Here is a 72089-nt window from a genome sequence, read left to right as displayed (position 1 = left end):
AAACTATTTTCACCTTTCAAGGAATATATGCCATTACACTTTGACTGATACAACTGACTCTTCTTTTTTTGACATTTGTTTCTGTTTATAGTTCCTGTGTTTAGTTTCCTTAGTCACCGATTTGTTACCATAGTTACTGATTATGTTGAGCACATGTTTCTTGTTATGTGCCTTGTTATCATTTATATATGGGTCAATGACGTGACAGGTCATTTTTCTGTCCAAAGGCCTTAATAATAATAAAAAACAAAGATATGACATCGAAAGTATGTAAGATAGTACAACTAGATCTCTTTTATTGAATACAAAAATTTGTAATTATATTTTGCTACGTATAAAGGTATTTTAAAGATTTATTTTTAAAGTGTCAAAAGGTCATTCAGTTTAATGCCCCGGGTATACTTTACTTTCCGCGCCCGGACGCGTCTCACACACGGTCGCGTCCGTGCATCTTTCAAAGTATACTAACTAAACCACGGATGCGCGCGGATGACCGAGTTCGACACATGCGCAGTACAGTTTTTTCTATACTCTTACCAGATATCATGTCATCAGCGGGACATTTGCTGGGCAGGATCGGAGAAGAAAAAATAGTGCATCCACCATTGCAACATAGTTCAGAAGATAAACCAAGAGAACAGGAATCAAAAACGATGGAGAAGGCATACTTCTGAGTTTGCTCGTCTTGTTTTTGAATTGCTCTTTATGCATTCTTCTTCGACGACTGCACATTGTGCTCAGTACTGTGCATATTGCCACCTAGTGGACTCTTCTGTCATGCTTGCACATGCGCTGTTGCATGTGCACTGTCCACGCTGTCTCGAAATTTGGAGAAGGATCTGGCTGCAGACCATGGGCGAGTGGAACTCTACTCTCAAACAGGAAATACGTCACCTTCACTTGTGTTTTACTAAGGTCTACACCTACCCCAACCCTAAACCACCCCTTACAATAATGCAAATACAGTAATTAAATGACGCATTATTGATGTGCGCATGCCCAGCGGCCATATCGCTAGCTCCACTTGTGGAGGTGATGTATTTCCGCCCTCGAGTGGAGCTCCGCTCGCCCTCTTAGGCTGCAACCAGCCCCTATTGGAAATTATATATATATATATATATATATATATATATATATATATATATATATATATATATATATTATTCTGGCATGATTTTATAACATCATATATCAACATAGTGTAAAATGGTATTACAATTATGTGTAGAAGTCATTGCTTTGTTATGAGAAAGAATGTCCGGAAAAATCTATTTCATTGATGTCTTTCGGAGTAACCAATATAAAGGGACCATTTTAGATCAAGTCATACAGTCAGTATCATATGACAAGATGTGACATCATTCAGACACCTGCACAGGACCATATGGTCATGAAGCAAAGTAACTAACTCTCTCTTAACTCTTTGCAACTGTTATAAAACATGGGAAATATTTTAAAAACTAGTACTAAATATAAAATGTTTTATTGTCCTTTTGCTAGCTAGCTAGATTTAGCACTGTTTGAAAATATCATCATTCGGTATAACCCAAAGTGTAATTCGGTAAAACTAAATTTTAGCTAAACCAAATGACTTTTTTGGTGACAAATTTTGTCCATCTTGTAAAAAAAATAGCAAAAGCAGTGTTAATTTATTATAAAACATTGATTAATATAATAAATAATCTTTTTACTCTGTATGAATGTCTTTATCTTTGGAAAAACATATATTTTTGATTAATATTAAATTCAAATTTAAGGTTTGAATCAAGCCAGAAATATAATTTGAGAAAAATATTAAAACATTTGGCTGTAACTTTGCACCAATGTTTTTTATTTTTTTATTTTATTTTATTTTTTTTATTCCAGTGCAATGTCTTTTCCCATAGACTTTCAGTGTAAGTGCATATGCATGATTACTTGTTCAATCATAATTTTAAAAGTGTTTTGTGTGTTTGTTTGTTTTGTTTTTTGTGGAATGTCGAATAGTTCATGGCAGAAGTTAACTATTATTTTACTAGAAGTAATTAATCCTGTAAACAGCATCCACCAGTTACGGCAAGCATTGATTCATCCATTAGTTTTCCTATGAATATAACAATCTGAGCCCTTAATCCTTTTAGAAAGGACAAACTAATTAGACTGAAAGGTCTCCTTTGCTTTGATGTACGTAACAAGAGCCTCACTTCCTTTCATACTAACATGCACATTTACGTCTTGCGTTTTTAATGTCATCTTATGACAATACTTTGGATCTCAATATGAGACCATTGGTGCTGATATGTTGGTCATGAAGTCCTATTTTGACATTTTATTATCTCATATATCCATCCTCCATTATAGCTGTTAGCCTGACAAAGAATAGCCCGTATTATCGGCACTGAGTCCTTGTAATGAAGGCTTTCATCAGAGATTAATGAATGGAGGTTACAAAGACCTTGTGAGAAAAAGATGCCGAACAACACTGCCTCAAGTGAGGGTTATTTGATTGCGTATGGAAGTAAAATGCATGAGCAAGGTGGTGCGCAGCCCTCTATGTTATGATTACTCTGTTTAGAGGTCAAAAAGATACTGATCTGTGTTACAGAGACAAGTGACCCTGTCCTGACCTTGTCCATCTCTGGTCAAAATCGTCAGCGCTTTCTCACAAGCTTGCATCTCTCTGCTTAAAAGAGACTTGTAAAGTAGGTTTTATTAATGAATACCCCTTAAATTATTTATGTAATTCTGCACCTATTTACCATATCAGACACTTCTCTTAGACAACTCTCTGTGGGCCTGCTGAGAAATAGGATCAAAATTTCTCCCTGCAGAAATCCCTGCAGTGCGCCAGTGCAAACACAACTACTGTAAAGACTGACATATTCATCAGGTTCTGTAACAAAATGTACCGCTACATCAAAAATGAATGGCAAAAAAGAAATAAATTGTTATCTGAATTATTTTTATTTCTGTAAAGTTTAGTTAATATTTAATGAAACCTCCTGGATAGTTCATTTTAACCAACAAGCCTGTATCTCATGAATAGAAGCATACTGTCAATGAGCTCTATTTTGCACATTCATGTTAGCAATGATTCATGCCTTGCCATTAAAGAATGGCCTTCAGGCATGTTTAACTCTGAAAATCTAAACCGTTTTTTTGGTGTGCTGTCACTTGTTCAGCCAACATCAGTTAGACTTTTCTTGCAGTTTTTGTGCAAATTGGTCATTTGTTAAACTCAGGAAGGCATAAGAGAAACATTCACAGTCCAAGTAATATTTAGCCAAGTACTTATCACATTTCTTCTTCTCTAGCCGAGGTAATTTTAGTTCACTGTAAAACACTGAGCTTTTGGGTGAATCCAGCCCAGCTATCACTGATAAATGTAACTATTTTACGAGGTGGTGATTTTTATCTAGCACGTGTTTACATAGAAAAACAATGGAAAAGTAGCTCATTAGAATGGAAAAATGTGTTCTGTGTGAAAGGCCCCATAAACTACTTTACTTAGAAAGTTGGCAGCTGAGTTATGATAGATTTCTCATAGGATGCTCTGTGCTTAATTGTGATTAGAAAATTAAAAATAAAGTGTTTTCCGAAACACAAACAGTGGCGATTCTAGACTTTTTTTAACAGGGGTGGCCTTAGTGGAGCACTGATTAATTCAAGGGTGGCATCATAAAATCATGCATGTCATTACTGCACTGGTGATGTGCAAGTCGAATTCAGTGCCTGTCACTTTAAGGCCCTGACGGCCGTGAGGTTTGCTTGATTCTCACGGTTTAAGCTAAATTGTTGTGCATTGTGCATAAGGATATGTGGATGAAATGAATTATGTTTTCCATGTCATTTGTTAAAATAAATGCTCTAAAGCCTAACAACTCGAAGAAAATCTGTCTTGGATTACAGGAGATACTGTAAGTGTCTTGTAATGATAATTTCTATGATTTTGGTGAGCACAAACATCACCAGATGTAAATGGTTGCATATCCTATTACTATACATATACATACTATACATTACATATCCTATCCTATTACTCAAATTCAACTAAACCCACCAGTAGGCTAGACCAATTTCACAGCATAGGCATGTTAGCAACACAGGGCTTGAAAACATTGACTGTATAGCCTATAGAACAAACAAAAACGAAACCCTGCGTGGAATTTATCTGGGAATATAGCCTAAGCCTAACTTACTGAAGGTTGGGGCGAGCTATGGCGTGTTTAATTTGGTTAAAATATAATGTAGGCTACGTTTTTTTTGCACAAAATTGCGTCTGCTAATCTGCTAATGATAAATCTTTAAATGCTTTTTACAAAAGTAGCCTACAGTTAACAGTTAATGACCTAGCAAATGTCGACTGGCAGAATAGGCAGGTAACTTACAGTAGATAAATTAGCCTACATGACGTGATTCAACAGACGTGATACTGGGCTGTGTGTGCGATTAGATATCAAGGCAGATGTGATAGGTAAATAGATATATTTCGTTGGTTAGCTTATATCAAACACTTGCTGCTTACATTTCTGAGTTCTGGTGTCTGACTGTTCAAGCTCCCGCGCTGATTTAAAGGCAGCAAAGTGTGTCAACAAAGGTTCTGCCTTTGACCACGTTGATGGCCAATCGTAGAGTAGGATTTTGGGGTGGCACCTGGGGTGGCCTATCGAATCTCAAGCCACCCCTCTGGCCCCGCCCCTGAACACAAATTTACCTAACCTCCTCAGAGAAAACTGCTCATGCCAGAATGCAGATTTAGTCAAGAAACTTTTAAGATGACTCGGTCATAATTAATCAGAGGTTAAATAAAGAGTTATTTTAGAGTTATTTTAGTTCAATGAAAGCCTGATTTGATGCTTTTTCAGCACATTCTGATGATGAAGACTTATGATCAGAAAAACAGTGCAAAACATTCAGAATGAACAGACAACTAGGCTACATGAGAAAAATAAAAAATAATTTCTTCAGATGACTGTTGCTTGGTCTTTAAGGTCTGCAAGATTTTTAGATGGCTTTGCATTCAAATTTTCCTTTCTGGTCTATTTAAAACACAACCAAAAATGTCACCTTACAAAAACAGTAACAAGCTCCGGGAAGGTTTTGTTAGTGTTATTTGAATATCTGACAACCAGTGAAATCCTGAAATAGCCTGGAAGATTAGCTGTATCATATCACTGTGGAGTCATCTGAGGTTTAGTAAGGTTTGGTTTCTGTAAACCAGTAGTTGAGCATGAAGCTAGGAATGCCAAGGTTCGGTTCCCATGGGTTCAATTCCAAGGAGACATACAAACAGATAAAATATGCGACTTAAGCCACGCACACACTTAACGATTATAAGGCCGATTATGAATGTAAATTGATACTCACGACTGATCGCGCTCAAACGCGCCCAGTCAGAGCCAGCTGCGTTCAGTCTGCGATTACAGTTGGTGTTCAAATTCCATGTGTGAGTATATAAATCGGCTCCAGTCGAAGGAAACAATCGGTATGTGTGTTCAGTTCAGTCTTAGAATGTTTCAGCTAATCGTTAGGTGTGTCCCCGACTTTACATGTAAACGGTAAAATGTGAGACTACAGACATAAATTGATAGGAATACAATAGACTAATATAAAACGTAATTTCATTGAGGAAGTTTCCCCTCAGGAAGTTTTCTCTCCAAACAGAACACAAAATGTGACCATTGAAAAAATGTATCCAGTTTTAACCGGTTTGGCACAGACTACCCAACATTGGGTTACATCAACCCAGCGATCAGTGGGTATGTGAGGGGGTTCATCATTTGTATTGTATTGTCAGTAATAATGACAAAGCTGCTGAGTTGTACACATGTAAACTTTAATGCTACAACAATATTATTGTCACGCCTCCAACGTATTCTCTTACCTCTTGATCTCCAGAATTCTTATCACCTTCACCTGTTCACTGTTAATTTCCACATCATGGACAATATTTATACTCTTACAAGTACAACATCATTGTCTTGGTCTGTCGTGACAATTATGAACCCATATAGACAAATAGTTAACTAGTGCTCCATAGGGAACATTGCTTTTTTAACACTTTATTTTTCGAGTCCACTTTAATTAAATAACTTTGCAATTACAGGTCAACTCATTAGAGGATTAAAAGACTGTCTGCTTAATATTTGCTAACACTATATTTTGATGCTTCCCCCAACAGATATTCTACTGACTATAAGTAGCTTATTCTTCAACTTATTCTACTAACCCTAATCTAACAGTCTGCTAATACTGTAATGAGAGTTAGTTGACATATAGTTGCAAAGTTACTTTGAATGTCTAATGTGTTCTATCGAAATAAAGTTTAACCCATTTTTGTTTAATTTCTCCCATTTTCTGCTAATCATTCACTATAGATCATGCTTGTAGATTTGGGTTTGAAATTTGTCAATTCAGAGGTCTAAATATGTACAGTAATTGGTTCCATGTAATAACTGTAAAAAGTAAACAAACTTGCTTTTACAAATTTCTCAGATGTCACAGTATCATGCAAAACTCACCATTTCTTTAAAATAAAATAAAATAAATAGAAGGGATAACTACTTCCACAATGATCAATGGTGCTGACTGCACCAGTTATTTTAGTAGCATTGATGCTGTATAGTAGGAGGCACAGCAGGACAGCACAGATAATTGAAAAGGAAAATAATTCAACATGTAATATTTGTGCATGCAAAAAGCATCAACATAAAAAACAGCAGCCCTGTCAAGAACGTGTTGAACATCAACAGGGTTTGCAGTCATTTTAGCATTTTGTTTGTAAATTGCAGTCAGTTCACAGCTAATTGAAATGTCTTTTTCACATCCTTCTTTGTGTATTTTCACCCAGCAAGGCACATTATAGTTTCTTCTCAGCATTTTGATTTTTATAATCAAAACAGTAACCAGTAAACAACCATTACATCATGAGGCCTTAAAGGGGATTTATTATGCCCCATTTTACAAGATGTAAAATAAGTTTCTGATGTCCCCAGAGTGTGTATGTGAGGTTTTAGCTCAAAATACCTCACAGATATTTTTTATAGCATGTTAAAAATGCCACTTTTAGTGGCTGAGCAAAAACGAGCTGTTTCAGTGTGTACCCTTTAAATGCAAATGAGCTGCTGTGCTCGGCCTAAGAAGGCGGAGCTTCAAGAGCTCTTTCTCCAGTGTCAGGATTCAGTCAGGACGGACTATATTGTCAGAAACTGCTAATATATGCTGCACAATGATATAACAGGTATAGTTAAGTTCAATTACGGCTATAACTTATATTGTCTTCTTGTTTTTGTCCACTATATTAGTACAGGCCTGTTGTACCATCCGCATGATGGCCAAAACTATACAGATGAGTTTTATGACGTTTATTGTACTTCACACAAAAGATGAAGCGTCCGTTTTCACTCTAGAAAATCACTGTAAGAGCTTAATAAAACACTACAAGTTTGCATTAAAATATTATCCATAAACTCTCTCTTTCCCTTGTATTATCATCACCAACATACATAGCGAAGTCCACAGAAACACTCATTACAACTAACAGTAAACAAATATATAAAGACCTTATGCCTTTCGGGGGGTGCTTAATAAACTTGATACCAGTAAATAAACTCAGATGAACTGTAATAAAGTGCCCTTACCTTCATTATTGCCATATCCAGTATCACTCTGGAGACTTTAAGCTGCATCACGAACAGTTTTTACTTGTATATCCTTGAGTAGCAATTTTTTAGCACAGTCTGTGTTTTGTATTGTCCCTTTGTATTGATATTCGTTCACAAAGCAGTCCGGGGTGAAATGATTCGCGCAGACATAAACGAATTTCGACAGAACTGAGGGAGCATTTTCCTGGAAAACCAAGTTAATCCACCTCCTTTTCAGCAGCTCAGATTTAGGTAGTAAATGAAGAGAGCTCTGTGGAATAATTCATCCAGTTACAGAACACCTAAAACGCTTGGGAGACATTATCATCAGTGCAGCAATGGCGGACTCGCTGTGAACGCGCTCAGGGCAGTTCCATGTGTTCTAACTTAAGTGTCAGTCAACACTGTGGGCGGAGCCTGTGGCTTTTGTGACCTCACACTGCCAGAGGATCTGGAAACGGCTTGTTCTGAGACACTGCTTATGATTTATGGGGATTAAAAAAAAAGGTGTGGGTGGATTTTTATCACTATAGGGTGGTTTTGTTCACACACTGCCAACACACATTTATGTCCAAACACCACGCAAAAGTGAATTTTGCATAATAGGTCCCCTTTAAAAGGAATGTGTGTATTGTCTGTGTATGTTAGTAAATTAAATTGTTGTTGTTTTTTTGTTGTTTTTTTTTTGTTGTTTTTTTTTTTGTTTGTTTTTTGTTGTTTTTGTTTTTTTGGGGGGGGGGGGGGGGGGTTTGCTGAGATAAAATAAAATATTTTAACTTGAAAAAGCTTTAAATCTTTAATGAGTTTAAGTTTGGAAATATCTGGATAAACTTAAACCTGATGCAATTTATTTATGAGCCATCTAATGAGTAATTCTCAACAGTCTCAGTGGGTTGGACCAATGGCATTAAATCAGAACCCTTTTATCTGGTTCTGCTTAAAGGCTTAGTTCACCCAAAAATGAAAATTCTGTCATTAATTACTCACCCTCATGTCATTCCAAACCCGTGAGACCTTCGTTCATCTTCGGAACACAAATTAAGATACTTTTGATGATATCGGAGAGCTCTCTGACCCCTTCATAGACAGCATTTTAATTTCCAGTTTTAAGGTCCAGAAATTTAAAGACATTGTTAAAATAGTCCAGTGACTACAGTGGTTCGAACTTAATTTTATGAAGCAGCAAGAATACTTTTTGTGCACAAAAACAAAACAAAAATAACGACTTTATTCAACAATTTTTTTCTCTTCCCTGTCATTCTCCTATGCTGTTCATGTAGTAAACATGATGCAGCGCTTCCAAGTTCTGCATCAAAATGCAAACTCATTAATTACTCATTTACACAATCTGACAAGCTCTGGGCTACGTTTGCCAAAAGTGTCCTTGGCCTAAGTAGATCGTAGAGCCATTGCCACCAATAGTCTCTACGATCAACTTAGCTCACTATGCTATGTCACTATGTCTCTTCTTAACCAGGTCAGGAATGGTATAATTGGTTATGATATAAGAACTGAATGCAGAGAGAAGAAATGGCCATGGACTGCAGGCACCATTTGTCCCTCTGAGGTTCTTTATCATCTTTTAGATCCCTGGCAACAGGAGCAAACATATGACCAAAGCAGAGCTGAGCAAAATACATATCAAATATCAGACCACACTGCTCTTTATCCACAGAAAAATGGAGATTGATCATTAGCATGCTTCACTGTGTCCACCTAATGGCTTCATTCAACTCTCAAACTCCCTTCACACCGTCAAGCATGTAGCCAGTCGTTGTCACTATTAGGTGTACTTCTGGTTGCCCTAGTAACAGTTATGAATGTCAATACCTCTTATAGTCATTCCATATCATTCCATGTTGACATACAGTCAGTTTTATGTCACTAAAAATGTATATTCCGAAAGGAAAAATGTTGAATATAAATCATACAAATGCATAATGCATGATATCAAATACAAATGAGAATCAATGCATGTTTTTGCCATTGTGGCCGAATTTGCACTGAGAGCACAAACATCAGGTTTTCTGGTTTCAAATTCACGTGCACACACACATACAATATGCAACACACAATCTCAGACACATTTTCATATTCGTATTTATTTGTTTAATTGTCCCTGTACAGCACATGCTCAGAAATGTATACCTACTTCTTCATCTCAGCGGTACTACAGTAGGTATCTTTATGAAGCTCTGCAGTCTGCACAGACTTCTGACTTGAAGCAATGCATGTTGATTAGAAATTTTGTCCAACTTAAGATGTTGTTGCATCAAATTCTGTGACCGGATAGGCACTGTTGTCACCCTAATCCTAATCCTAGCCTAACCCTTCTGTCACTACAGTACCTATTTCAATCTTAGAATTCGATGGATCAGTGCAACACCGGCGCCAACTTCACGTCACTGTGACATATGCCATTAAAATATCACAGAAGCTGCTCAGTCAGAGCAGTTTCTCCAGAGTGCTGCACGAGCTCCAATAGATTGGTGCCAGGGTGACTTATTTTTGTAGGCAGACCTAAAAGTTATCATCACTCTGGTTCCCTCGACAAAAACCCAACAGGATTTTTCCATTGGATTTTGGATTATTGCAGAAAATGAGGTCTGTGACTAACAAAAGCTTATGATTCTTATACATTTTGTTCATCGTAATAATCTTCACAAATGAGCACAACTTTTATGAATTTTGAAGCTTAAATGCAATTTAAAAGGTAGGCTATAAATGAACTTCACCATGGTCGCATGACTTCAGCGTCACCATCACTAAGCTTCTGACAACTTTTTCAGTCTTTGTTTAAAGGATTAGTTCACATTAAAATGAAAATGACCCCAAGATTTACTCACAGGTGTATATGACTTTCTTCTTTCTGTTGAACACAATCTGAGTTATATTAATAAATATCCTGACGCATCCAGGCTTTATAATGGCAGTGAACATGGCCAACGAGTTTGAATCTCAAGAAAGTGCATCCATTCATTATCAATGTCCTCCACACGGCTCCGGGGGGTAAATAAAGTAATTCTGAAGCAAAGCAATTCATTTGTGTAAGAAGACCTGAGGAATATGCTCAGTTTTTATAGTAGCAAATTTTCATGTAACCTTAATATAAAACTGATTAAAAAAGTTATTCTTACACATACTATCACTGTAGTAAACAGAACATAAAGTACTGAATGAAAAGTGTTTCTGATGCTATGAAAACACCTGAAGAAAAAATTGCATCTAATCTACTGTATGTGTGACAAAGTACGTAAAAAAATGTAAAAATGAAATAAAATAAAATTGTGCAAGTGTCACTGCAGGAAGCAGAAAGTGTATGGAGTGAATTTTGTGCCATAATTAAACAAATCCAGCATTTTGAAAACAAACTCAATATGCTTTTCAAAGGGAAAACTCGACTCGCAAACAAAAAGAAAGCAATGTGCAAATACAAAGGCCTGTTTGAGCGAGAACGCAGAAGAGTTACAAATGTATTGTATTTTACAAATATAAATAAATACTTCACAAATAAATACAAACCACCCTACAAATTGCATATAATCTGTGAACAAATATCAAACCTAGAGCATAAAAATGCTTACTTGCCTGTTACGATTGTGAGACACTTGCCTTTTTATGAGATCTCTCGGCTCGATTTTCTCACAAATGTGTTCAGGCAGATTTTCTCACAAATGCAGTTGAGCAACTTCCTCTTACAAAACAGCAGATGGCGCTATGCTAGAGGATCAATTTAGCACTAGAAAGCAAGCGCAAATCCTGGCAGCGACAAGTCGCAGCGCTACTTCCGGTGGCATCTGGTAGATTAGTTTGTTTTGGTTTTTTTTAAATAAAAGATTTGATGATGCATATTATATACCAGCAAGCAGATGCGACCAGAATATGAACCAAATAAGCTAAATTGCATAAGCATTTTCCCATAAAAGTACATACACACACAAAAGGAGTGCCCAGCGGCCGATAGGCACTGTACAGACGCACACACGCATACAGACACACAAACATTATATATTTGCTTAAAATAATTAAAAGAACAGCTGAACTTCAGTTAACAAATAAAATATATTATTAGGGGCCAAGCACCGAAGGTGCTTAGGCACCTATTGTTATTGTTGGCGTTCCGTACGCTTATTATTATTCTTCCGCTTCTTCTTCCGCTCTTGAAGTCTATGGCAGCCCATAGAACCGCTTGCGGGAAAGTTGTGAAATTTGGCACACAGTTAGAGGACAGTCTGACCTTTGTCCATAGCAAATTTGGAGTCTCTAACTCAATCCCTCTAGCGCCATCAGCTGTCCAAAGTTGCACTTATGTTTATGTTAATAACTTTTGAACCATAAGGGCTAGAAACAAAATTCTTTTTTCCTCTGATTCCTTGGGTCAAGACGAATCGATTGCACCATATGACGTCATTTTCCGTCATGAAAATTTTTCCGCCATTTTGAATTTTCTGAAAAACGTACTTTTTCGAACTCCTCCTAGGCCGTTACTCCAATTTTCACGAAAATTGAACCAGATCATCTTCAGACCATGCCGACAAAATGTTATGGAATTCAAGTTGATTTCTCAAACCGTTTTCGAAAAACACGCAAACGAATTGTACGTAGTGCTTGCAAAAATAGACATAAGGCTGTATCTCCGCAACGCTTTATCGTATTCAGACCAAACTTGGTAACTGTCATCACAAGCATGACCTGAGGCAACATGCAGCGTTTCGGCGCAGCGCCACCTAGTGGTGCGGAGATATAAAAAATGTCTATTTTTACTTATAACTTCTGATGGGTTTGGCCAAAAATCATGAATTTGGTCTCGTTGGATTCGGGGAATCATGCCGAGTCGAATGATATCCAATTTTCCCATATTGGACATTTTGGCCGTCGGCCATTTTAAATTTGGTGCTAAAATGCTGTATTTTACGAACGCATTAGCGTATCGTTATGAAACTCGGTATGGGTCATCAGCACAATGCCCTGAAGGAGCATACCAAGTTTAGGACCAGCGCCACCTTGTGGTCAAAAGTTATAACAAAATTTACAAAAATGCTAATAACTTTTGACTATATTAACCGATTGTAATGAAACTGTTTTCAGTAGATTCCTTGGGTCATGCTGAGAACATAGATATCAAACTTTCCATAGTCAGCTGAACTTCCTGTCCGCCATATTGTTTTTCTTTAAAAACCTACTTTTTCGAACTCCTCCTAGACCGTTGCTCCGATTTTCACCAAAATCGAACCGTATCATCTTCAGACCATGCTGACAAAAAGTTATGGATTTCAAGTCGATAAGTCAAACCGTTTTCGTATACCAGAGCAACGAATTTGAGGCATGATGCAAAAATGACTCTTGAAGCTGTATCTCTGCAATGCTTTATCATATTCAGACCAAACTTGGTATGTGTCATCACAAGCATGACCTGAGGCATCATACAATGTTTCAGCACAGCGCCACCTACTGGAGTGGAGATATGAAAAATGGCTGTTTTTGCTTATAACTTCTGATGGGTTTGACCAAAATTCATAAATTTGGTATGGTTCATCAGGACAATGCCCTGAAGGAGCCTGAGAAGTTTCGGACCAGCACCACCTTGTGGTCAAAAGTTATAACAAAATTGACAAAAATGCTAATAACTTTTGATAATATCTACCGATTGTAATGAAAGTGGTCTCAATAGATTCCTTGGGTCATGCTGAGAACCTAGATATCAAATTTGCCATATTCAGCTGAACTTCCTGTCCGCCATATTGTTTTTCTTTAAAAACCTACTTTTTCAAACTCCTCCTAGACCTTTGCTCCGATTTTCACCAAAATTGAACCGTATCATCTTCAGACCATGCCGACAAAAAGTTATGGATTTCAAGTTGATAAGTCAAACCGTTTTCGTATACCGGAGCAAAGAATTTGAGAGATGATGCAAAAATTACTCTTGAAGCTGTATCTCTACAATGCTTTGACATATTCAGACCAAACTTGGTACGTGTCATCACAAGCATGACCTGAGGCATCATACAGTGTTTCGGCGCAGCGCCACCTACTGGAGTGGAGATATGAAAAATGGCTATTTTTGCTTATAACTTCTGATGGGTTTGACCAAAATTCATTAATTTGGTATGGGTCATCAGGACAATGCCCTGAAGCAGCCTGAGAAGTTTCGGACCAGCGCCACCTCGTGCTCAAAAGTTATAACAAACTTGACAAAAATGCTAATATCTTTTTTTTCTAATTGCTCACTGCTGCTGTTGGTCTGATGCTCACGGCCATGTTGGCTGGCTTCTTGTGCCGTTTTTGTGCTTGGCCCCGTAATTGCTGCTTGCAGCTATATTTTGTATTGTTACTGCCTTTTGTTATTATTTTGGAATAAATGTAAAAAATACGTAAAAACACTAACTTGATGAGATTTATTGGTTTTAATAAACAGAATGTTACATAGTGTAAAAATACAAAATATAATTGTATTTAGCCTTTTTTTATGTAATGTTTATTTTACCAGGAATATGTGACAACATTAAGTGTAACGGACATGAATAAAAAAAAAAACAGTGATACATAAAAAAAAGTCTAATAATAATACTAATAATAATGTGTTTGCCTTATTATTTTAAAACACCACCGCACGCCACTGAGAACAGTGTAGTTTTTACCGAGCAAACAGCAGAAACAGATACAAACTCTGAGAAAGACTGTGGCAGCTGTCGCAAACTCTGGCAGCTGCCAGAGGAGGTCTGCGGCATCTAGGGATGCTACCGGAAATGGCTTTGAGGTTATGTACGTTTTGGTAGGTTATTTTACATTCATTTAATGCACGTAAATGAATAAAGTGATGGATGTAAATTTGGCAGTTCAATGAAGTATAGAAAATTTTTGTAATAGCTACAAAAATGAAAATGGGCAAATGTGAGATCACATGAAATAAATAAATGAGCAAATAAATAAATAAATAATGTTTGTGTGTTTGCGTGCGTGTGTGTGTGTGTGTGTGTGTGTGTGTGTGTGTGTGTGTGTGTATATACAGTGCCTATCAGCCGCTGGGCACTCCATTTGTGTATTTATGTTTTGGTTCATATTCTGGTCACATCTGCTTGCTGGTATATAATATGCATCATCAAATGTTTTATTTAAAAAAAAAAAAAAACAACTACTCTACCGGATGCCACCGGAAGTGGCGCTGCGACTTGCCGCTGCCAGGATTTGCGTTTGTTCTCTTGCGCTAAATTGATCCCCTAGCATAGCGCCATCTGCTGTTTTGTAAGAGGAAGTTGCTCAACTGCAGAAAATGTGAGAAAATCTGCCTGAACACATTTGTGAGAAAATCGAGCCGAGAGATCTCATAAAAAGGCAAGTGTCTCACAATCGTAACAGGCAGGTAAGCATTTTTATGCTATAGGTTTGATATTTGTTCACAGGTTATATGCGATTTGTAGGGTGGTTTGTATTTATTTGTGAAATATTTATTTATATTTGTAAAACACAATACATTTGTTTCCCCTTTGCGTTCTTGCTCAAACAGGCCTTTGTATTTGCACATTGCTTTCTATTTGTTTGCGAGTCGAGTTTTCCCTTTGCAAAGCAGATTGAGTTTGTTTGCAAAATGCTGAATTTGCTGAGTTTAATTATGGCACAAAATTCACTCCATAAAAGTGTCCGATTTCATTTCATATTTCTGGTTGGTTTTATCCACCTCCTACACTGGGGATAGACTCCAGCATAGGAGAAATGGTTTGCAGAACGAATAGATGGATGAATCGATAAGAAAAAAAAAAGGTGGGAAAACTGCACCTTTAGAGGTGGGGTAGAACCCTTTAAAGGACAGCTTTGTACATTATTTACCCCCAAAATGTGCATGAATTACAGTATATTCAATTGCTTTCACACTTCACTGTAGGACTTCTCTTGTATCTAACTGCACTCTTGAAATCTACAGTACTTTACTGGCAATTTTAGTCAAGATTTTTCATTTGTATATGTTGATTAAAATATTGCTTTATCCTTATGCTTATTTAATAGTCTAACTCTGGGGTTTTCAAAGTGAGAAGGGAGAGCATGTTAGAGGAGGCATGGAATATGGCTGGGTGAAATGACGATGTCAGTTCATAGAGATTTTCTATATAGATCCATTCCGTTGTGTTTGTTGTGTACTGTATTTAACTTTGAAAACCACTGGTTTAACTAATCAGTCTAAAAATATGCACATCTAGTGACATTATTACTACATCGAACATGCTGGAATGGTTATTTAATTTATATAAAGTGCACAGTAACTGTGCAAGTATTTTAAAATATTCTAAACATAAAAATACATTTTAAGAACTGTAAAAATGGCCCACAATACCCAACAAAAGGCATGGAGATGTGGAATTTAAGACTTTTTTTTCTGCCTTCTCTGCTGTCAAAGAACTTTGTTGTGCTTTTGGAAGAATGAGTCCTATGAATCGGTATAAACAGGCCATAAAATTGAAGGGGACATCTCAGTAAAAGACAGCCTCTCATCAGAATATTCATTAAAAAACAGGGGCCTGGAAAAGGATCTTTTCTGCATGATGAATGCGACCACATCTCCTGAAATACAAATTACAAATCATCCACTCCTCAACAATACGACTGTCTTTGAACTAAAATTGCATGACGGAGATGGTGGACTTTGAGATAAAATTCAGAGATGTTATCCAGAATATGAGAGGAAGAGGCAGCAAATTATTTTCTGCCTGCTCACTCTGAAGACATCTATCATATTTTTCATAAACACGGAACAAAGGGTTTCGAAAAAAAATCCACAGGCATGCCTTCAAACAGCACACAATTTGCATGCTGGCATATGGTAATTCAAAGTACTTTCTTTTAAAGTATTTAAACATTTCTCATTGACTTCTGCCTTCAGAATATGTGATGTCTTTGAAACGGTCACATTAGCATATTTTAAAACACTTTGTCACTTTATGGTCTATTCAAAATTGTTATACTGTACTTAAGCAGCAATTCTCTATTTATCTTATGAAATACACTTTAAACCATTAGCAAACATAATGCAATACATCATTTCTATTCAATCATTTTTAATTGCATGTACTTTAACTAAGATATAGTAAGCATAAGCATTTTATAATGCAGTGGAGGGCCTTTTCAAGTAAAACCTTTACACATCCAACAGCATTGTTGGACCGAAATGCCCCTACACATCAGTCAATGACATTTCTGCTAAGATGGTTTAATGTAATGGTGTTCAAAACCCAGAATGGACTGCATGTGAACTTATTAACCTTAATGATTTCTGTGACTGCATGTATTGCAGTGAAAAGTACAAGAGAACATCCTTGCAGCTCACTCAATGGAGGGCACCTTTAATTTGCTCCTTTTGACATGTCTTCGCATTTGGTCAAACACAGTCATGGATAAACCAGCTGTTCAGCAGTGCTTGACTGTAGTCAATGCAGAGCATATTTTTTCACAGATTTGTCATCGTTTTATTCTAGTCCTTCATTGACGTCAAAGCCCAATGCTTTTTCTGTTAGATAGACATTATGTGAGCAATCAAGATGAAGATGTGCTTGATTAAATCATGTAATTTGCATGCTGTCATTTAGTTGAGCTTCTAGAAGAAGGATATATTTTATAAATACATTCCCTTTTTTCAAACACAGTGACACTAAAAGCTATTTAGTACATTTAAAGGTAGGGTAGGCAATTTCGGAGAGGCTAGCAATGGCAAGCTAGCTTTGAAAGCATGAGATCTCACCATCCCTTCAGGGCGCTCTCCAAAGCCATGCCTCCTCCTAGACATGAACTCTTTTCATATTTCACAAATATTCAGTGTTTTAAACCACATAATGTTTATTTGGGGTTTCAGACATTTAAATAGGCATTTAAATGAAGTACTAGGCTATGTAAAAAAAAAAAAAAGACATTTATAGTTTGTTAAATTCAAATTCCATACACTGATATGGAAGCTGCAATACCCCTTTCAGTTCTAATTTGACAGAGCGTTTTTTTTTTCATATCAGATACATTGTGTATGAAACATTAAAGTTTACTCTATTCTTCTCCCAGTTCACTGGCCACTTACTTATATGTATTTGAGGAAAAAATTACATTAAATTTACGTGATGTAAATCTGACAGATCCTCTGAATTGTGGTACAAACTTTCCATGCATTATATCAACTAACGTGATCATTATACACGTGATCATTATAAAGGTGTGAAGTGAAACACATTCACTTCCACATATTTGACAATCGGAATATATCATATAATTCATGGCATAGTTAACATCGCGCCCCCTCCAGAATTATGAATGCCCTCCCAGTTCTTGTGTCCTAGCACCGGCTCTGACGCACATAGCAGAGTCTACAAAGCGTCACGAGAGGCTGTGTTAAATTATGTCCTGTTTCAAAGCACATAACTATGATAATAATGAACATAAACAGCTCCAGGTAGAACGACCGAAAGCTATGAACATATTTTGGTTCTGAGATTTCCACAGAAAATACTTAGATCAATAAAGATCAGTAAATATACACTTGTATTACTGATTGCTATCAGGATGTGAAGAGAGTTTCCGCCAGTTTAACAAAAAGTGTTTATAAAAAATGCCTACCCTACCTTTAAATGTGTAAATGTCATTCTATTAGAAATGAAATAATAAGCCACTGTGTAAAATAGAACTTAAAAAATTGCTTTATGTGGTAACATCTAAATAAACTGGACCAGAATATTAGGCCAGCCCAAGTTTTTTCATCACAACTATGGAGGTTTGTCCTCTCTGGTTCCATCCAGCTCCTTGTCTTCTCCCCTTCCGCTTCTTCCCCCTGCACTCCACCCTTGTTCCCTCCTCCGGCTCCTCCATAGTCATCTCCTCTACCGCCGGTTCTGCGGTGGTCTGCTCCTCTGTCGGCTCCTCCGTGGACTCATCCTCCACCATCCTACCCCCTTTTTTAGTAAATCATCACCCCCTCCCGCTACTTTGGTGAGGTTTTTGTGCACCAGGAGGCGCCTATCCGCAAGTTAAGTCATGAGGAACGCCGTTTCGGGGTCCAAGCCTCGACTCATTTCACTTGAGATTGCCATCGACGGCTGTTTATGAGCGCTATTTATTCATATTAAACATCAATCATTTTAAAAAGTTAAACATTTTAAATACTTACAGTCTACAACAGTCTCCGTGCTCACAGCATCACAGACATTAATATTTTAACGATTTATAAAAGATGAATCATTGTCTGGCCATCTGGAATTTTGGTATGGAGATAAAGTTTATGATTATATATTTTTTTTGTAGTATTACACCACATCGTGTGTGTATTAGCACCATTTGTTGTTTTCTTGTGGTATGGGATAGAGCTGCCGCGTGACGTCAGACTTAACAACCGGATAGAGGGTATGCAAGTGACGTCACCGTCGACCGTTACGGCTGCGGTCACGCCCACTGAGAGGCAAAAGACTGAGCAGCAGCATTGGTTTTCAGCGTGAATGTCGCGAAAAACACACAAAACACATCCAAAACGGGAAAGAGCTTTGTGATTGACTGTACAAATAGCTTTGACACAAAACCTGAGGCATATATTTAAAAAAAAAAATCAGAAAGCAACAGAAAAAGCTAATGGATCACTGCAATTCACAGAAACATTTAAGTTACTCCAGGCAGAGAAACATGGATTTGCTGCTATCATTTTGTGTCAAAATGTTGGATTTTGAGGTAAAATCATACCATATAAATTGTATTGTTATGTATTATGTTGACAACTCATCAATTAAATATTTTCGATCTTATATTCTGCATAATTGTGTGTTTTTAAATAACACTGACAAAAACTATACTATAAACTATACTATAAAACTAATATATATATATATATATATATATATATATATATATATATATATATATATATATATATATATATGTTTTAGGGCTGGACAATATGACGATATAACATTGATATAAGTGATTAAGCAGATTTAAACCTACCTATATTGTAGCTATATAAAATATTCACATGCAGATTTGTTTTATGTATTTCCCCACCGTCGAAATCAGGCACATATAAATGTCATGAAACATGACTCCTGGCTGCATGTTGATATCCATGGATTAGGTTTATTTGGCAAGTTGTAAGGAACACATTCAATCCCAACCTTTAGTGTAATTCGTTAGTTTTACTCGCGTTTTCGCAGTTTCCTCTACTAAATTCAGTCACGCAGCAGGTTCTTTTGCCACTCAGTCCAGCTGAGGGAGCGCGTTTTCGGTGGGAAAGTGACATCGCCGAATACCCTCTATACAGGATTTATAGATTTCTGTTTCAAGGACTAATATTGATTTTCATTTCCCTCCTGTGTTCTTGGTTCCTGTGCTTAGTTCCTGATTTGTTGGTTCCTTAGTTTAATAGGTTGTTTGCACATGACGTCACAGCAGCAGTGCAAATGAGTCTGGAGGGCAGGGGTGATGTCTTATTGGAATCCTATCATCCTATCATGTTTTACGTCATTTATGGTTGCTCAAAAAGATAAAATCGAGAACCCAGAAGGTGTTTATATCGTTTACATAACTAAACATAACATGCAGGGAGGATAAGATATTCTATCCTATTTAATTATAATTTGGTATTTTCACTTCAGTTTTGTAGTATTCTGTTCACAATGTTGATCTGGTTACCATGAGAACAGTTTCACGCGCTGCTGCTGCTGCTTCAGCCATCTTATGGTAGAAAATGCCCAAATAAAATAAATGTGCTCAACAAGCTGACAGAAGTCAATCCATCTATTTGTTGGAAGCGTGTAAATGTAACTATTTTTAATGTTGTCTTTGTAAATATTCACTTTCCCATATGACCACGGAGGAGAATCGGAGGGTTACAGTACGTTCAGGACACAGACACGCTGTATTTTTGTATTTATTTCAACAAATGACAACCAAAATCAAACCCATAGAGGCTCGTGAACAGTTTTGAAGTGGTTGTGTGCAAGTTATAGTCATTCACAAGCCGATGATCATACTCTAAAACATAATGTTAATTATTACACAAAAACCAAATATAAAACTCAGCAAAGTATGTGATTATTTTGAGTGAAAGGCAGTGAGTTTATTTAGTGACATTATTACATTTGCTAATCGTCTTCCCTCACCTTCTTAACCAAAGCGAAAATTGTATTATCGTCCATTTTTTTTCCACGAACGATATCGTGAGTTCCTATTACAATTCTCGATTCAGCATAAATGACCTACAATGGCGACATTTTTCACAATCACGACAGAAAATCAAAATACTGCTCTAACTTCACTAGTAGAAAGGCAGCGCGATATAAACAAACAGACTAGAACTGAACACGGCGTGAGGGCAGCTTCACATCCTCTATATCTGCCTCCTCGATGGCAGGAAAGTCATTTAAGTCAGCGGAAAAGTCGCTCCTCTTCATAACATAAGGATCGCGTCCAACATATGTTGTGATTTTCTGTTATACCTTTCTAAATCAGCACAGAAAGGACTTTTCTCCATCTCTTCCGTTCTAATTTTTACTGCTTGCCCTCCACCGGAATTTTGCGCGTCACCAGAACCACGTGATTGCAAACAACCTATTTGTTACCATGTTACTCATTATGTTGAGCACCTATTTCTTGTTATGTTCGTCATTACCTGTATATATAGCCCTCCTTTCTTTGAGTTGTCATTTGCCATCCTTGTGGATGTTAAGCTGTTGTAATCCTTAGTGGTTACTCTAACTATTTGTTTTGATTTGTTTATTAAAGTGTTCACTCTGCAAATAGATCCTTTTCTCCTGTCTATTCCTGCCAAGCTGTGACAAGGAGAAATAGTCACACAATTTCAATGAAAATATCCTAGTTAACCAGCATTTACGACAACTCAAAAAAATGTGTTGTGGGTCAAATTGACCAGGGACATAATATGAAGTTTAAGTAATTGTGAGGTTTTGATGAGTTTTTAAATGGAATACAATAGATATAGGCTACTTCTCAAAATTAATATAAAAAATATGTAAACACTTTCTGGTTTTCAGACACACACACACACACACACACACAGAGAGAGAGAGAGAGAGAGAGAGTAGGCTTTTGGCCTAGAAACTGCAATTGGAAGAAAGCAAATGCAAGCAAACCAAAAAAAAAAAAAAAAAAAAAAAAAGAGATGATGATGGTCCACCATGTTTTTCAGCCAATCCATTAACTGCATCTTGGCTGCTCAAAGGTCCAAACGTCGCCTGTGGAGGACCACAGGGGGTAACGAGGGCCTGTCTTTCCTGTCTAAAAAGATGTACAGTAGCTGTGCAGTTGAAAAGTCAGTGTAGGTTTACTTTACAATTTTCCACCCACATACTGTATAACCGGATTACTAGGACATATTGTGCCACCTGGACAAAGAACACAGAGCACTGAATGTTTACAAAATTAAATGCAGTTTTCTGCCTCAATTGCATAAAATTTAATGTAAACTGTTATTCTACTGAGACTGTAGTGCAAACTGGATACACTCAACAGCAATTAGCTATAGATAGCAGTAAGGTGCCAGCTACACAAACAACTTGCATTGAACATTAGTGCATGCTTTTGTGAAATGCGATACATTCCTCTCTTAAAAGGAAATGAGGTTTGTAACAATGCAGATCCTTGTCAGCACTTTCTTGCATCAAATAAGCTTCCTTCGAGGAGCACTTTGGATGTAATCAGGCCAAGATATTTGAGGGAATAAGCACATTTATGATCAGTTATTCACAAGAAAAGACTTGTGATCTAACACTATTGGATCTGGGGGCTCATATAAGCATCATACACTGTAAAAAATATCCCAGTAAAATTTACGATAAAAAAATGGGAGCTGTGGTTGCCAGAACTTTACCGTAAAAAATACAGTAGCAACGTAAAAAAAAATCTGTTAAATTTGCGGTAAAATAACGTATTTCATTAACTGATATAATGTTAATTTACCAACCTAATGAAGTACTAATATCTGTTATTGTACCTTTATAATACACTGACAGAATCACATGATGAATAAAAGGTTCATCACAAGCAGATTTTCCACAAGCTGAGAAGGACAACACTAACAAATAGAAGGTGCACACTGTGTCATTCACACACACACTAAACACCATCATGGTAACATGCATGAAATTTTAAAAATGCAATAAACATTCATTTAACAATATTAGATGTAACATAAAACCCTAATGTACATTACTGATTAGAAAAAAATGAGAAAAACTAAGAAGAAACAGTTATTTCAACGAAAATATATCAAATGTGAAGTGTCACGCAGGGATCTGTGGGACTGTCAATTTACGTTTTTTTTCACTGTAAATTTTACAATGAATTGTTATTTTTCACTTCCAAAAACTTTGAATTTAACGGTATTTTACTGTAAAATTACATTAAATGTACCGTTAGATCTATTACAGTTATTCACCGTATATAGTACGGAAACTTTCTGTAAACCAATTAACAGTTTTTCACCCGCAGCATTTTTACAGTCTTTTACTGTTAAAATCACAGTCATTTTTTACAGTGTACCTTTATGTATATGCATAATAATAGAGATAAAATCTAAGAAATCATGGTTTATTCTTAAACTAGGTTAACAAAAGAGCTAATGATTGAACTGAATTGAAATGACACATTGAACTGAAATGTTCTGCCCGTATCGTGCCCATTTAAATGACACATGCCCACTCAGAGCAGAGCCCTGTATATTTTAGATGCATGATGCTCTTGTGTACAATGAAATGATTTCTGACTACCAGCTTTTTCCTCATTAACTTGCATTTTCAACAAGCTATTTCAGCTTTAACTTGCCTAATCAGATCTCATGTATCAACAAACCAGTTGGCCTTCACCTTCCGAAATGTCAAATTCTTATCTTGAGCAATTCAGTTGTGCATTACCTATTTAGGATCATCACACTGCCTGAATTCAATATTTCCTTAATGACTGCAAGGCTTTTGAGCCCCAGAGCTGCAAAACAGCCAAAACCAAAATAGTTTTGTTTAAAATATGGATTACTGTTTAGTTGAAATGCAGAATTTTTTTTTATTTCTTATTTGATAAATTAAATTGTTTTAGATGTGTTCAGTACTTTCTTTCAAGAGCTATCTGGCTCATTTAGATTACATTTGAAATGGATGTTTTTTGCTGTTTGCTTTCCAATAGAAAAAGTACTGTATGTGTTTAAATTACAGTAACGGGCTGGTCCTGCTTTAAATTAAATACCATTCAACATGTTTTAATGTAAATGCCCATAATCTCACATTTGACTGTATTCTTATTGATTATAGAATCTGATTCATGTTATTCTCTCACTGGAAAATCTATTTAGCTGACCTTACCTACATAAACTTCTGAAACTGCATAGCCTTAAAAACAAACTTATTTGGCTCTAAAGCACGAGGTAATTATGTAATTATGCATTATGTAATTATGTAATTATGCCTAAATTCTAGTTATTACTATAGTAACTACACGTAACATGTGTAACAAGGAAACTATAAAATAAAGTTACATTTCACTAGTTGCAATTAAATGTTACTCATATCCCAGTGTATCTTTAGGGCTATACGTATACTGTACAAAAAGTAAAAAGATAACATTTTAACCTAATAAAAAGCCAATACTTTCCTTTCTTCTATATGGCATATACATATCATTTGTTTTTGTTTTGTTTTAATCTAACATTTTAAGTTCATGTATTACCTGGGCAGTGAACACATGACCTTGGCTTGGTGTTTGCACCATTGGCTAAGATGTGTGTCATGCATGGAAAATTATGACACAGTATAATCTATGCTGGGGAAATGGGCGTTTCTTATAATCACAATTCATATGTTGGCTCTCAGAAGACTAGCACTGGGCCTTGCAGTTCAGCAAATCTTAATCCTTGCGTTTGCATTTTTTTATTTATAAGGCTAGTCAATCATTGACTGCGGCTTTTTGGAATTAACATATTAAGTTATCTGTTACAGAAGTCTATGAGGTATGATGTAAATTCTATGAAACGTACACAATTGTAATCCCTTGGTGTCTTTTCCATGGGAGGAACAGAACACCAAAAAGAGAGTCAAAGCAGACAGTCAAAGCAGCTTATACAGCAACCAGCTAAGCCAAAGACGGCAGGACCAAATGTGTTCTAGCTCTCTTCTAACTTTATCTAATAAAACACAGGTTTAAGTTGGAATGGAAATCAACTTTCTATGGAATATAAGTAAAGGGGAATGTTGAATGCAATTTTAAGCTATATTGTGCAGTATGTTATGTATGGGGGCTTGATATCATAATCATACATTCAAATCACACAAAGGTTATTATTGACACTGCTAAATATTTTATAAAATATATGTCGGAAATCAATGCAGGTCATTGTGTGTTGTATGCATGTGCAAGCATGTGGATTTATGGTGTAAGAATTGAAAATATCCAAAGATATTTTAAAATGAACAAAGACATTTGCTACTGTTTCACACCCCTCTCTCTTGCCAAGGGCCATTTGGGAGGCACAAAGGTGATAGTGATCAAGGCCTGTAGGCCAAGATGTGTGTACATTGGGGGTCTACAAATGGTCACACCTTTAGTACAGTGGGGGGAAGTTTTATCTTCTGATTGGTCAGTTTGAATGTCTCACATTTGAGTTTCAGTCAAATGGTCAAGGAAGGGATAAAAGAATATTTTAACTGTTGCTCTGGTCTTTTTTCTATGCTCTTCTTCCTTGGATCTCGGGCACTCTCTTGCCCTCCCTCTCTCTCTCTCTCTCTCTCTCTCTCTCTCTCTCTCTCTATTTTTCTTTCTCTCTCTCAGGTAACTTTTTTCATACATGCTGTGTACGTTCAATGGTATATGATTTTATCATCTCATACATCTATTTTGTAATTATTTTAAGTGTAACCATAATCAGATATTGTCATTAAACCCTTTCAATTACAAATGATGTGCTAACTAGTTTTGATTTAGTAGTAACATTAATGTGCTCCCTATTGCAATACAGTATTGTCACACTATAGCAATGCTCTCCCACATATTTTGCTATTGTAACTGCGCTTATTTCCGTCGTTGGTATAAGTTGCAGTGGGTGGTAATAGACAAGAAATGTACAGTTTTCTAACATCTTACTGATAAAGTTTCTTTAGTCGCTCGGCAAACCTTACAGTCTGAACTGCTGTAGGAGTTCCACCCTTACAATGGGTAAAATTTTGTATGTTGTGTTTATGTACCTCAACTGGTAGAGCATGTTGCTAACAATGCAATGGTCATGAGTTCAATTGACTATATGCACAGTTACTTCCTTGTTGGCGTTAAGCCAGCTTGTGCATTCCCGGTGAACTGTTAGCTGATCATGCTGTACATCGACACAAAACCATCAGTGGTTGACTTTTTAACATTGTATTCATATTTTAATGCAGTTATTACATTTACCTAATTTGCCAATAAACCAATTTTATTGACTGCAATAAAGACGAAGCTAATGGGACCGTTTAAGAAAAGTCTGAAATTAGACACGCACACGCAACATTTTTTACCAGCACCTCAAATGTTATTTTTAATGTGATGACCACAAACATTATTTGTTCATTCTTCTGAGATTGTCCCCATTTGTAGAACCAAATGATTCAAAATATAGGAAGTCCAACATTTGATAGAAAATACTTATCTAAAAATAAAAAAAGACATTAATTACCACTATAACCAGTAGGTGGTGGCAGATTAGCATTCATTTGCAAATATATCAGCCATGCATTTCCTGTAAAAGTTTTTCTCTTAGTTTCGCTTTTAAATATATAAAACATTATAAAATAACTAGGTTTAAAAATACATTGTGTCAATGTGAAGTATGAAGTACTCACAAAATCTCATGAAAAACAATAACTTTTCTTTTGAATAAATTACGCAGAAAGTGAGCACCGCGCTCTCCCTTTGTATCACAGCAGCTGCCAATCAGTGCAGCACAAGCTCAATGATTTTAGCACACTTGTGAAAACTCTAACACATTATTCAATGAATCTAACTTAAGTGCACAATAAATATGTTCTTTTTGATGCTTTTTTCACACGAAAGTGTGAAAACTGATGGTCGAATTGAATTTAGCCGAGGAGGAACACTGAGGCACGTCTTTATTTATTTAAATTTTTTTATGTCATCTTACATTTGAATAACTAAATTAATACTATGCATGACTATTTAAGTGACTATATTCTGATTATAAACTAAGTATTACACTATTGATGCTCAAAACACCAGCAAGTGACATTTCACCGGAAGTCTTCCAGCTGGCTTATATTATTGCGTAAGTTCTAAAGAACGCTCTGTGCATATAGTCTATTCACAGGGAACTGATAAAATGGCTTGAATATGGTGTATGCTGTTACTGGATACGTAAGTGATAAGGTTTATCTCTATTTAATACTGTTGAATAATTCAGTTTAAAGTCCCCATTACTTTGATTAGAGTCTCTTTTGGTTATGAACTTGCATAATTATAAATAGGCCTCTTCCAGCTAACACTTTCACTGACAATATGCAAAAATGACAGAATAAAATGAATGTATTACAATTACAATGGTGTTTTAGCGGCACATTAAAATAAGAATTCCCCCTTTAATATTTCTTTCCTTGTTTCTGTAACCAATTTGCACATTTCCTGGCAGTCTAGTCTGTCACCATAGTTACTGATCATTATCATCATCACTCTTAGCTGTGTATCGTCATCCACCTCATTTGTTTGTGTATTTAAGTCATGTGTTTCCAATTTACCCTTGTCCGGTTTCGTCAGTGTATGGTAGTCTTTTGTGTTTGACAGTTTGTGGATTTACTTGCCTTTGAATTTATTAAAGACTGTTCTATCCTTCATCTTCTTCATGCGTGTACTTACAACCAAATGTGACAATTTCATTCTCATAATATCATGATTTAATATAATACTGTGACCTTATTCTCACCATATGATTTATTTAAACTTGTATGGTACTGCAATGTTATATTGTTTGTTAAACTGCTTTTCTTTACAGTAATGGATAACTCCTAGCGTATTTGGGGATGTATGTGGATAATCTTGTTCATTTCACGTATTCAACAAAATTTTATTTATTAAGCCAGGAAGCCAGGCTTGCACTGCATTTACCGTTGGAATTTTGTGCCTTTTTTATTTCAGTGTTTTATTTTGTATTCAGCGTGTCTGCATCTTGTCAAGGTCATTCTCATTTTTTATATTATACAGCTTTTCAGCATTCCATAATACTTTGTGACTATGATATGCTTCATTTGTGTTGGTGTAAGCTCAGCTCAGTTTAAGGTCAGCATCAGCTCATACAATAGGTCTTATGAATATGATAGAAAGGATTATGATGGGATAATGCTGTCTTGAGTCAAACACGGACAAGACCACCTGATGCAAAACCTCAATTATAATTAACAGACAGTAAAATGCACTTCTGTGAGGGAAAAAGTACATTGATGCATGTTACTCTCATCAGTCTCAGCCGTCATGCCTGGAGATCACTTTGGATGTGTAAAGAGGCTTCAACATTATCCTGCTCACTGAACTTTGTCAGTAGGTGATGGGTCTGTCCTGCATGCAGTAAAAGGGCTCCAAGAAGAGGATTAATGGACTCTGAATCTTTGATAGACAATTCCAATTTGCTTTTTCGACTTGGTTTAGAATTTAGTGGACATTCTACTCTGTAAATGGATTGGTCATATGCTTTGAGTTTGAAGGACTAAACCTTTTTTTTTTTTTTTTTTTACTTTTAGAACTTAAATAGGTTACCCGCTAGCGTGTTTTTTGTTTTTGTTTTTTTATGTTGCCAGCCAACGCCAGCATTTTAGGTCATTTTCACAAAACATTTATGGCCCCCAGAATATTTTATTGTATGAATATCTGAACATACAATATATCAAAAGAAAGAACAGAGCCTCTGCTTTTAATCAGATGTTTTGATCATGAGATTCTGTACTCATTCAGAAGATGTGTAATAGCGCACCCTGCCATATAACAGTGAAAACATGGTGGGGAAAAAGTTAATACTGAAGTCCTTAACTGGGCATAACCTCGGAATTTTGCGACTGACCAGTCAGAATAAAGCATTTCAGACAAAAATATATGGGAATATACTGCAAAATATAATACGAAAATACATTTCTATGGAACTAGTGCTTATATTTTTTCAATATATGCATTGACAATGTATGGCTATATATTGATACATATATTTAGAAATGAAGAAAAAAATGGCATTACATGTAATATTACTAAAGTTTTATCCTTTATTGCACATACATGTTCCCATATAAATGTGAATGTATTGTAAACACACACACACATATATACACACATTCACAGATTGAGTTACAGCGGATTTCTAGTTCCCAGCATGCTTTGCTTCTGACAGTTAAGGGAGAGTAAATGATCAAATTAAGTGTTATTTCATTTATTGTTTTGCTCAATATTAGGGGGAGATCTGTTAGTGTTTAATGTTCTATTTTGGAATACAGCGTGAACAGCATAAGAGATTGACAGGGAAGAGAAGAAACTGTTGAATAAAGTCGTTATTTTTGTTTTGTTTTTGCGCACAAAAAATATTATTTTCGCTTCATAATATTAAGGTTGAACCACTGCAGTCACGTGGACTATTTTAATCATCAAAATTTTTTCATCAAAATTATCTTAATAAGATTTTCTTATGGGTTTGGAACTACATGAGGGTGAGTAATTAATGACAGAAATTTCATTTTTGAGTGAGCTAACCATTTAAGATTAATAAATGCTTAGGAAGTATTTTAATTGTTAGTTCATGTTAAATGATGTAGTTATCTAACTCATGTTAACAAATAGAACCTTACTGTTATCAGTATATCATTAGCAGTGTCAAATTTATTGGCAATAACTTGTCTTCTCACTGATTCAGATGAAAGAAATGAAGCACAAACCAGTGAACGATTGGTCTCCAGCTGGTTAAATTGAAAGAAACGTATAGGACATCTATGATCTTTTGTTGGGATGGGTTTCCATAGGAAAAATTTGGAAATTATGGAGATTATGGCCAGCATGGGAAGGATCAGCAATAAACTTGAGCGCCCCATTTACAGCTCTATAAGTTTTCAGTGTGCAGTGAGGGATGGAAGATGACATCTAAACACCTTTTCTTTTTTTTGGCACGTGTTTTTAATGCGCAGTAAAAAAGTTCATGCACTGTGTGGCAGCGGTGCATAAACGTATTGAAGGTGTTATTATACTTTCAGTAATGACACTGCAGAAGTAAATGGATCATGCAATGCAAAGCTTCTTCAGATGTCTCATTTAAATCACATTTTTGTTCTTATAGCAGATGCTCTTCCCATAGCGACATTTTAAAGTACATGCTGCATTCTAAGCTATGCCTTAATAGCCAAGGCAAGAGTATTAGTGCTATGAATAAAACTAGATAAAAAGCACACATAGCTTTGCCTTAATTAACAAGCCATCAAGTTTTGAATTAAGTATAACACAACATATGTCCATGGCAGTTATTTTAAGGTTTTTATGTGTAATATTGCCTGCAGTAAGACTCTTCATTCATATATGTGGGAAAGGAAGGTCATTATTGCATGAAGGGAATCAAAAGGCAAAAGCAAGTGATGTGATGGCATCTTTACATGCACAGAATTCACTTATAGTCACACTGAGGTTTTTGGATCAATAGATACATCCAGTTCCATTAACGCTTTTAGACACTTCTTTGTAAGTCAGCAGAGAGCTCCAGATATGTCTATAATGTGGATCACGATCATGATTCAGGCTACGATGACTGACTACAGTAACGTTGATGGCATGATATTGTAAAACTGTACATTTCTTGTCTATTACCACCCACTGCTACTTATACCATTAATGGAAATAATCACAGTTAGAATAGCAAAATATGTGGGAGACCTTTGCTATTGTGTGACTTTATTGTATTGCAATAGGACTTCAGTGTTAATACCGAATCAAAACTAGTTGGCGCATAGTTTGTAAATTAAAAAGGTTAGTAATGGTTTATGGTTACACTTGAAATAGTTGCAGAGTAGATGTATGAGATGATAAAAACAATCCCAGCATGTATGTGAAATGTGACCTGAGAGAGAGCAAGAGAGAGAAAGTGATGGCAGAGCTCAGGTAGAGAGGAAGAGCAAAACCCCCAAAGAAGAAGAGACAAAGAAAAGAAAAGTCAACAAGACAGAGCAACAGTTACAATCTTCTTTTATCCCTTCCTTGACCATGTGACGAAAAACCAATTGTGAGACAATCAAACTGACCAATCAGCAGATTACAGCTCCCCCCACCTTACTAACACTAGAAGTCCCAGAGATTTGTAACCCTCCTTTAGCCAAGTGGATGCTAACTGGCTAGTCTTTTGGCTATCATTAGCATCAATTCATGTGTAAATATGGTCATTACCTGAGCAATCTGCAGGGGGGTTGGGGGGTGTGTGTGTGTGTGAATGGTTGCTGGTGGCTTGTTTGTATGTGTGGGGGAGGGAGGGCTGCTAAAAGCGGAGAACTTGATTGACCATGGGCCGGTTTCAGAAAGGAGGTTAAGTGAAAACTCTGAGTATGTTAACCCTGAAATGAGGGAGTGCAAGTGATGTTTAAAAAGTTAACTCACTCATTCACACTGCAAAAATGCTTTTCATACTAAGTATTTTTTTATCCTATTTCAAGTAAATAATAAAAAAAAATCTTAAATCAAGATGGATTTTCTATATGAGAAAATTAGATATGATATTTAGTCTTGTCTCCTGGGGGGATCTAAATTAAGTACATTTTACTTAAGTAAAATGATCAATATCTGCCAGCGTGGTAATAGAAATAATCTTAATGCAAACGGAAAGTGTTGGAGTGTCTACCCAGGTGAAAAAAAGTGCAGTAAAATACACTTTATTTTAGTACACTTTTACACTAATGTACAGTGCTCTATTTCCATGCACTTATTTTGTACTTAATATACTAAAAGCTCTTCTTTAGTACTTCTTAAGATAATCTTAAGAACATCTAAGTGTACTCAACTGTGCTATTTTGAGACACCATGAATTTGAACTAAAATGTGCTTTTAACATACTATGTCTGTATAGAAAAATGTATTTAGTTACCACTTGTAGTACACTTGAACCCATCTTTCAAACACTTTTAAAAATGGACTTATGATGTATTTCAAATATAAGATTAATATATAATGAATATATACAAAATGTATTTATAATATATTGCCAGGCAGTGCCAGGATTGTGAGTGATTGCTGGAATGTACTCACTCACTTTTTAATATTATTTGTAAATATGTGTATAAATGGTTGGTTTCTTTATTTTATTTTGTACTATTTTTATCAATAGATCTCAGCAACAAAGGAAAACATGTGTGTTGATTTCTCCCTAAGATGGCAAAGTGAAACACAAGTTTCCTTGAAGTGGCTCAGCATGGCCCCACATTGTTTACATAACAAAAGCAACTGTTCACAGCTGATTAGGGATATTAAGGCCGGAACACACCAAGCCGACGGCGACGAACTAGTGGCGACGAAAGCAGACTGCGGGGTCGGCTGGCGTCGGCTGGCGTCGGCAGCGTCTGGGTCCAAAGTTGCCCTGACACACCAAGCCGACGTTCGACAGCCGACGGCCAAATAGCACGTCCGTTCTGCGCCTGCGTGAGATGAAATGCCTTTCCATGCCAGCAGGTGGCAGTAGTTTGTGTTCGTTGCTATGGTTCGTTGCTAGGGAGACCGGAAGAGCTACAGGGATACAAAACATAAACAAAGGTGCATGAAAAACCAGTTCTCGCTCATCACATACGGATTCGTGTTATTTCAAAAATGTCCGACACGTTGCAAATGGCACTGGCTTTGTCAGCCCTTGGTCTTTTGCTTGTGGAAGAGGAAAGGAAGAATCGGATGAGAAAAATACGGAGAAAGCGCACTAAATGGGTGAAACCATGGATACTCCAGAGACAGGCCCAAGGTGCTTTCCCGAACCTGTGTCGAGAGCTCGAGTTACAGGAAACTTGTGGTTTTAAAAATTTCGCTCGGCTTTTTCCCACTCAATTTCACATGTTAAAAGAACTTATTAGTCCAATCATACAGAGAACAAACACGAACTACCGGGATTGTATCTCCGTGGGGGAACGTCTGATGATTACACTACGGTTCTTGGCAACAGGTAAGGTTATTCGTTGTTTGAACATTTCATTAAAACACCTTTTCAGTTGTGTTTATTTTGGTGTATTATGAAGCATTATAAAAGTGAAAAGAATTTTATTATTTTGTATCCAGTTGTAGCCTACTTTAAAAAGACACAATGTATAAAACATTATTATGGTTGTTTGTAGCACAATGTCTTTAATAACTGATAAAAAAAATATTTGCTTTAATGTAGTGTAGTACAAATGCATTAAAAGTGTTAGATTTGACTCTGTAAAAGGTGTGGAAAATTAATAGTGGAGTTATGTGTTTGTAATCTTTGCAGGAGAAAGCTTCAAGAGCCTTTCTTACCAATTCCGGGTGGGAATGTCCACAATTCAGCAATTTGTTCCTGAAACCTGTGCAGCAATCTACCAAGTCTTAAAAGAGAAATACCTAAAGGTATACATGTATCTGTTTAATGTTTTTTGTTTTAGCCCAAAAATGAGCAATTTTTTTGATCTCTCAGATATTGTTTTAGGAGGCCTCTGATGTAGAAATTAAAGATTTTTCAGTTTTTTTACATTTTAATAAGGGTAATTTTAGGGTCTTATATTGTAGTAGATAAACTGAAAGAATAGACAGGATGGTAGACCATGTGTCGAGGGCAGAGATCTAAGTATTATCCATCAAATTATAATTTCAATGCAAATAAAATTCCACTACTACATTCAAACAATACAGTCTGGCTGGCCTATTATGCTCTCTACTTATCATACTAAAAGAACACATTCATCCCCCCAGAGCACTTACAGGTTCATATTCAAGACCATTCATACCTGTCCCTGAACAATGCAACAGGCATCTCCCCCAAAATCCAAAACATAAAGAGCCTAATGCTGACCTATAAACACTTCTTCAACCCAATAGCATTGTGAGGACGAACAATAGAACCCATTAACTATGTAAATGTGATCTTGAGAGAAAAAAACATTTGCAGGCATTTTTTTTTAAATTTTTGAAAGTGATGTTGTAATTCTGCAGAAGTGGGCTTTGCAGGGTTAATTCAAGAATGTCAAAATCACTGAGTTATTAATGGTCTGACGAGTTAAACTAATTTCTTTTAATTATATTGTTTTTTAGTGCCCAGACACAGTGGAAGAGTGGCAGCAAGTAGCCGTTGGATTCCAGAATCAGTGGCATTTCCCAAATTGCCTGGGTGCTCTGGATGGAAAGCACATTAACATTCGTCCCCCTCCAGGATCTGGATCTAAATTCTTCAACTACAAGCATACATTCTCAATAGTGCTTATGGCACTGGTAGACAGCAACTACAGATTTCTGTATGTTGATGTGGGCTGCAACGGGCGCATTTCAGATGGTGGAGTGTTTGGGGGATGCTCATTGCAGGATGCCTTGGAGAAAAGAACATCCAACATTCCTGCACCTGCACCACTTCCTGAATCAGACCAGCTGGCCCCTTACTGCATTGTGGCTGATGAGGCATTCCCCTTAAAGGAATACCTCATGAAGCCATACCCGAACCGCAAGCTGTCTGTAGAGCAACGCATATTCAATTACAGACTTTCGCGAGCTCGAAGGGTGGTTGAAAATGCATTTGGCATCCTGGCAAATCGTTTTCGCGTCCTACTAACCACCATTAATATTCAAAGCACTGCCAAAGTGGAGGACATTGTTTTGTCTTGCTGTGCTCTGCACAACTTTCTGCGCAAAGAGTGCTGTGAAGTGTACATGGCAGGAATCGACCAGGAAGAACAAGATCATGACACTGTCCCTGGAAGATGGAGAGAAGACCCTGGCCTACAGCAGGCCTCTCTGCCACGCACAACCAACAGTACAACACACGCCAAACAGCTCAGGGATAAACTGTGCCAGTACTTTAATTCGGACACCGGTGCAGTGCCCTTTCAGTGGGGCAAAATATAAGCATGTAGCAAACTTGTTTCTTTCCCCCCTTGACCTTGGTTTATGTTTTATAACAATGGTGTGAATTTGCAAAATAAAGTTTATATTTTTACATCATTGTGTTTTGTGATTTTTTTTTTTACATAAAGAACAGTGAAGTACCTTTTACACAAAGTCAGTGTTTTATTTTCAAATGTGCAAAAATAGCATTAAGGTAATTTACAGAAAAATATCAACAGTTGGTATTTAAAATAAATAAAATGTACAGAAATATAAACTTTGCATAAGTACTCTAATATAACGTACAACTAAGCGTGACATATTTACTAAATGCTACAATATCTGTTTACAATTTTGCTACATAAAAAATTACAAGTGTGTATACTGATTGGAAGATGCATCCAGTGCATGGTTGTGGCCCACTGAATATTTGAAAATGCAATTATCAACCTCATGCTGGAAATGTGGCAGTAGATGTGGTGGCAAATTCCGCATTCTGTGTTCAAGATTTTTGCAGTAAGCTGAGATGGCATCATTGGTGTTTTCCTGTGATGCCAACTTTTCCAGAGTTTTGCCGATGGTGCGCATCAAGTTTGTGGATTCCTCGCTGGAGGATTCGTCTTGCATCTTCCTGCGCTTCCCTGGAGGCTTTGGTTTTATGTTGGAGCTTTGCAAATGGTCCTTTCTCATGGCTGTGGACTCAGTTCCACAGATGGTGGATTCAGCCAAGGGTGTACTTGACCGTAGGTCAGCATCACTGAAGCTGGGGTCTTCATGGGTGCCAGTCCAGGTGTCACTGTTGGTACCATCTGAGGGTGAACAGGAATCACTATCAGCCGCAGGTTCCTTAAAAAACATAAGATACAAATGTGACAAGTTAATGTAATGGCTTGACTTAATATGCGGAGTTACTTGTGAATAGACTCTTTTAAAGAAGCACTTGCCATCTTACAAAAGCAAAATGTTTATTTTATTCTGAAATTAAACAATAAATAAATAAATAAATATAAATATATTTGTTTATTTACCATGATCATTAGATTTGAAGTGCTCTCCTTCCTTTTTGTGTGAGGCTCTAGAAACTGCAGGCGGTTCAGGATCCATTGCTGCCTGCCAGTCTTCTGAGCTCCAGAACTTCCTGAGGGTCCTTGTTTCTTATAACGCATGTATTGGGTTCGCAATGAATCCCACCGCTTCTTGAGCTCTTTTTCTGAGGGACAAAGTAAAATTTTGTAAGCATTAAGTGTTATGGCTGCTTATTTTGTCACTTTAATGAGTATTTGTTATGCCAACAAATGTTACTTTTTGCTGTATTGTTAATTATATTATTAACAATTTGATTAACTTTAATATTATTATGAAATATGAGATGCTAGCACAGCACATATTAATTACTGTCTGTTTCCATAAACAAACTTAGTTTGGTACACACAAAACACTAAAATGGTTATATTAGTTTTACTATGGACTATTGAACAATTACAAACAAGCTTTCTCAATTGCCAAAAAAGGAAATCTTACCTGATATGACGAGTTTATTTTCGATCTCACGCCACAGTTCAGCTTTCAGCACACGGTTGACATAACATTTTTCCGTAATGTCATACAAACCCGGCCTTTCCTGGATCATGTTGATCAATTCGTCTTCACTTGCCTCGTTCCAGATAGCCATGTCTTTCACGTACCTAAGGTAAACAATGTGTGTTCCCTCTTGACTTCGTCGTTTACTTGCTTCGTCACTTCCGTTTTTCTTTTCTCATGCACTGGTTCGCTAGCTGAACAGCCAATCAGAATGATCATATGGCCCGACGGCCCGACGAGGTCCAACGCCGATTCAACATTTCGAATCGGCCGAAACAAAGCCGACGAGGACCAACTTCAGCCGACGGTGCAGAACACACCGAGGAAACTTAGTCGGCCGACGAAGAAAAACTGCCCGACGGCCGACCGTCGGCTTGGTGTGTTCCGGCCTTTAGCCTAAAGACTTCCAGCCCATCGGCTGTCCTGCGGGTTTTATAGGTAGAAAAGCCAAATGGCTGCTCTCTGGGACTTCTAGTGCTAAAGGTGTGACAATTAGCAGACACCCGATGTACACATATCTTGGACGACAGCTCTTGATCATTATCTTGTTCCTTTAGGAATTCCAAATGGCCATTTTGGTAAGAAAGATTGGGTTGGAATAGGAAAGCAAATACCTTTGTTCATTTTCAACTCTACAGGTCCAAAGAATTACAAACTATAAACAAAAGAATGACTGTCTGAGGAAAGTTGCACATGGATGTTAAATTTTACTATACACTATAAGGTTGCTTGCAGAGAACGATCATTGTGTAATTCACATTAAATTCTTGATGTCATGTTTCTTAGACAAAACATGTTTATGTTACTGATATTCACTTTTTGTTTGTTATTCTAAATAAGTGGCATTTAATTGCCCACCAGGATTGGAAAATTAAACCTTTATTGGCACATTGGAAATGAATTGCTTGGTATGTTTAAGATAGCTATTGAGATTAAATATGTTTAACCTCAGAAAAAAACTACTGTATGACATGTGGTGCACACATTTCTAAGGCCTCTAAATTATCAATGTGATGATAACTTTCCTTCTGTCATCTGACTGAAAGTTTATACTTTTTTAGTAAGCGAAAGGCCTTTTAATATAATTCTAAAAACGCTCTCTTCAGGTATCTTTGCTCTGAAATCGCTCTAGAAACATCATGTTGAAATGAATCACATACATACATACATCAGGCTTTTGCAAAACATTTATTTTGTACCTCTCAATCTCATCTCAATCATCTTTGTATTTCATTGCTTTATACAGTGGGTACGGAAAGTATTCCGACCCCCTTAAATTTTTCGCTCTTTGTTAAATTGCAGCCATTTGCTAAAATCATTTAAGTTCATTTTTTTCCTCATTAATGTACACACAGCACCCCATATTGACAGAAAAACACAGAATTGTTGACATTTTTGCAGATTTATTAAAAAAGAAAAACTGAAATATCACATGGTCCTAAGTATTCAGACCCTTTGCTCAGTATTTAGTAGAAGCTCCCTTTTGATCTAATACAGCAATGAGTCTTTTTGGGAAAGATGCAACACGTTTTCCACACCTGGATTTGGGGATCCTCTGCCATTCCTTCTTGCAGATCCTCTCCAGTTCTGTCAGGTTGGATGGTAAACGTTCGTGAACAGCCATTTTTAGGTCTCTCCAGAGATGCTCAATTGGGTTTCAGTCAAGGCTCTGGCTGGGCCATTCAAGAACAGTCACGGAGTTGTTGTGAAGCCACTCCTTCGTTATTTAAGCTGTGTGCTTAGGGTCATTGTCTTGTTAGAAGGTAAACCTTCGGCTCCTTCTGAGGTCCTGAGCACTCTGGAGAAGGTTTTCGTCCAGGATATCCTGTACTTGGCCGCATTCATCTTTCCCTCGATTGCAACCAGTCGTCCTGTCCCTGCAGCTGAAAAACACCCCCACAGCATGATGCTGCCACCACCATGCTTCACTGTTGGGACTGTATTGGACAGGTGATGAGCAGTGCCTGGTTTTCTCCACACATACCGCTTAGAATTAAGGCCAAAAAGTTCTATCTTGGTCTCATCAGACCAGAGAATTTTATTTCTCACCATCTTAGCAAACTCCATGCAGGCTTTCATGTGTCTTGCACTGAGGAGAGGCTTCGGTCGGGCCACTCTTCCATAAAGCCCCGACTGGTGGAGGGCTGCAGTGATGGTTGACTTTCTACAACTTTCTCCCATCTCCCGACTGCATCTCTGGAGCTCAGCCACACTGATCTTTGGTTTCTTCTTTAGCTCTCTCACCAAGGCTATTCTCCCCCGATAGCTCAGTTTGGCCAGACGGCCAGCTCTAGGAAGGGTTCTGGTCGTCCACGTCTTCCATTTAAGGATTATGGAGGCCACTGTGCTCTTAGGAATCTTAAGTGCAGCAGAATTTTTTTGTAACCTTGGCCAGATCTGTGCTTTGCCACAATTCTGTCTCTGAGCTCTTCAGGCAGTTCCTTTGACCTCATGATTCTCATTTGCTCATTCAAATATCTTACTAAGGCATATTATTTGGAGATATAGAGAGACAACCGATATTTATAATGTTTTTATGTAACTTGTTTGCTATACTGTTTTACTGCTTTTCAGTGTTAAAAGCGTTCATTTTAGTTTGTCAACTGTGGAATAGAGAATAGTTAGCACAAGGTTTCAAAACACATGGTAGCTGGAATTGTTGTATATCAGCAAATTGAAGATCAACCAAATACAAACTGCAACAACAAAGTAGGGAAGAATAAGCCTGGGAGTTTCAGAACTTTTAAGCATAAACATTTACCAATTAATACCAAATAAATTGAGAATATATTCAAATGAAATACACAATATGGCCAAAATTTTCCAATTAAGGGTTATATCTGTAATCCCAGAGAAAATCATTTGCTATACCATAATATGACATTCTAAAGAATTGGGTGCTTCTTTGTTGTAGCATTTTAAGGGAGGTCCTTTTCTGTTCCAGCATGATAGAGCCCCTGGGCACAAAGCAAGGTCGACAAAGAAATAGTTTCCTGAGCCTGGTGTGGAAGGACTTGACTGGTCTGCACAATCCCCAGTGCCAAACCCCAGCAGACACCTTTGATTTGAATTGGAACAGTGAGTCAGACCCCATCCCAGGATGCCTGACCTCACTGATGAACTATTGTCTTGTTTAACATTTAATTTCTAAAGCATGGTAAAAAGCATAAATCTCTCAATTTGCTATAACAGGTTACACTCTTCTGCAAAGCTTTCCACTACATTTCAGAACATGGATGCAGGGATTTGCTTCCATTTAGGCATAGAGTGAGGTCTAACTTTGACTGGCTCTCAGTTGGCGTTCCCAAATTCTAAAGGTGTTTGATGGGGTTCATGTCTGGTCTTTGTGCAGGCACGTCAAGTTCTTCCCACCCAGACTCAGAAACAGTAAACCCTTTTATATGGACCTTGCTTTGTGCACAGGAACAATGTCATGCTGGAATAGAAAAGGGTCCTTGTTAGACTTATGAAACAAAATTGGATGCCCAGAATTCTCTAGAATGTCATTGTATGGGGTAAAGATTTGTCCTCAGATAATTATTTCAATAACAAACCTATTAGTTATAAGGGAGTGTTTACACACATTTTTGCTACAGTGTATGTTACTATAATAAGAATTATTATTACAGTTATGTAAGATTGTTTTATTGCACTGTTACATTACATGAGCAATGTACTGTAAAATGTACTGCTTATAAAATGCATTAAGAGTAAATCAGACTCTATGCCATCCTGATCAAGCATTAAGTGACTTGAAAAGCCAGCATGGTTATGAGCAGAGTGTTATATTCTTTAAACTCAAATTACATGGGGGCCACAAGTCAGGTGTTCTTAGTTGAGGGCCAGTTCAACAGTTACAGCAAATACAAGTGTTTTTACAACTATGAATTATACAGTTATTGGTTATGTTATACAGTTACTGAAGCATAAACAGAACTTTTCAGAGTTGAGCGACTCATCTTACCCTCCTACCTTGCATGCTGCTCTGCATGTTCTGCATGGTCGAGCAAAATAAAGTGGCTGGAGTAGCTGCAGTGAGTCAAAAATAGAAACGGGGTGTCCGTCAACTGAAAGCTCCTTGCAGCAATAGAAGCTCTCAATATAAACAGCTCTGTTGATTATTATGGGAGAGATCTTCACACGTTCAGGATAGAAGTAAGCTTTTTTGAAGGATGTAAACACACAGGCTAATATAGACTACTGTTTATCAATTCTTAAGAGAATTATGGGCTAACAAATTGAAATGCAGAAAGTGGAAACCAGATTTAAGTAAATACTTGAAGGCCTGGGTGTTTGAGACCTGTACTTACAGGGAGGTCATGCACAGTCAGGAATTGCTTATAAGACATTACATTACCAAGTTCATCAAATATTAAAGGGATGCTGCCATTTATATTCCTTTCAAACTACAATGAGGAAAAAGGGGACTTGGTGCTTGAATGAACAACCTGGTCTCAGTGCAGTTGAAAACATTCTCATGCAATAGAATCAAGCAAGTTCAATATTCATACATTAAATGAGGATTTGAAAACATTTGTACATCTGTAAAGGTGATGTTATTAGGTCTGTATTGTATGTTTTAGTTTCTATGCAAATATAAGTAAATTTGACTTTAGTAGAACGACACTTTAGGTCATATTCATACAAATTCTCATGAGATCCCGTTGTAGTAAACTGATTATTTTTTTAAATTAATATATATATATATATATATATATATATATATATATATATATATATATATATATATATATATATATATATATATATATATATATAATATCATGAAAATCAAACATTTTAAGAGGGCATTCTTTTCATTTTATGTTTTGTTATTATTATTTATTTATTTATTTTCCTCTTTTCTCAAAAAATGTCTAAAAATATGATCTTATTTCCCGGCAGTATGGGAATGTGAAGGACAAAACAAGATGGTCTTTCAGCTTTTTAAAGCCCTGCTATAATTTTTTTTTGAAGCCATAGATTTTTCAAGAGATTATTTTTACTCCGCCAGAATAATTTCATTGATGTCTAGCTGCATGGCCCCCCCAGAAAGAATTTATGAAAATTCTAAAAACTCTATTCATGTAACATTAATGTTAGCCTATAGCATATTGTCATAGGCCTATTTATCAAAATAAAACTGATAAATGAAAGTGGAGACAATACCTCAAAAGAGGCACATTAATATCACTTTTCCAACATTTATTATTCTTAAAAGTAATGTAAATTATGTTTTCAGCAATAGCTGTAGGTTTATTGGCCTCGATGAGTCTGAGACTCTAAACCTGAGATTGTGTCCTAGAGGCATTAAATAATTTGTGAATATTTGTAAATATTCGTGGCTTAAACAGCTGGAAAATTGACTGTATGTTATTGCAGTTCTGTGGATGTTTTTCCCAGGCAGGGTTATTATTATTATATAACTAACAAAAACTAAAACTATTAAAAATATTTATGCTAATCGAAATGAAACCGAAATATAAGAAAATATAAATATTAGTTGAAAAACTTAAACTAAATGAAAATTAGAAATGTTGCCTTTGCAATATCATTTCGTTTTTTCCCCCTGACTTTCAACCGACGCGATCATTATCTTTTCATTAACCGACAAGATTATATTAAATTAGAATTGAAAGAAACTAGAATGAATAAGTGTCTGTGACCCATTAAAAAAAAACAGGGTTTTAGTTTTAGCCTACATTCACAAATAGAAGAATAAACAACAGAACATTAGCCATCATCATCACGCACTTGCAGCGATTCTGTGAACGGAGAAAAAATAGGATTAAATCATATAAAAGGAATAAATAGCCTATGTCAATACGCAAAATTAATTTCACTTAAATAATTAACACATTAACAAAATGAAAGAAAAAACTGCGAAAAGAAGGCTAATAGACTAGGCTATTTGCATTTTTGAGATGTTCACAGAAAGGAAACTGAGACGGCAGAAAATTCTTTTTTGTTTTCTTTATTTTACAAGCAATGTTTTGTTTTTAGTGTGAGTGTACAAAAATAATAAGCCTATTTAACCCTTCACAGATTTGAATGGTGTTAAATATATATGACACCATAAATGTCTGAGTATTTTAAGTTGTTTCCGTTTTTATAAGAAAATCCCAGTGATCGCGCCGGCGCGTCACATGCACACACAACATAACCTATCAGTTTTAGTAATTTGACATTGCAGCCTGTTTTTTGTCAAAATAACATACAGTCAACTAAATATTTAAATAATAAATATATATTACTAAAATAGCCTATGTAGTGGTGCCCCCCCCCCCCCCAACACCCATAATGCACTGGGCATGTTGCCATCAATGGCCACTCCCACCAGTCTGCTATGGATACTCTTGACCAGATTCAAATACCGCTTTGCTTTAGTAGGAAATACTTTACAGCAAACTTTTAGTCATAATGGTGTCGACTTGTTTTGATCCCAAGTGCAAGAATTCAAAGAGTAAGCATTTAGCAGGAGTGAGTTACTTTCAGTTTAGTGAATGATTCAGCGTGTTGTTGGCAGCAGCTAAAGGCTTAAAAGAGTTATAAATACATGGAGAAGGCCACAACGGACAATCTGAAAGACGTCTGTGGCCAAACTGAGGGGAAAACTGCCTGTATATCTGCAAAAAAGATAAGGAAGCTGTTGCCATATTTACCATAATGCTGTTTAAAGAGTAGACAAAATACAATATAATTTCATTGAAAAAAAATGTACTCTTTCAATAACTTTTCTGTTAAAGGGTTAGTTCACCCAAAAATTAAAATTCTGTCATTACTCAACCTCATGTCATTCCAAACCCGACCTTTGTTCATCTTCTGGAACACAGTGTGTAAAGAGATTGTTGAATAAAGTCATTATTTTTGTATTGTTTTTGCACACAAAATGTATTCTTGTCGCTTCATAAAATTAAGGTTGAACCACTGTTGTCACATCAACTGTTTTAATGATGTCTTTAGTACCTTTCTGGACCTTGAAAGTGTTGATTACATTGCTGTCTATATGGACGAGTCATATACCTCTCGGATTTCATCAAAAATATATTAATTTGTGTTCCGAAGATGAACGAAGGTCTTACGGGTGTGGAACGACACGAGGGTGAGCAATTAATAATAACACTAATACTAATAACTAACACTTTAATAACCCTATGTCTGTGGAACTGTCCATGAGCAGGGATGCAAAAATACTGAAGTATAATCTGAAGTTTTCATAAAAGCTCTGGAGCTGTCAAAAGTCTGCCGGATGATGCAAAAAAAAAAAAAGGGCAAACAAATGGCAATTGCTTTGTCCAGGTAACACGGTGTTACATAATGGTCGTGTATCAAACACACGACGAGGAAGAGTAAAGTTAAACAAGTCTTTACTTGATAATCCACAGGGAGAAACACAGAATCCAGAGCAGAACCCGACAAAGACACACTCACAGAACTGAACTGAAATACATATACTAATGAACTCAAATGACTAACAGCTGTGATGATGATTATTAATGTCCATGGAAACAGACTGTGGCGGGAAACTCAAACAAAGAAACATGTGACTTAAGAAAAACAAACAGTTCATGTGGCGTGTGGATGTGACACACGGAGAATGAGTTAACATTGTTCATTTACATATACCGACAATGTAAGAAAGCAGGTTGGAAATCTGCAAAGTTACACTTCAAATGAATTTATTTTCAATATGATAATAGGAAACCCATGCTGGAATGTTTCAAGAATGTAGGCATGATAAAAATGTAAACATTTTTCAATTTGTAAGGTTTCACACACATTTTTTTTAAAACAATAGTAATGAATCTATGTGTGAATCTATGTATTATTGTACCAGCCGAATATCCTTAAAAGAAGCTGCTAAAGAAGAAAATAGAACTTTTGCCGGGCAGAAAATGAAAGTTGAATGAGGTCTAACCATTTTAGTTTAATGTCAATTATCAGGTTTTCCCTGTGGCAATAACCTGGTAGTCCTATAGGAAATGAAGAATCGGGCCCTTTCACTAAAAGAACTAAAAGGCCCAGAATCACTTTAATGATCTTTGGCATGGAATACCTCATTAATTCTGTGTAAGTAACAGAGCATTACTTGAATTCATTGAACAGCTGATTCACAAAAAGAATTATGCAAATTAAGTGATCTTGCAAATAGGCTAAATATGGCAGTAAAATTAGCATTAATTCTAGCATGTAAATCATTCCACCCAACAGTAAGGCAAGTTTAAACATGTCATGAATGTCTACAGCAGAAGTAGTCCATATTCAGAAAATGGTATATTCAATGGGAAAATGTTAAATGTTACAAAATCAACTGTAAGCAAACTAGTGTCTTTGAGAACAAAGTTCAGTCAGGGGCTGGGGGTAATGCAAAATGTTAGCTTTCTCCAAATGTATACCTGTTAAGAAAAAAAATAAGTATAGTAATCACACCAGGCTCTCACCATTGGAATTATGTGACTCTGTCTACATTTCTGTGAACCTAGGGTATATTTTGATGTCATAACATAGTATTGTGCAAGGAACGGCAATAAAATATTTTTTATTTATCAATAATTTGCCCCTGAAATCATAATTTGTGTGATAAGGAACAAATGTTTTTGGTGTTTTACTGCCTTTATTGTTCATTTCAGCTGCACTGCAGTGAAATGTATGTATAGGTATGTGTGTATGTAAATGTAGACTACAGTCATGTAATTCCAATGAGCCTGGGTTGACAATATCATCTATATATTGTCTGACAGCTAAAATATGTGTAATGTAAAAGCCACAAAACTCCATTTCCATGGGCTCTTTAACTAAATGCATGGTAAATCTGATACACTTGTGTTACCACTATGGCATACAATACCCATATCCTAGATGATTCTTTGCTTAGCTCACCCCTAAGTAGTACTTCATAGAATGGAGAGGATCATACGTCCTCTAAAAGTGATTTAAGATGTTGATGAAAGTTGAAAAGGGTACGTACTTCAAGCCATTACATTCCATTTAGGTCTTCAAACCGAACAATCAGGATATTGCTCCAAATGACGATGGCCTACTTAAACAGGCTCTAGAGAAATGAACAATAAGGAGGCTCTTCAAGGGAACAGCTGAAGGTGAAAGCGTGCATGAGGTTTAAAGCATGTGTGAGATTTTAAGCCTCCTCTAAAGTAATCGAAAATGAATTTATGATTTGAAGTATGAAATTGTAACATAATGGTGGGAACAATGGATATTCTGTAAGGATACCTCTCACTTTATGTCTAACTGAGAAACTCTTGCCACAAAATATGGATGTGAACAAAAAATAGCAGGGTTCTATCTGCTGTAAAGCTGTAGCATTGGTACCTTTTGAAATTTAAGATCATATATTGAATGCAATCAAAAATAATAGTTGCAAAGAAGCTGCTTTAAAGGATGTTGTTGACTGTTACCTCCATTGGTGCTTATTAGTTGTAATTCTCATTCCCTATTGTTCTTAACCCTATTTTATTGAAGAGTTTTATATGTGTATCCATATAAGTCAAATTTTCTAAGGTACTGTGATGAAAAAAATGGCATTATTAGTCGCTTAAAAACATCTCTATATGGCACTGAATCCTCACCATGCACCACCAATGTTCAAAATAATATTATTCCTATTGTTATTATTCTGTTATTACATTGTCATTAATTATTAGTTGCTATTTTGACATTGTCTTTGACATTACTTGCTGTTCAAGTAAAATATATTAATGTTAAGTTTCTACCATTGTTGGGAAGCATTACTTTTAAAAGTAATGCATTACAATATTGCATTACTCCCTAAAAAAATAAACCAATGGAAACAAAATGAATGCCTGTACAGTACAGGGAGCAACATGAACATAGCTTACCAAGCTGTTAAACACTCTATAATTTCGGAAATAATAAAATGATTTTAATGCCAAAGAATAAGATGTAAATGTAAAAACTGTAAAAAGTAGCGCAAGTTGCAACAATGCAGAGATCATGGGTTCATTTCCCAGGGAATGAACATCATAAAACTTGTACGTTGAATGCAATGTAAATCACTTTGAATAAAAGCATCTGCAAAATGCAGTAATGAAATATAAGTGGAAGTGACATGTGAAGGCCAAGGATGGTAACCCAAAATTGGAATTTGCCCTCTGTATTTAATCCAACCAAGTTAGCACACACACATTAGGAGTAGTGAGTAGTGAAGACACACACACTGCAAACTGTGGATACACACACCCAGAGCAGTGGGCAGCCATTTATGCTGTGCCACCCAGGGAGCAACTGGGTTAGGTGCCTTGTCCTCAGTCATTTCCTGTTGGTATTGAGACTTAATCCCATAGCCTTCGGGGTTACCAGTCTGACTCTCTAATCATTAGGCCATCACTGCTAAAGGAAAAAAAAGTTTTACTCTCAGTGGTCTTATTTTTCTTGTTGCTCTGATTTTCATGACAACGGCAAAGTTTCTGGCAGCCACACATGAGAGCTCCAGGGCAGAACAAATCCACCGCTGCAAATGAGTACAACTGTATTCCATGGAAGGATTCTGCTATATTGTCTTTGCTATATTGGTGGGCTGAAAGAAAACAGGCTCTGTATATCTCTGATAAGCATGACACACTTTAGAACAGGGGCGGGCAACTCTGATCTTCGAGATCTACTTCCCTGTAGAGTTCAGCTCAAACCCTAATCAAAGGTCTCCAGGATTACTACGCTGCGTCCAAAATCAAATACTTCCCTACTATATAGTATACATTGCTACACCAACAGAGTAGTATGTCCAAATACACAAAGTATTTGATAAACAGTAGGCGAAAGTACACCAATGATCTACTACTTCCACCAAGATTCTGAAGTGCGCATATGATGGACACTTTACAATCCCATGAGTTCACGGGAGAGGATTTGAGTATGGCAGTCAAACCATTGACTGCTGCTGCTTCTGACTGGTTTTAGAGGGAAGAGCTGCCCATAACTGCTGGTCTAGGATCAGCTTTCTCCATAATAATAGCATATTGGTGAAACATTTTTGATGTTTGCTCTCTTGAGAGCATTAAAGGTTTCTATTATTCTATTATATTATGTTTTGTAGTGTTGAGCAATGTAGCCAATTACTAACAAATGGCAGAGTTTTTGTCCAGTGTTAAGTTGTGCACACTCGCAAATCCTCCCCTTATAAGTTAACTTATAAAAAAACATTGTAGACATTACGTAGGCTAAAAAAGACATTTATTGTGCAGTCAACTTCACAGATTATAGCGGAATTTTTTTAGATTGTGATAAATTGAGAGTGACAGCTTTTACGTGACTATAAAGGGAGTGGTCTTCGCACACTTTCTTGGTGATATATTATCCATATAGTATTTGAATAAAACTTTTATTATCAGGAGCATTTATGCTGGGATGTGTAGGTTGTTGTTAAGCGACATGTAACTATTTCATGACATTTTATATTGTATTTTATACTTATATGTGTTTTTAATGAGGAAGCGCATCTAGCCTTACCCTAGAGTTGGTTCACCCTCCACCTATGACTACGACAACAGGGATGATGTAGAATGTTCAAGTTTCATCCATACCACACACATTCATACTACATAGAACATACTTTTTTAATGGTCACAAAGTAAGCTTCAAACCAAACGTAGTGCCTAATGTACAGTATGTGATTTTGGATGCAGCGTAGAAAGCTTGGTGGGTTGGAGTAAAACTGCTGGAAAGTGGATCTTGAGGGCTAGAGTTGCCTAGCTTTGGAAATGTGAAATAATGTGCATTACTTGATTAAAAAAGTAACTCATATTTTAGGTAAAATTAAAAAGTAATTCATGGATCTTTACTTGAAAATATTCTGATTATGTAACACGTTACTTGTAAAATGCTGCCCCAAACACTGCTTGCACCCATTTTTCACCCTTGGAATTTCAACACCCAGGAACCGGAAACCCTCTTGCAATTTGTCAGCAGGAAAGGCTACCTGTCAGCCAGAAATGGATTTATCTGTTTTGCATGGAGACTCTAGTGACTGTAGTGGTTAGTGTTCAACAGAGTGTGGGATGAACATTCACTAGGAGCTGGAAAAAAAACTGTTTCATGTCAGGTTCAAATTTCTCTGGGACACATTCAACAGACATGCCACCCCCATAGAAAAGACAAATCAGAAGTCTTTAATAGCTTAATTGTAGATGACAGATTACATTGAAAGCACATTGCTTATGTCTCTTGCTTTTTTCTTTTTTTAATTTCAAGGAAAAGACCACAGTAGTCTTGAATCCAATATGAATCAAATATCTCTCATCAAATTCTTGCAAAACCAAATTAAATGAAAGATTAAACCTATTCTGTACAGCAACAGTCATCTTATTTGTTTCTATTGTACTGTAGTTTTTAGGAAAAACATCTGAGACAAAGTTCATACTTAAAACAATAACTGACTCTATTAAGTCTCCTGAGCTACGAAATAGCAATCTCTCAGTTATAAATATAAATACTCTCAGGCTCGGCAGCTGCTGACTATATTCTCTTGAGTGTTTCTCTAACAATTTTACCCAAAGGAACTAAGCAAAGTATCCATTGTTTAGTTCCCATGAAATGCAAATGCTGAAATACACTTTACTGAAGCACTTTCAGGTCCACAGAGGACATACAGTATTCAAGGTTAAAGCCAAGTAGAGATCCTCTGTTCATATTCTGCATTCATTCGATTGTTGCATTGTGCACCCATGCGATAAGCACCCAAGTGTCCAAAATGCTAATGTTTAAAGTAAGGGATCTGCCATATAGTAATACACCTCCCACTAACCTCATCCAGTCAGCCATTATCCGGTCGTTCCCTCACAGACAATATCCCGCAGTTTATGAAGCACGAATAATTGTGTGGTGTGATTATTGCACCTGGATGTGGTGGGGTTAAAGTGTTGACAGCACATTTGCATGCAATGTTGAGCCTTTTCAGGGCTCCCTTCTTGTTCAAACACATTCACTCTTAAATTATTCAACTACATTTTCGTATTTTAAAAGATGACCAGTCATATATAAATGAGGCAGCAATGAGTTAGATTAGAGAATGATTATTTAAATCGCTCATCCATCTACATTCTAGTTTGAGTATGAAACAATGATGTTTTGGCATATGAAAAGATCTGCTCACTATTTATGAAGCAGAATATTGTTGAACAGGGATAAATGATCTACTGTCAAGCAGAGAACTGCACTGCATTGTGGGTGTAATTAAGAGAGACCCATTTCTCATTCTGCCTTGAAAAAACAGCTCAGTTTGAAAATGAAAGATTATAAGTACCAACTGAGTGTAATCATCATAATCCTCAATTATATGAAAAACTTTGTTTATGGAATTGTTGCGTAACATTTGTAAATTCATACTGTGATGTCATCCTAGAGAAGCTGTGCTTTACTGCAATAAAATCACTGATAATGAACTTGAGTCAGCACATTACTGTATGAACAATTTTGTTCTTCATTGAAGCTACTCAGGCTGAAGAATGATAGCAAGCTACAGAGAGCAACTAAGGCCTCATTTACATTATATGGTTCAAGTAACCCAATTCCAATTTTTTTCCTCCCATGTGGCACAGATCGGATACGACCCACGAATGTGTTAGCAGGAAAAAAGCACATATTCTCAGATCGGTTTCAGATCTCATTCATATGCGGAAATAAATCTGATATGAATTAGATGTGTGCGTTCGGATGCATGCATTCCCCTGTCAATGCAAATCATGCGTAACTGAAAAAGCGACAGTGGTGAATGATCTCACACCAACCACGATCACATGACTCTTTTCAATGGCGCAATAGAGGACTAAGGCTTGTTCCAAAGTTTTGCTGACCTTTAAAATGGTGCAGAAAGCAAAAGCTTATATTATCATTTCGTCTGTGTAACACAGTTCGTAGATAAGGAAGAAGGAGGCGGGAACCAGCGAGCATTCAACACAACTTTAATTCAAAATAAACAAATACAAAACGAAAGTAATTCCCTCTAATACACTCGCGGACGTCTGCTGGCCACACAAACATAATAAAACATAAAATAAAGTCCAGGCCTGGTCCTCTCTCGTCCTTCATTGTCGTCGCTCCTCCTTTTATGTTTCCGGAGCTCCTCCGTGAGAAACTCGAGGCCAGTGGGACTCGCAGATGAAGATCGGTAACACTCGCGTCACCAGGCTCGCGCCTTTCCCTCACGGCTCTCGCCCGCCCTGCTCGTCACATACCCCCATCGCCCCTCACAGGCCGGGGGGTACTCCCGAGACCGCGCTCTACTCCCCCCCCGGGGCCTGTCTCGCCGGCCGCAGCACCTGGGGGTAAGGACAGACGAGATGAGAGAAAAGAAGACGGAAGCACAGGGAGTGACAGAACGAGAGAGGGAAGAGAGGGGAAAAAAATTCTTGGTCCGGTTTCGGACACACTGCCACTCGGTCCTCAGCCAGCCGAGAGGCTTTTCCTCGCGGTGCCATGCGATGGTACTGGACGCTTGGTGGACAGCTTAATCCTCCTCCGCCCCTTGAGGGCAGCCGGCAGCGAGTCTGCCGTTCCCTGATCCTCCCCTTCACGGCGGACGGCAGCAGGCTCCGGCCCACAGCGAACGGCGACGACTCCTCCGCTCCCTCTTGGACGGCAGCCACCCCACCTCGTCCCAGGAGCACGGCAACAAGCTCTCCGTCCCACCTGTCACTAGGCTCCAGCACCACTGCCTCGGGCAGCCTCTTGCAGTCTTCACACTCCCGTGCTGCCAAAACTCTGCAGCACCGCAATCCCCCTCAGCAGCGAGGGCTCTCCGACAGCATGTCCCTCCTTCCTCCCGGATTTCAGCACCAATGTAACACAGTTCGTAGATAAGGACGAAGGAGGCAGGAACCGACGAATGTTCAACACAACTTTAATTCCAAAATAAACAAATACAAAACAAAAGTAATGCCGGCAGACCCTCGCGGACGTCTGCCGGCCACACAAACATAATAAAGCATAAAATAATATTCAGGCCTGATCCTCTCTCGTCCTTCACTGTCGTCGCTCCTCCTTTTATGCTTCTGGAGCTCCTCCATCAGAGACTCGAGGCCGGTGCGACTCGCAGATGAAGATCGTTAACACTCACGTCACCAGCCTCGCGCCATTCCCTCGCGGCTCTCGCCCACTTTGCTCGTCACAGTCTGCATCCAAATTTTTACTTCCTTTTCAGCCTTTTCCCAGGTCAGCTTTTTAAGCTTTTCCAGGTCAGTATTGTTTCTCCAATGTATAGTGTAAATGCAGATATGGGTATATGGGTCACTTTTAAAAGAAGATGTAAGTTGGTTGTCAAAAAAAAACGGATATAGTCAACAAGTGTAAAAGCGATCAATGTGTATGAGTGTTTTCGTTGTGTTCATGTGTTCGTTGATGAATAGGTAGGCCAAGACGATTGCACTTACGTGGGTTTATTAAGAATCTGAGCAAGTAATCCAAACAAAAATCATTAATTGTAGTTGAGTCACAGGTTTTGATTGAAACACAAACATTTCAGAACAAGGGCAAACAAATCCAAACAGTAATCCAAAAACAAAAGTCAAGAACACAAGAGCAAACATCATATAGCAGAAAGTAGTGATGTTACGTTCTGTGCCGAGGCTTCAGAGTGTATGTTGAGAAATCCCTGAAGCTTTCAGTGAAGCCCGTATCGAGGCTTGTATTGCTTTAGTCCAATGACATCACTGATATCACTGATGATGTCCGAAGCCTCGCTTCTGCCTGACTGGTTCAGGTAGCAGTTCGAATCTTGGCTCGACATTTTGACAGATATATAAACCTATGGGATCCCCTCAAAATGTGTGGTTTTAGAATAATAATATCACCCTTCCTGCCTATTATGGCCAAATAATTGATTTACACACATTTGATAACCCCATTCATTTCAACCCAATACATTTATTACACAGTTATTTTATACAATCATTATATACCACCAGAAAATACACATTATATTCATATAAAAAGATTAGTCTATGTGGAAATAGATTTTTTCTTCACCGTTCTTCACCAATTTCTAAACCATAAAAGGTGCTAAATACAGTGTATCAGATCATATCTGGTCATCTGTATTGTATCTGCTTGTTTTACACTCTTTGACCACCAGGTGGAATTCTGAGCAAATGAAGCCTCGAGAAATGAACCCTTTTGTGAACCACTTGGCTGAAAAGCTTCAATGCTACATGAGGCTTCATCTCGCTACCACTAGCACAAAGTCTAAGCAAAGGCATGGATGAAAATCTTGGTAATGCAGTTAATCTGGTAATAATTTGCAACGTGGAACATGGCTTATATACATGGTGAACAGGAACAGTTCAACAGATAAGTGGCCGGTGGCGGACAGGCCTCCATCCACAAGAGGGAGCCCTCACTGGAATTTTGAACTCTTCCCGTCACTGTTCCTGCCGCATGAGTTCCTGTCTTGTTATTTCCTGTTCACCATGTATATAAGCCATGTTCCACGTTGTTAACACAAATATCTAATCAGCAAATCTCCTCAATGAATTTAGGCATGTAGACATGGTCAAGACAATCTGCTGAAGTTCAAACTGAGGATTTAAGTGACTTGGTTGTTGGTGACAGACGGGCTGGTCTGAGTATTTCAGAAACTGCTTATCTACTGGGATTTTCACACAGAACCATCTCTGGGATTTATAGAGAATGGTCTAAAAAAGAGAAATGTCCAGTGAGTGGAAGTTCTGTGGGCAAAAATGCCTTGTTGATGTTAGAGGTCAGAGGATATTGGCTTTTTTGAGCTGATAGAACAGCAACAGTAATTCATATAACCACTTTATAGAACCTAGGTCTGCAGAAGAGCATCTCTGAACGCACAATACATCAAACCTTGAAGTAGTAGAGCTACAGCCACAAATTCAGCCTTTAACTTTAATGTTAAAGGAACACTCCAGTTTTTTTGATAATAGGCTAATTTTCCAACTCCCCTAGAGTTATACTGTTGAGTTTTACTGTTTTCGAATCTATTTAGCTGATCTCCGGGTCTGGCGGTACCACTTTTAGAAACGCTCCCTGTGCAAACGGGGTCACAGCCGCTGCATAATATCATTGCGCCTGCTGCACCCATGGTATGGCAGCAAAGTTCCTTGGCCTAGAAAATCGCAACTTTTCATTTTCCGTCAGTCTTAGTACACAATGTAACTACAGAATAGTCAAAGTTTTAAATAGGAAAAATATCGAAACTCTTTGGTCATTTTTTGAGCGAGATGCTATCGGTCTCATCAGATTCAATGAACTATGCTAAGCTATGCTAAAAGTGGTACCGCCAGACCCGGAGATCGGCTGAATGGATTAGAAAACGGTGAAACTCAACTGTTTAACTCTAGGGGAGTTGGAAAATGAGCCTATTTTCAAAAAAGTGGAGTGTTCCTTTATGGTTAGATCTACTTTGTAATAAGTAAAGATAACTCTTCATAATACAGTTCTTTCCTTATAGTGGTAGTCGGCTGAATGGAAGTCAGCCTCAGTTGTTACATATAGCATCTGGCCCTGGCTTTAAATATAATTAATTCTCTTTTCAGATGGTCACTCACTATGATGAGACATGCTGTACATTTGAATGCCTCTGTGGTAAATTAATGCTCATCACATTAAACTAATATGTGTCCCCTGAGGGGGGACCAGTCTACCATCACAGCTGTCCTATACCTGAGCTTAGCATCCAGGAAAATTTCCACTGACTAAGAGGAACAGCATGACATTTAAAGATGAAAGCTCTGTTAACCCCAAGTTACTGAGATGGTACAGATGTTTATCTAACATACCAACCATTTGGACATGTGGTATGTCTGTCAGTCTCTCTCTCTTTAGAATGGAATCTATCAGAAATTCAGTCTGGCAAGAGATCCATGTATAGTTCACTGTATAGTTTAATGTCACTTCAACACAATAGTGCTCTATGTGTAGTCATACACTCAGCGGCCACATTTTTAGATAAATAAACAAGTTTAAGATGATTACTTTCAAATAACTTTCAAAAAAGACATGTTTGTACATTGCATAACTGTTGAAAATAATTTTAATGCTGTGTAATGGTGTTTCAAGCACAGATGAATTGCAACTGTTAATATATTGTTCATTATGTCAGCTAAACATTTTTTTTTTAAATAAATGCTGCTGAGAGTGAAAAGGCCATTGATTAGCTGAAGTGCTAAAGCCTTGTACCAACACTTCTTGCATGAACTTCAATGAAAAACTAATGACTATACTGTGTAAATAACAAAACAATGATGATGAAGAGATTAACGTAATTAAAGATTTTGCCTTGTTAATTTGTACAAATTAAGGATTTGATTGTTAATTTTAATGAAATTCATTGAAAGGAGAAACTATTCCGTTATCAGGTCATTCGATATTTTCCATGCATATTAATGGTTGAAATATGCATCCTCCACGTTTATGGAAAAAATTAAATATGGAGTGAAAAGATGCATTCACCTACTCATCTGATCTCAGCATATGCATTTATTAACTGAACACTAATTTTCTTATTGGCATGTTTTGTCAAATTCATGATGTGATCCTGCTGCCACATAGAAAGTTGTTTTTCTTCAGAGCATTGGGTTTTTTCTCACTCCTTTCCAACCGTTCTCAGCCGCCCCTATTAGACCACACAGTTGCCATGGAGATGGCACAGTCTGCCCACTTTCACTTTGCGTCTTGGATGGTTTGCTGCTTCAGTAATCCAGTTACAGCACATGACAGCATTCTGTCTGAACCAAGCCAAAGACATTCAGTAAAGAGTCATTGCACTAATGAATAGCTCATGGCTCGGATCAGGAAGTAAGGAATGCTCAAAACTTGCACAAAACCGCTGCCATCATCCCTTAATTTCTTCCTTGCTGTCCCCAAGGCCCATATGGTTTGGATCACAATAGGGACATCAGAGGTATTGTACCAAATCTAAACAGACATTGCTTTGTACAGGGTCATTCATTCCTATGGGGTTTCATATATTTTTTTGATGCATGAAAAAGGGAGACAGGCATACAAGGATACAGGTATCTGGAGGATATAAATGTGTGCTGAAAATGGGACAAAAATGTGACAAAAGACTGCTTCAAAGCTTTACAAGGTTTTCTGGATCACAATTGGAGGACAGTGGAAGAAACATACAGGTGTTGGTCATATAATAAGAATATCATCAAAAAGTTTATTTATTTCACTAATTCCATTCAAAAAGTGAAACTTGTATATTATATTCATTCATTACACACAGACTGATATATTTCAAATGTTTATTTCTTTTAATTTTGATGACTGACAACTAAGGAAAATCCCAAATTCAGTATCTCAGAAAATTAGAATATTGTGAAAAGGTTCATTATTGAAGACACCTGGTGCCACACTCTAATCAGCTAATTGACTCAAAACACCTGCAAAGGCCTTTAAATGGTCTCTCAGTCTAGTTCTGTAGGCTACACAATCATGGGGAAGACTGCTGACTTGACAGTTGTCCAAAAGACGACCATTGACACCTTGCACAAGGAGGGCAAGACACAAAAGGTCATTGCAAAAGAGGCTGGCTGTTCACAGAGCTCTGTGTCCAAGCACATTAATAGAGAGGCGAAAGGAAGGAAAAGATGTGGTAGAAAAAAAGTGTACAAGCAATAGGGATGACCGCACCCTGGAGAGAATTGTGAAACAAAACCCATTCAAAAATGTGGGGGAGATTCACAAAGAGTGGACTGCAGCTGGAGTCAGTGCTTCAAGAACCACTACGCACAGACGTATGCAAGACATGGGTTTCAGCTGTCGCATCACTTGTGTCAAGCCACTCTTGAACAACAGACAGCGTCAGAAGCGTCTCGCCTGGGCTAAAGACAAAAAGGACTGGACTGCTGCTGAGTGGTCCAAAGTTATGATCTGTTATGTTTATATGAAAGTAAATTTTGCATTTCCTTTGGAAATCAGGGTCCCAGAGTCTGGAGGACGAGAGGAGAGGCACACAATCCATGTTGCTTGACATCCAATGTAAAGTTTCCACAGTCAGTGCCATGTCATCTGCTGGTGTTGGTCCACTGTGTTTTCTGAGGTCCAAGGTCAACGCAGCCGTATACCAGGAAGTTATAGAGCACTTCATGCTTCCTGCTGCTGACCAAATTTATAGAAATGCAGATTTCATTTTCCAACAGGACTTGGCACCTGCACACAGTGCCAAAGCTACCAGTACCTGGTTTAAGGACCATGGTATCCCTGTTCTTAATTGGCCAGCAAACTCTAGGAACCAGAAAATCTATGGGGTATTGTGAAGAGGAAGATGCGATATGCCAGACCCAACAATGCAGAAGAGCTGAAGGCCACTCTCAGAGCAACCTGGGCTCTCATAACACCTGAGCAGTGCCACAGACTGATCGACTCCATGCCACGCCGCATTGCTGCAGTAATTCAGGCAAAAGGAGCCCCAAATAAGTATTGAGTGCTGTACATGCTCATACTTTTCATGTTCATACTTTTCAGTTGGCCAAGATTTCTAAAAATCCTTTCTTTGAATTGTTTTTTAGTAATTTTCAAATTTCTGAGATACTGAATTTGGGATTGTCCTTAGTTGTCAGTTATAATCATCAAAATTAAAAGAAATAAAAATTTGAAATATATCAGTCTGTGTGTAATGAATGAATATAATATACAAGTTTCACTTTTTGAATGGAATTAATGAAATAAATCAACTTTTTGATGATATTCTAATTATATGACCAGCACCTGTACAATGAAGCCAACAGAAATCAAATATCTGTCATTTAATGAAAGACAGATCAATTTTTACGTCCTCATGCCATTTTTTTTTTTTTTTTTTTTTTTTTTGAGGTTAGGAGAAGAGAGAACAAAACTGACTCAAACCTGCATTGTCCACATGAGCATCACAGCTCAATGTTTTGAGCCTTACCAGGCTATGGCTCTGACCCTAAACAGGAAAGTAACAAAACCAGTGATGCAAACTGATTCTGAATAGGAAAGTAACAGAATCAGTAGGGGTGTGACGAGATCTTGTGTCACGAGATCTCGCGAGACTAAAATGTGATGAAATTCGTCGATGCGAAAAGTCTTGTGATATTGCTATGACAGAGTGGTTAAGATGATTAGGAAATAATATGCCACTGCTACGTTTACATTATGCCTCCACTGTCATTTTGCTTTGTATTTAAATAAAAAAAACATTAATCAGTTGGATAACGATCGCCGCCGCGAAAATGAAAGTAAACGCGAGGGCGCATTCAAACACATTTTGAAAGCGGCTCCCTGATGAATGCAAATATCTCTCAATATGAAAGATATTTTAGGCTGGGCAGTGTAGTTGTAACCATCTCTTAGCTCTGTATCAAAGAAAAATTTGGTCTTATTTGCACTTTGAATATGGAGAGAGTGCGATTATAGTTGCACTTAATGTAAAGTGTTACCATAAAAATGAATAACAATTTTCTCTTAATCTTATTAATCATGAACTAACAATAAATGACTATTTTTATTAACTAACATAAACAAAGATTAATAAATACTGTAGCATGTATATTGCTCATTGTTAGTTGATGTTGGTTAATACATTAATGTTAATAAATGAGACCTTAATGTAAAGTGTTACCATTTTTTTATACTGTTTTTAATTCTATGATCAGTTTGTGGAAAGGAGTTCAGTTAGGAGGTCAAAAGTTGTAGAAGCTCATAAATCATGTACAGTAAGGTCTGAAGAGATTGAAATCATACAGAAGAGAAGTCAGTTGAGTTTGTGGCAAAACCTTTTACAGTACTTGAGTATTGTTGTCTTTTACTGCATATGATAATTCATACTCAGAAAGTAGAACTGAAATGACATTCATTACAAGATGATTGGTTAAAACATTTCAAATACACCTGCACAATATTTTTTTCTTGTCATGTATTTTGCCATTGAGGATTTCTTAAGAATAGTGTGTAAAAATCTTGTCTCGTCTCGTGAACTCAATCTTGAGTCTCGTCTCGTCTCGTGAGCTACCTGTCTGGTCACACGCCTAAGAATCAGTGAAGCAAACTTCATCAAATATGAGACCAATTGACCGTTCGCAAAGAACTGCCCCCTTTAGTTACTGTTGCTACGTCCGACAAGCCATGCTGATCTCTCGCCACACATCATGTTTTCATATATTTTAATTTAAGCCTAATATTCAATTCAATTCACATTTATTTGTATAGTGCTTTTCACAATACATATTGTTTCAAAGCAGCTTTACAGAGAATGGATGTCAACATTACAATTTAAAGAATGCAGTTGCAGTTGAATGCAGTTGAAGCAATGATCTCCTGGAAATAATGAATTACATATTAACAATAATTAGGATATTGTTACATGTCATGTCTCTGTCTGCCCTTGTGACCTAGTTTCCCTGTTCTGTTAATTAGTTCATTTGATTCACCTGTGCCTTGTTTATTATCCTGTTACCTAGTTTAGTTCCTTTGTCAGTCCCTTGTATATATACCCTGTGTTTCTAGTCTTGTGTTGTCCGGTATCGTTTGTATTATGTTGGTGTATGTTCCATTGGATTCCTGTTTCTCCTCAAGTAAAGACTTATATTCATTCTATCTCCTCGTTGTATGCGTTGTATACCAGCTACCGTAACAGATATATAGAAATTTGGGAATGTGCATGTTGATCCAGATGATTGAGTCTTCTGAAGTCCTCGCAGATTATTAATAATTAATAAATTATTTTTTTTTACCAAATTTTACAGTCATCATCCAACTCAGTTCAGTTCAAGTTTTGTTCTTATTCGATAGTGTCAGTCCAGTCAAAGCAATTGTACTTGTTTTTTTTATGTATATTGCTGGTGTTTTGTCCCTCATCCTAGTGGCTTCATCAGTTCTCTGATTATGGGGAACCTCTAATCCCCAATGTTCTGTCAAGGGACCTGATTACCCATTGTACTTAAAGTTCGGCACTGACTAAAGCATCTTAATTAATCTCAAGACAGCCTTTGGAGGACTAAATATGTAGCCAATGCCATTTTACACTCTGAGTGACCTGAGAACTGCTGATTAATGCTGCTGAGCCATAGAGGTCGATTCTGCTGCTTGAATCTCTAAAGTAATAGATGCAAACCCTGTCTCACTAATCCTCTGCAATTACAGAGAATATTGAATATGGATCTGCATAATAAAATTACTTTCCCTTCTTTTTTATTTTAAAAACCTTGGGCAGCATCGTCTATTGTAAGTAACACTTAAAATGCAGGAGATATTCCCTTAAGTGCCAAAGGACACTAATGAACGTTAAGCCTCTCAAATTGTTTTTCCTCCCTGTACTGCAGAACTGATAAGCTGGTCATTGGATAATAGGGGCCTTTAGGTAAGAATTGTGTAGAAACCATCATGGGAGCTTTCATCCATATGCCAAAGCCTCTTATTTTTGTTTTTAAAGCGATTAATTGTCACATGATATCTTAAAATTCTTCAATAAAGTTAGTACTCAAACTCATGCAAGTGGCTCAGTCAGGTCAGTCTCTGTAGGGATGTTTAACCTGCACCGCCACCAAATAACTATTCTGCTGCTTGTGTGGTATTGCTTAAATTAAATATTTATTATTTTACAATTAATATTTACTGTATCTGTTGGGAGAAAAATGGTCAGAATGGACCCAGATGGCATAGTTATATCTACCAGCTGCATGGGGATAACTGGTCCATTCTAATCATTTAAATCACTTGAACTGGCTTGTCAAACAGTCAACAGAACACGCTTCTCCAATGTGTAAATAGTTTTAGCTGCATATTTACCCTATCACTGCATGGATACATTGTTATCAACAGGGTCGCCGAAAAGGACACATGCAGATGTTTCTTCATCTACAAGTAAGGATACATTTTCAGCAAAGCCTGACATCAAAAAGATTAAAAATAAAGCTAACCGAAGAAAATATACAATAGTGACTACCTAGCACTAGTCTTCACATGTGTGGGAGTGGAGAACAAGCAGCTACTGCTCTGTGTTGCTGAAATGAAGCTTTTTTTAGCTTTTCTTTACATTTTTTTAAGCTTTATTTTACCGGAATAAGCTTCACATCAAGGCTGATCTCCATTTGCACATATCTTCTCTTCAGCCCAACATACAGTGCTTAGTAAATGCTAAACAACACCAATCTTTGCATTATGTGAGTCACAAAGATTTTAGTTTATAAGGTCTAATTGTCTAATTGTTAGAGTCTCTTGAGGCTCAGTCAGGCCCGGTTCCATGTGGGTGCAGAGGGTACAAAGAACCCTCAAATGACAGCAAGTGCACTCTCAGTTGAAGCTGTAATAATATCATATTGGTGAAATAGATTTAGCAAATGCTCCAGTGCTTATTTGTGTTTGCACTCTGGAGAGCATCAAATGTTTCTATTTACAATGTGCTTTTGCAGTGTTAAGCAATGTAGCCGCTGTGTTAACAAGGCTGCAGAAACGTACGTGTTTGGTTGTGTGGGTCGCTAGTTGGAAAAGTTTGGGAACCCCAGACATCTGTTATACCAGCCCAGAAAAAAAAAAAAGAAAAGTTTTTTAAAAAATCTTATATAAATCTCAGTAAAAGGCACATCAGTGTAATGGAGGCCAGTTAGTGAGAGCTATGCCGGGTAAAAATCTCACTCCTCTGGCCTCAAGAGGTGCACTAGTTACTGACTCTAGAGGCTGCAGCCTTTTTGTTAGCGTGCCTGCCTGCCTCCCATGTCGGAAACGCTGGTTCAAATCCTCAGGTTTAGGGGGGTGAATGTATTGGAGGCCAGCTAGTGAGAGCTGTGCAGGTAAATCTCACTTCCCTGCCCTCAAGAGGTGCGCTAGAGGCTGCCGTCCTTAGTGTCCTTGTTAGCATGCCGTGCCCATGCCAGAAATGCTGGTTCGAATTCAGAGCAAGTAGAACTAGAGTGGTTACATCAGCAAAGGAGTTAAAGCACCCAGTATTGATACAAAAACCAGCTAAAGTATTTCATACTAAGTACAAAGAAGGTAGTCTACCCTTTATATGAAGCTTTACCTGTAAATATGAAAAATTATTATAATTATTATTGTCTCTGACTGCTTTTAAATCATAATTTTGTGTGTGTAGCCTATATATAAAAAGCACTATATATATATATATAAATGCTGGGTTAAAAACAGCCCAAGTTGGGTTAAATATGGACAAACCCAGCAGTTGGGTTAAGTGTTTTATCAACTTGCTGGATAGTTTTATTTAACTCAACTATTGTTTAAAATAAACCCAAAACAGGTTGGAAATTAACATTTATTAATATGTTTAAGAAATAAACATTTATTAATGTGTTTAATAAATAATAATTAAATAATAAACATTTATTAAATTGCTTATTAATTGTTCACCTTTTGATTATGTGTCTGCTTTTTCATTTCCAACCTACTTTGGGTTCATTTTAAGCCAGCCATATAGTAATTTTTAAACAATAGTTCAGTTAAATAAAACTGCCCAGCAAGTTGGTCAAAACAACCCAAATGCAGGGTTTGGTCCATATTCAACCCAACTTGTGTAGTTTTTAACACAGCATTTTTTAGAGTGTGTATATATAATATATTGTCATGACTTGTTTTGGTATTGTTTCATGTTCACGGTTTATTGTTTACTTTTATTGTTATGCTTTGTTTCATTGCCTTGTTTGTTTTCCTTGTTTACCATGTGATTTCCCTTTGCCCTCATGTTATCATGTCATGTGCTTCCCCTGTCTCATGTGTCATGTTCTGATTGGTTGTCATTGTCATGTGATTTCAGTTCTGTCCTGTCATTGGTCCTTTGTCTTCATTGTTCACAGGAGTTCCTTGTTTGTCATTAGTCTCTTTGTATAAATAGCCCTCATGTTCCATTGTTTTATATATATATATCTATATCTATATCTATATCTATAGATATAGATATATAGATATATAGATATAGATAGCTAGGGCCGTCAGTGTTAACACGTTAACGCATGTGATTAATTCAAAATCTTTAATGCGTTAAAATAATTTAAAACATTTAACGCAAATAAATTAATGAAGCATGTGAAATTGCGTCATTAATGTAATTTAGGCTATGTCACACTGTTAGATGATCTTAAAAGCCCATGCTGATTAAGCTACATCAGAGATGGCAGAGAGTCTCTACTTATTCATTCCAGTGTCTGTTTCGCTTTAAAACACAAACTCTCTGTCATATTCTGTCATTGTATCTGAAGAGCGCAAGCCTCCCGCATCACGCTGTTCCGGCCTGAATGGAATGTCGAAACATCCCACCGCTGTATGGCCAGATGAAATGTAAACTATGTTTCTCAGCTGGATAAAGTGTCTCGCTTGTAAAGTTTTGATGGATAAGGATTGCAATCAAAGTAAAGACGATTGCGTTGACGTGCAGGAGATGTAATCACACTTCAATCTGATGGTTTACTTTGCTGGATGGAGGCAATGATGGCAAAATTGCCATGTTAAGATAAATGGTGTATGCTTAATTTCACGATAAGTGTGCGATTAATCGCTACTAATTGCACAGAAGGGTGCACGATTAATCACGATTAAAAAAATTGATCTATTGACAGCCCTAATATATATATATATATATATATATATATATATATATATATATATATATATAATATATGTCATCTAGTGGTTCAGACGAGAAAATGCATCTTTTACTCTGGTGTGCCCTTAGCCCTGTTGTACCCTACAATCACAACAATTTAATTAAAAAATGAACTAAATCAATAAGTTTACACTCAAATAAATAGAAACATCTGAAATGTGTTATGAAAGTCAAGTGAAAGACCCTAGAGTGACATTACTTCACAGGAGCATCATGGGTTTGGTTGTGGTTAGAATGACAGCCACTGTAAGTCCAGTGCCAAAAATGTTTTTTTTGAGACCTCGCTCAGGAGCAGATATGTGGTGTGACAGGAATCCAAATCACAGCTTACATCTGTGAAGGCCAAGCATGTGATTGAATCTAAAAGGTACGCCTGAGGCTCTGTCACAGATTTTGGCTTCGGTTTGGGAAAGTGATGCTACTGAATGACTCTATCAGAAGTCCTCAGTCAGGTCATTACCTCAGAAAGAGCTGCAGTTCATTCGAAATCGCAACAAAATCAGATTTCTGAATGCTGACAGTCACACTACATTTTAACCTTTTCTCTCTGTCTTCCAATTAAAAGCCTTATCAGGTACAGGGACCTGGTCCTTGTCAAATAAACAAATAAATAGGACTGTTCACACACGTTATAGGTTATCTCACAGGCACAACGCTTCACAAGTGTCTCTTAGGATTACGATTCAAGAATCGCCCCCACGGTTCTGTTGAGTGATTACACGATGGAAGGGATTGACCAAGGAGAAGTAGATAGGGTCAGTTGTTGCCTCTTTTGAGATCAAATGGTGGGATATGCTTTTGGTGTTAAAGGGTGACTCCCTCACATGGCTCAGACCTTCTAATGCTGCTTTAAGCCCTCAAAGCATAGTCTTAATCTCCTTAGCTCTTCATGTGAGACGCTCAAACACAGAGCCAGCCAGGGTGTTGAGAAGATACAGTACAAGCACAGAGAAATGACAGCCAGAGGCTAACACATTCCCAATGAGAGTCAAGCAGAGAACTTAAAGCAGTTACATGAAAATAAATAAAAAAATACCACGCAATTCTTCTATCTAGCATTTAGCCTCCTGCTAACTTTATCTCTGCTAGTAGGAAATTTGTTTTGTTTTTAGTTTGTCATAATTTGCCATTTAACACAGTACAGTGATAAACTGCAGGAATCCAAGCCATCTTGTATTCATTCATGCTATATTAGAGTTCTTCAGACATTTTTGTTATTAATAAAGCTTGTTTAGCCCATTCTCATTCCCATTCCCATGTTGTCAAAAACAGAAGCATGGGGAAAACCTTTAGCGGCACTATTAAGACACTAAAGGTACCCCTAGGTGTCGCTATATTGACAAACTACTTTGGCGTCAATAGACTGATGTGAAGGGCATGGGAAACGTATCATCATGAAATGATATACTACACTCTAAAAAATGTTTGGTTAAAAACAACCCAAGTTGGGTTGAAAATGGACAAACCCAGCAATTGGGTTGTTTTAACCCAGCGGTAGGGTTAAATATTTGCCCAACCTGCTGGGTAGTTTTATTTAACTCAACTATTGTTTAAAAATTACTGTATTGCTTAATTAAAATTAACCCAAAGTATGTTGGAAATGAACATTTATTAATGCTCAATTAATAATTATGAAACAATAAACATTTATTAAATTGCTTATTAATACATTTATATTAATAAACTATTAAACTATTAAATTTATATTAATAAAATATTAAAGCTTATTAATAATCATTCACCTTTTGTCTATTATTGTTGCCTCTAATTTCATCTGGTTTTTAATTTCCCAACTATTTGGGGTTCATTTTAAGCTCGCCATATAGCAATTTTTAAACAATAGTTGGTTTAAATAAAACTACCCAGCAGGTTGGGCAAACATTTAACCCAACCGCTGGGTTTGTCCATTTTCAACCCAACTTGGGTTGTTTTTAACCCAGCATTTTTTAGGGTAAAATTTCATCATTCTGACATATGATTTGAACAGACAAAATTATAAATAATATTGGCCATTTGTCAATAAAAACTTCTTTTATATAAAAAAAAAAAAATGTATAAGGAACAGCCCCAAAAGTGATCACCCTCTCAATCCGCTGTATCACACAAAAACTTTCAAATTTGCTATCATCACATCAACTTTGATTTGAAATGCCATTGACTCTTGTGGCTGATTGCATCAAGTTTGAATTTATCTTTTGAATGAGATGTGACTGCCTCCACAGTGGTGAACATTTTTACTGATTAAAACGTTTCACTTTGTTCCTCAGATATAGCGTGGCTTCAGAAACATGGATTGCAACACAAGTCATTTGTAATACTGTTTTGGTCATGTTTTAAATAGTTGAGAAGCAGTTAGGTTTAGGGTAGCAGGGTTAGGTGATCAAAATATCTATAAGTATACATATACATAAAATCATTACTACTTTTACAAATGCAGACAAAGAATTAAATGTGTTTTGATCTAATGCACAATGCAAGCAATTGAAAGCAAATGAGAATAGTTTGACAATATAGTGATGCCTCAAGAGACCTTTAGCGTCTTAATAGTGACGCTCAAGGCGTCCATGCTTTTCACTTCTTGGGAATGAGAATGGGTTGTTTATATTCCACACCATGTGTGGTGCTGTGCGTTTTTGATGTTCCATGCATATAACATCTTGGCTTGGCATGGTTCCTCAGTCATTCCACTGAGGGCCCTTTTGAATTGAAAAAGTCTTGAAGGCATCAGTATGTTTGCGCAGAGAAATTTTAACATTATGCAAGTAACCTTAAAGGACTTTTTCTAAGGGCCGTCACAGTCAAAATTATAAATTACTACAAATACCAACCCAAGGGATAAAACGACCAGACCAGGAATCGGGGCACACAAGGCAGTTTTTTTTTTTTTTTTTTTTTTTTTTTTTGGGGGGGGGGGGGGGCTAGTATGGCTGCCTTTGCACCTGCTGAGCATGTTTCACTTCTTGCAGTGATTCAAAACTTCTCAGCAAAATGCTGCTCAGCATTTTGTTCTTGTATAGGTAAACACTCTTTCATAACAGTGACAGTCTGTACCAGCTCAGGCCAAAAAAAAAAAGATTTTTCTCCAATTCATCATATGCCACATCATCCTTGTACTCGGCATGACAAGTGTTATGGGACTGCATGTCATTTGCATAAAAGTTTTTATTACTTTCCTCTCTCTTTTGAGTAGGCATATGAGACTGTCTCATACGGAACTCCTTAAATAAATGCTCCATTCAACAAAGGATAGAAGTGACTTTGACGTCCTATTTCTTTTTAAGTATGCTTCCACATAACGTAACACACAGTGCTACACTTGCCACTTTTCCAGGAAAAGGCTGTTTCAGGCAGCTAAGTGTAAAGAAACAAGAAAAAATGAGGAAGGCGAGTCAGACTCCTTTTTAGAATAGTAATGATATGGGCTCCTTTGTTCACCATCCCACAGAATCTCATTTTGGACTGCAGTGATATAGATGAGAGCAGTCAAGCAAAAACACCTTCTCCCCTGGGGTACTGGATTTCGATCAAAAATGTCAAAGTCATTGTCACGTTAGTGTAGTTTTAAACACGTGCATATGCTTATTTCGTCAATGATTGACCAGAATTATTTGTTTTTGGTGATTTAGTGGTGCTTTCACTAAACGGTTACACCACTTTAGACACTTGTTGCATCTTTTCTATGAAAATTATACTTATTATAGAATGTGTTTCAGTTATTCACAAAAGTGAGCACTATTTGGCTGATAACTCACAAGATGTTATTTCTTCCCACAGAAAGCAGATGATAAAAATAATATAAAAATATTTTTAAATCATCTAATAATAGTCAAATGATGGAGCAGAGCATTTATAACCTGATGCGTAGAGTAGAAGAGCATAATCTTTTAAATGTTGCTGTACTGTCCCAGTAAAGTACCATGATAAAATACCATATTCTGGCACTCCGAACCAGCCTGCAATATGCACTTTGAAAATTATGTTCAGCAAAGAATTTTTGGCCATAACTGCTGAAAAATCCAGCATTGCTGGTCACCAGCATAAGCTATGTTTTGCATGCTGGTCCCCAACATGGAATGCTGGTGTGCTGGTGGATCAGCATAAGGTATGTTTTGCACGCTGAGACCAGCTTGGGATGCTGCTGTGCTGGTGGACCAGCATATATTAGCATATGATTCCAGCAATTGTGTTAAAAGTTGTTAAAGTCACCATTATGGCGATTAGTGTGTCATTATGTGACTTTTAGTCAGGCACTTGGCCCTTGACTTTGGTTGAATAAATCTCTTTCAGCAATTGACTACAATATTTCATGCTCCTGACTGCAATGACATACCTTTTACTATGCACACCTTTTGGTATCAGTGACTGACAGCTGGATTTTGACATGGGAGATCCCAAATTACCATTAAAGTCTTTAAAAACAGCAACTTTTAACTTTGAGCTTACATTATCAATAGCTCTTTCTTAACAAGAGCTCTTCTCATAACCCCTGTTATTGAACAAACTACTTATGATTATGCTGTTATTTAACATTTTTCTTTCTTTTCATATCTCTAAATGTTTTTGTTTTGCAATGTACATGAGCTCTTTTTAATTTATTTGTGAATAGATCCTTTGAAACAGGAGACAAATAACGTGTCACCAGTTAAAATTTTTACTTTAGTGAACCAGCTTCACCAGCTCTGTTTGACTATGCTGGTCCACCAGTTAGACCAGCACCAGTCCAGCATAGACCAGCACTAACAATCATAAACCAGCCTGAACATGTAATTCCATGCTGGTTTATGCTGCATTTTCAGCAGGTATGTGTTTGCCATTATGTGGCTAGCATAATTCCTGTACAGAATTGTGTACTAAAACAATGCAGACAGCTCAAATAACTGACCCCTATCAGAGGGCACAGTTCATTCTTAGTGAATTCCCACCTAGTGTTTTACTTGTTTGTTTACTACTTCCTCTTTTTAAAAAAAATGGCAAAAAAGGCTGCTCATGACAAAGAAGAAAATTTATCTTAGATGAAGATAATCACAAAAACACAGACCCGGAAAGAATGATAGCAGAGACGGAAGATAATATTATTTTCACCTATTGCAGCCTTGCCTTAATATTGTAGGGGGGTTATGGCTGACACGCATAGTGGAAAATAAATTGAGACTGGAGAAATGCTGTGAAAGCCAGCTATGGCAGTGGTAGCGAAGACTCCAAATATTAGCCACCTGTTCAAATAATACCGTTCCAAGTTGTCTTTCCACATCTGTTTTCCGAGACTCGTCAGAATCTGAAATAAGATTAATCAGAAAGTTCCTCATTGAATTCAATGCATATTTGGAACAAAGAAACCGACAGAAGGCGGTAGAAGTTTCTTTCAAGGTTTTATTTTTGCCCTTTCTTGCCAGAAGCCAGAAAACAGTTTGGGCTTGGAACACAAAACAGAAATTCTTGTCACATAACCACCAGCACATAACGTATCAGAGCTCACGTACAACCCACCAGGCAATATCTTCAACTAAGAATGTTTTTGTATATGATTTGTATAAACTGTATATGATATATAAGATAACAACAGGGGGGTACAATCCTGCTCCTGGTGGCGCCACTGTCCTGTAGAGTTTAGCTCCAACCCCACCTGAATCAGCTAATCAAGGTCTTACTAGGCCAGAGCTGTCCAATACTGCTCTTAGAGTGCCACTGTCCTGCACAATTCCTCCACACACCTGAACCAAGAGCTGCTTTTCCATTGTTAGGCAGAACGGTCATTAGAATGGTAAGGAATGGTTCCAGTTGTGTTTCCACTTTGCTTCCATAATGTGACGTCGCCACTCAGGATTGGTCACTTGTCTGTTGCCTGGCTACCAGTTTCTCTGTAGCTGGCTAAGCTCTCTATTTGGGCGACGTAAACACAAATGAATAATAAAATTAAAAGAAATATCTAATCATCCTCAAAAACACGGTCGTTTTTTACATCTCATATCATCAGTAAACCATTGTGTTAGCAAGGCAACTGACGCTCTTGTATTACATTCCAAAGAACGGCCATTATCAGCCCCACAGTGTAAAATGAAACCATAACCATACCAGCTGACCCGGATTGGCAAAGAATGGAATGGTTACGCAATGAGAACCATTTGGGCCAATGGTGGAAAAGTGGCTAATGTCTTACTTGGCATACTAGAAACGTCCAGGCAGGTGTGTTGAGTCCTGCTAAACTCTGCAGGACAGTGGCCCTGTAGGACTGAGTTTGTAGTGATCTCTGGCTTTCATGAACCATTATAAAGACTGTTATATCTCTTTAGTTTACTTTTTTTTTTAATGTTTGAGAGTGTAAAAGTTTTGATGGGCCAAGTGAAGAAAACAGGTGACATTCTGCACTGTAACAAAGGGAACAATGAGACAATGGCGCCGGAGGATCTCTGCTGTCTTCTGCTTGATATCACCTCAGAGAAATCATTATTCACGTCCCAATTCTGTCTCCTTATGTAGTTGTGGTTACGCTTTTAAATTTGCAAAGCTTCAAGGCACCAATATTTTCACTTGTGCTGATATGACAACAGCCACCACTACTAGGAAACTTGTGCAATAGGAACAGAAGAGTGTTGAATAATTGATTGCCAATGAAAGATCCTGCAATAACTATGCATTATTGAAAGTGAGGGTTAATACTTTTCTAGTATTTTGCAAGGGCAAAACATGCAAGTGTTCCATAAACAGCAAGGCACTGTCTAAATTACATGGCCCATTAATTTTTGAAGGAAAGTCATATCAATATGCTGCTAATTGTTGCCACATCTCGGTCGTCGTTTTGTCCCTGAGATACTTCAAAGTACTTCCACTGATTTTCTGCAGACAAAAACTGCATCATGTTTCTTACGGCAACGAACTGAATCAGAGAGTCAGGAGGTAAAAATGGAAACTAGATTTGCTCTGATTTAAACATATTATAAAGCACAGACAAAAATATAAAAATATCCATTTTTTAACCGTGGTGAGCTAAATCATGCGTGAGGAAATAAGCTTATTTAAATCAATCATATAAAGCAAGCTGCCATCTTGCGAATGTGAAAGGTCAATCATTCAGTAATCGTGAACTATAATAACATTGTGTGCTGACCTCAGCAGATGATGCTTAGCCTTTCAACACATCAAGAACATAAAACTAAGATTAATCATTTTCTCCTGTGGCCTTCCTGGCCTTTAACCCATTGTGTCGAGACCTACAGAGGAGGATAATATGACCTGAATTCTACTACAATTGATTAAATTACATATTCATGACCCAGGAGAAGATGGATCACCCATTTGTTTGTTTATTTATTTAATATTGTCTCACAAGTCCCACATAAATGTAGATTAGGGGGTTGAGCCGTGTAAACACATTAGCAATGTTAATGCACTCATTTGCTTTGTTTTTGCACTTTTGCGAGAGGATTTCAAATTAAAGTGACTGAATATTTATTGTCTAAGGACTTCTAAGGTTCTTGCATATTTTTAGAACTTGACATGATGTTACGTGTCCAGAGAAGAGTGATACTATGCAAAGTATCACATTTTATTATTTTAATGGAACGGAGTATGCTTGGCACCCTTGTGTATTGTTGAACAAACTTCAAAGCTTGGCCCATAGCCCAGCCTAAAATATGTTTAGAACTCATTCCACCCTTCTAGCAAACAACACTTCTAGGCTCCTACGGGGGAATTGACCCTGCAATTAAAAGGAGATCTTTTGGATGTAAAGTGAGTGCCAAAATAACAAGTACATCAACAGCTCAGGGGTCAGTTATATTTAAGTCTGTTAGTGTGTATCCAACTCTGTAAATGTGAGTGTATGTGATTAGATTAGATCTGTTTGGGGTTACAGTGCATCTGCCCCAGCTGCGGTTCAGTTGCAATGACAGCTCTGTGAGATAATTCCATCTTCACAGTTTTCTGCTTCAACAGATCTGTCAAAATGACAAAATGACCCAGGCAGTACTGACAATGAAATAGCAGTATGATGGCGATCAAGCCAATAAAATTGCAATGTGCTTCTTTAATGACACATTCATTCATGTTTTGCAAGGTATTTATCTGTAAACCCCCTAAAATAACCACTGATTTTACACCTGAAGAATATTCTTATGAGACTATTTCTTTGAGAATTTGTTGAATATTATACTCAAGCCATTATTTCAAAGAAATGCAGGAAAAGGAGCAGACATATATCTTGACCCTCTGAAAGCACCGTCTGTGTAGAACTAGATATGAGACAGCAAGACAAATTGGCTACACTGACGTATTTCAATGCCAGTGGAATAGAACTCTTCAGTTCTCAAAAAGAAATAGTTTTTGAAATGATGTCATGCAGCAATTATGTTGCTTAACAATATTTTTTCAGCTAACCATCTGCTTTCAACAGCTCAGCTCCACAATTGCTTGAGTTCTCTCTAAAGTTTTAGGATGAAAATGATTAAGAATTGTATAATTGCACAGGAATATCAGGTTCTGCACTAACAAATTTTCATATTGTTCCTGGCAGTATCATGAAATGTCTGTATTAAATAGTTTGCTTCCGATATGTTTGATTTACTCAATGTATGTGTGTTTATCGCAACACAGAAAAACGTATCATATCACTGCAGTTTCTAAAAGAAATGAACACTAGAGGCAGTAAAACAGCAAGCACTTTTAATCATTTTCACACACAATTATGATTACAGGGGCAGATTATGGATTAATAAAGACTTGTTTTCATGCGGCTCCTTGCACAATTATGTTATGACCTCAAAACACTTTTTACCATAGTGCATGATTTGTAAACGAATATATTTTGGAGTTTGCATCACTTACCCAGCTTACCCAACATAATAAGCTTGCTCGATAGCTCAGCTGGTACAGAATTGTACTTGCAATGCAAAGAGCTTGGGTATTAATCCCGTGAAAGATGAGTCACGGTAAAAGAGCTCAAAGACAGGAGTTCAAAAAAACAAGCTAAAATGCTATGGTTATGACTGTGTTTTTGTGTCACATTTGCTTTTGTTGCCATATTCACATTCATCTGTTCCGGAAAAAACTAACCACGCTTTTAGAAACACTGGACTTTGAAACTGTAACAAAGCGTGCACACTTTGGTTTATCAATATTTATATAAATTCTAAATTAAACCTGTTCAACACATAAAGTGACTGTGTCTCTTCAAAATAATTGGATTAACCCTCTCATTTTATATGGATTTCTTTTACATTGCCTTTATGTACTTTATGAAGTTTGAACTTTTTGGTTGCATGAACTGTTTTCCAAAGATAAAC

The 72089-nt window shown here is 37.1% G+C and overlaps 2 protein-coding genes across 2 annotated transcripts; one reads left to right on the top strand and one right to left on the bottom strand.

The window, feature by feature from the left end:
• The first annotated feature begins 32423 nt into the window (after positions 1-32423).
• On the top strand, positions 32424-34673 carry LOC137006278 (uncharacterized). The gene is made up of 3 exons (XM_067366912.1): positions 32424-32568; positions 33073-33188; positions 33870-34673. Exons 1-3 carry the CDS (start codon positions 32424-32426, stop codon positions 34671-34673), a joined length of 1065 nt encoding a protein of 354 aa, XP_067223013.1.
• On the bottom strand, positions 34086-36604 carry LOC137007030 (transcription factor Adf-1-like). The gene is made up of 3 exons (XM_067368287.1): positions 36174-36604; positions 35681-35862; positions 34086-35498 (listed from the first exon to the last, which is right to left on the bottom strand). The coding sequence occupies exons 1-3, from the start codon at positions 36322-36324 to the stop codon at positions 35022-35024; spliced, it is 810 nt and encodes a 269-aa protein (XP_067224388.1). The 5' UTR covers positions 36325-36604; the 3' UTR covers positions 34086-35021.
• Positions 36605-72089: the final 35485 nt, after the last annotated feature.

This window comes from Chanodichthys erythropterus, chromosome 18 (assembly GCF_024489055.1).
Source record: "Chanodichthys erythropterus isolate Z2021 chromosome 18, ASM2448905v1, whole genome shotgun sequence".
In the NCBI taxonomy this organism is placed as follows: domain Eukaryota; kingdom Metazoa; phylum Chordata; class Actinopteri; order Cypriniformes; family Xenocyprididae; genus Chanodichthys; species Chanodichthys erythropterus.
Note: the sequence above shows the minus strand (reverse complement) of the source record. Positions and strands in the feature narration are given on the sequence as shown.

Coding starts and splice junctions, on each gene's coding strand:
- LOC137006278 (XM_067366912.1), top strand. CDS start 32,424: ATGTCCGACACGTTGCAAATGGCACTGGCTTTGTCAGCCCTTGGTCTT. Junction 32,569..33,072: donor ACTCCAGAGACAGGCCCAAG/GTGCTTTCCCGA, acceptor TAATCTTTGCAG/GAGAAAGCTTCAAGAGCCTT. Junction 33,189..33,869: donor TAAAAGAGAAATACCTAAAG/GTATACATGTAT, acceptor ATTGTTTTTTAG/TGCCCAGACACAGTGGAAGA.
- LOC137007030 (XM_067368287.1), bottom strand. CDS start 36,324: ATGGCTATCTGGAACGAGGCAAGTGAAGACGAATTGATCAACATGATC. Junction 35,863..36,173: donor AAATAAACTCGTCATATCAG/GTAAGATTTCCT, acceptor TTTGTCCCTCAG/AAAAAGAGCTCAAGAAGCGG. Junction 35,499..35,680: donor CTTCAAATCTAATGATCATG/GTAAATAAACAA, acceptor ATGTTTTTTAAG/GAACCTGCGGCTGATAGTGA.